Here is a 70,784-nt window from a genome sequence, read left to right as displayed (position 1 = left end):
GGCATGGGGGACCATATGGGACGCCGGGATTCGAACCAACCACCTTTGGTCCTGGATTGGCTGCTTGCAAGGCAAATGCCGCTGTGCTATCTCTCCGGGCCCGTGGGTGGCTGTTTTTAAGGTGCAAAAGGCTATTACTGAACAGAGAATGCCAAGTAGGAAACAAGGAAACCAAGCTCTTAAAACCAAAAGGCCCAATGATTGCAAAATTCTCCAGTGATAAAGCTGGAACAGAACTTAACAACAAGGAGCTGGAGTGGTGGCGTGGAGCAGTAAGGCGTCTGCCTTGCTGGCGTTAGCCTCGGAAGGACCTTGGTTCGATCCCTCCCCCACCCTGCGTCCCATATGGTCCCCCAAGTCAGGAGCAATTTCTGAGCACATAGCCCGGAGGAACCCCTGAGCGTCGCCGGGTGTGGTCCAAAAACAAACAAAAAAATGAATAGTATGAATATACATTTTCTAGAGCAGCATCCAACATACAAATATAGGAGGTATCCGGATTAAATCCCCAAATCTAGGTTTCTGGGAGTTTTTTTTTTGAGGTGTAGAATAAAGTTTCCTGCCAGAGAACTGTCTCAGAACAGGATGGAAAACATACTCTGCATGTACGAGTCCTACTTGGATTTCTGAGTCCTACTTGGATTTCTGTGGCCACACTGTCCCCTGATCACCACCCATGAGTGACTGAAATACAGAGGAGGGGATAGGGTAGGGGTCTCAAACTCAAGGCCCCCCGTACAACATTTTGTGGCCCTGCCCTAGAGGAATCTTTTTTTGTTTTGTTTTAGTTGTTTGGGTCACAACCCCAATGCTCAAGGCTTACTACTGACTTTGCACTCAAGGATCACCCGACTTTGCCTCCTGTGGCCCCCAGGTAAATTGAGTTTGATACCCCTGCGGTAGGGGGAGGTTGGAGCAACAGCACAGTGGGGAGGTCATTTGTCTTGCATTCTGCCAACCCGGGCTCGATCCCCAGCATTCCATAGGGTCCCCCGAGCACCACCAGGAGTACTTTCTGAGCGCAGAGCGAGCAGGAACCTAAGTGCTGCTGAATGTGGCCCCAAAATCCAATTACAGAGGCAAGAGTACGACAATCGGGTATGATGCCAAAACAATACCAAGGAGGAAAAGTCTTCTCAAGTCTCAGGGGTTAGAGCTAGAGCTCCATGAGGTGATCACATGCTTTGAATGCTGGTGGTTTGTGTTCTATCCCCAGTGCCACCAAGCCAGGTATGAACCAAAAAATAAAACAAAACAAAACAAAAATCAAAGCGATTCAAAAAGTTGGCCTAACAATTCCTATTTACTATATCCCGCTCTATTAGCTGGTTCATACATGACACATTCTAAAAAAAAAAAATGCAGGGGCCGGGCGGTGGCGCTGGAGGTAAGGTGCCTGCCTTGCCTGCGCTAGTCTAGGATGGACCGAGGTTCGATCCCCCGGCGTCCCATAGGGTCCCCCAAGAAGCCAGGAGCAACTTCTGAGCGCATAGCCAGGAGTAACCCCTGAGCGTCACAGGGTGTGGCCCAAAAACCAAAAAAAAAAAAAAAAAAGCCTCCTTTGCCTACTGTAATAGAAGTTGCAGGTGAGTAAAAGGGAGAAGGTGGGGCTGTAGCAACAGCACAGCAGGAAGTTTGCCCTGCTCAGAGTCAACCCCATTTCGATCCCTGGCATTCCATAGGTTCCCCAAATCTCCCTGGATTGATCCCTGAGCACCTATGAGGTACAAGCCAAAAATCAAACAAACAAAAAACATTTTAATAAAAACGAAAGCTTTTAGTCCATCAGGGAGGGCACTTGCCTTGTGTAGCAACCCATAGGGTCCCTTGAGCCTGCCTGAGTGCAGAGCCAGGAGTGAAGAAGCCCTGAGCACCAGTGGACGGGGCCCCAAAACAACAAAAGGTATCTTAAATAAATGTTTCTATGAAAAGACAACAGAGATCTACCAAGAAGCAACCAAGATAGAAAGAATTTTAAAGCCTGTCAGCTTCCAGACATTTAGTTTTCAGGCTAGAAACACATGGGGGGGGGGGGAGTGTGGAATACCACAAGGGACGGAGCAATCCAACCCCCTCTAACTCCTGAATGTTCATACTTTCTCGATGACAAACTTCCCCACCAGACATACAATTTGAGGATGTTTGCCTTGCACACAGCCAATCTGAGTTTGAACTCATAGAGTCCCCTGAGCCTGCCAGGAGTAATTCCTGAGCACACAGCCAAGGCCAACCCTAAGCGCAGCCAGGTATGGCAAAATAAAAACAAACCACGCAATACTACATGCTAAATTGTAGATGAGAGCATGAAAGGCCATATTTAACCCCTAAAATGTGACATAGAATACAAAAAAAAAAACCCTACTTTTTAAAGCTTTCTAAGAGTACCACTTCTAGAATTCTCAATTTGGTCTCCTTCCAGGAATGTGTTAGGAAGTTATGTCAACTCATCCATGCATACATTGATGATTTTAGAAGATAAAGGGTCAGAAAAATAGGAGGGGCAGGTAAAGCACTGTTCTTGCACCGAGCTGATCCAGTTTGATCCACAGTACCTGATATGGTCACCCCTGAGCCCTATCAGAAAAGATTCCTGAGCACAGAGCCAAGAGTTACCCCAGAGCATCATCAGGTATGGCTCAAAAAATAAATAAATAGGGGCCGGGCGGTGGCGCTGGAGGTAAGGTGCCTGCCTTACAAGCGCTAGCCAAGGAACGGACAGCGGTTCGATCCCCCGGCGTCCCATATGGTTCCCCCAAGCCAGGGGCGATTTCTGAGCACATAGCCAGGAGTAACCCCTGAGCGTCAAACGGGTGTGGCCCAAAAAAACCAAAAAAAAAAAAAATAATAAATAAATAAATAAATAAATACAGAAAAACAAAGAGATGTGAAAATGACTCCAAAAAATTAAATCTGACAAGAAATGAAGTGAAGTATTTACAAAGTTCACCCTGATGTACTCTCTAAATGTACTTTTTTTTTATGGACCACACCCAGTTGTGCACAGAGATCACTCCTGGCTCTGTGCTCAGGAATTATTCCTGGCAGTACTTAGGGAGACCATATGGGATAAAAATACCCTACCTGCTGTGCTATTGTTCCAGCCCCACGTTTTTAATACAACTATATCTCAATAAAACATTTTAAAAATGAAACAAGTTGGGGCTGGAGAAATAGCACAGTGGGAGGGCATTTGCCTTGCATGTAGTTGATCCAGGTCAGGCAGAGGTTCGAATCCCAGCATCCCATATGGTCCCCTGTGTCCGCCAAGAGCAGTTTCTGAGTGCAGAATCGGGAGTAACCCCTGAGCGCTGCCAGATGACCCCCTAAAAATCAAAAAACAAAACAAAACAAGTTGGGGGCTGGAGTGAGAACAAAGCAGGTAGGGCATTTGCCTTGCACATGGCCAATTCGGGTTTGATCCTCAGCATCCAATATAGTGTCCCAAGCCTGGCAGGAGTAATTTCAGAGCACAGAGCCAGGAGTCATCCTTGAGTGCCACTGAGTATGGCCTCCAAAATAATAATATAAATAAAATTAAATAATAATAAAAAATAAAAGGGCCGGAGAGATAGCACAGCGGTAGGGTGTTTGCTTTGCATGCAGCTGATTTGAACAGACGGTGGTTTGAATCCCAGCATCCCATATGGTCCCCTGTGCCTGCCAGGAGCATCTTCTGAGCGTAGAACCCTGAGGGGCGGGGGGGGGGGGGGGGAGAGTAACCCTGAGTGCCGCTGGGTATGACCCCCTCCAAACAATAATAGTAATTAAAAAAAACAAGACTGGTTAAGAAAAGCTAAATAGCAATATGCAAGGATAAAAAAAATACTAAGAACAAGGGACTGGAGAGATAGCATGGAGGTGGGGCACTTGCCTTGCATGCATGCAGAAGGACAGTGGTTCGAATCCCGGCATCCCATATGGTTGGTCCCCTGAGCCTGCCAGAAGCGATTTCTGAGCGCAGAGTGCAGAGTCAGGAAGTGACCCCCGAGAGCTGCCGGGTGTGACCCAAAACAAACAAACAAACAAACAAAAATATATTTACACATACACACACACAAAGAACAAGAAATTAAAAGCTTCAACCAGCCAAAGATGTAGCAGTGAACGAATAAGTGTTATGTATACAGAAGCCCTTGAATTTTAATCTGTCACCAAGAAAATAAACTCTCAAATTGGTCTCTCTCACAAATCAGAGGCCTTTATAACAGAATGTGCCCTGAGGGCTGAAGCGACAGCACAGCAGAAGGTGTTTGATTTGTACAAGGTTGACCTCAGTTCGATCCCCTGAGCCTGCCAGGAGTAATTTCTGAGTGCAGAGCCAGGAGTGTCACTGGGTGTGGCAAAAAACAAAATATGCCTTAATATGGCCTTAACTCATTTTAAAAAGTAAAAAGTCATGGAGGTAGGTAAGGCATTTGCCTTCCATGCAGAAGGACGGTGGTTCGAATCCCAGCATCCCATCCCATATGGTCCCCGGAGGCTGCCAGGAGCGATTTCTGAGTGTAGAGCCAGGAGGAACCCCTGAGCGCTGCCGGGAGTGACCCAAAAACAAAAAACAAAACAAAAAAAAAGTAAAAAGCGGGGCCGGGTAGGTGGCGCTGGAGGTAAGGTGTCTGCCTTGCAAGCGCTAGCCAAGGAAGGACCGCGGTTCGATCCCCCGGCGTCCCATATGGTCCCCCCCAAGCCAGGGGCGATTTCTGAGCACATAGCCAGGAGTAACCCCTGAGCGTCAAACAGGTGTGGCCCAAAAACCAAAAAAAAAAAAAAAAAAAAAAAAAAAAGTAAAAAGCAAAATTAAAGAAATTGCTCAGTTACTAAAAATACAAGATTTAAAGGTTCCAGATCTCGAGCTCTTCAGTGACAGACAATGGGGGGGGGGGCGGGGGGGACGACAACGACGGACACAGGAGGTGCTTGTGGTTGCTTCCAGCAGTGCCAGGACTCAGGGAACAAACCCAGGCCTCCCTCGTGCAAAGCTCAGTCCTCTGAATCATCTCTCCAGCACCACTAGTGGCGAATACTTCGTAGCATTACCAATAGACAGGATGGAACAAGCAGGCCACACTTCCAGGCCCTTGGCCCTCCCACTGGCCTTCTCCTGCCTGCACCCTGATAAACAGGCGTGCCTGGGTTTCCCAGGGGAGGTGAGCAGGACCACTGGAAGGAAGCTCTCTCGGGCTTGGGGCGGGCAATTCCCTGCCCAGAGAACCCTCGGAATCTCACAAACGTCAGCCAGCACCCATCTCCCTCAAGAATGGCCCAGGAGACCAGCCACCGGACCGACAACTCAGCCTCACTCTTCACAGCACCAAATTAGTCCCCAGAGGTCCCATGCCCACTGCAGCAGCTCTCCAGCTGGGAGGGACCCAACAGACTCACCTAAGAATGGATCGTGAGGAGCAGAGCATGACAGCACAGCAGGGAGGGCGTTTACCCTTGCATGCTGCCAACCTGGGTTTTCCACCCCAGCATCCCATAGGTCTCCTGAGCCCACCAGGATTGACTCCTGAGCACAGGGCCAGGAGTAACCCATGAGCAACACTGGTGTGACCCAGAACCAAGAAAAGTAAAGTAAAATAAATAAAATTAAAAAGAACGATGAGCCAGGGGCCGGGCGGTGGCGCTGGAGGTAAGGTGCCTGCCTTACCTGCGCTAGCCTAGGAGACGGACCGCGGTTCGATCCCCCGGCGTCCCATATGGTCCCCCAAGCCAGGAGCGACTTCTGAGCGCATAGCCAGGAGTAACCCCTGAGCGTTACCGGGTGTGGCCCAAAAACCAAAAAAAAAAAAAAAGAACGATGAGCCAAGGAAGAAGAGGTCTGGAAATGTTCTGTACTCCTTACTGATGACTACTTTCCTTATCAACAACTGGGGAAAGCTACACACAGTGGCTGAACTCAAACTCCCTACAGAGAGGGTATTTCTCTTGGAATAAAATTTTAGCAATTCTGGACTCAGAGAAATAGAAAAGCGGCAGGGCCCAGAGCAATAGCATGCATAGCAGGTAGTGTGTTGACCTTGCACACAGCCAACCCAGGTTCAATCCCTGGCATTCCATTTGGTTCCCCAAGTCTGCAGGGAGTGCAGTGCCTACCAGAAGTAACCCCTAAGTATCTCTGGAATGTGGCCCAAAAACAGAAAACAAAACAATAAATAGGAAGAGCAGGTAGGACACTTGCCTTGCACACAGCCAACCCAGGTTTAATCCCTGGGTTTGATCCCTGGCACCCCATATGGCCCAAGCACTGCCAGGAGTAATTACTGGGGGCATTGACGGGAGTGATCCCCAAAAAACCAAAACACGTCACTAATTCTTAGGGGCTGGAGAGAAAGCATCGGGATGAAGGCACTTGGCTTGCATGATACTTGCTTTGAGCATCACCTGAGTGACCCCTAAGCACAAGAGCCACAGGGAGACAGCGACTCAAAGGCAACGTAATCGGGAAATCACCCAAACAACCAGGCCGACTGACTGTGCAAAGCAAATACCCTCCTGTTGTGTTATAGCTCCAACCCCCAAATATTCTCAATAGTATTGTAAGCCCTGCCCCCTCAACAAAATTTAGGAGTTGGTAAACAGGTAAAGCGCTTGCCTTTCACACATAGCTGACCTGAGTTCAATTCTCAGCCTCCCATATCTCTTGAGTACTACTGGGAGTGATTTCTGAATGGAGAGCCAGGAGTGAGCCCTGAGCACTGCCAGGAGTGGCCCAAGCTTCTCCCCACCAAAAATGAACCCTAAATGAAGTGGGGGGAGTGAAAGAGGGGGCCAGTGAGTCTCCAGTCATCAGTGTAAGATCTGAAGCAAATAAAGACATTGAGAAACTCCTTATTTACTGTGTTAACTATACTTTTTCTAGTAACCATGACCTGTGCACTCTTTTTTTTTTGGGGGGGGGGGTTTGGGCCATACCCAGAGGTGCTCAGGGGCTACTCCTGGCAGGCTCGGGGGACCATATGGGATGCTGAGAATTGAACTCAGGTCTGTCCTGGCTTGGTCACATGCAAGGCAAACGCCCTACCACTGTACTATCTCTCTAGCTCTGACCTGTTGCTTTTAAATGAAGGTACTTTGCCTACAATAGTGTCTAGGGTTTATCACACTGTACCTGCTGATTGAAAATGAAATGAACACGCTTTGAAGTAAAAATCCCCATTTCCAGAATTTTCAAACATTCTAGAGACAAATGAATCTCTTAAGTGAATCAAATTTAAAAAAAAATTTTTTTTATATTGTCTTTCTGAAAAAGGGCCGACGTGAGAGTACAGGAGCGAGGGAATTTGCATCACAGGTAGCCTACACTGGTTCAATCCCCAGCACCCCAGATGGACCCCCGAGCCCTCAGGATTATGGCTGAGTGCAGTCAGGAATAAGCCCTGAGACTGCTAAATGTGGCTCCTCACAAAAAAATGGGGGGGGGGGGAGGGAATGTACCTTAGGACAAGGACAAACAAGTTTTGCCCTTTCTCATACAAGTATGAACCTTTTTTTTTTTTTAAATAATATAACTCTTTTCTATAGAAGATAAAAAATACAGGGTAAGTATCTACCACAGAGTTGAAAAAGTTTAAGAGTGTAAATCACAGGGCTGGAGTGATAGCACAATGGGGAGGACATTTGCCTTGCACATAGCCGACCCAGGTTCAATCCCTGGCATCCCATATAGTCCCAGAGCCTGCCAGGAGTGATCCTGAGCACAGACCCAGGAGTAACCTTTGTACAATCCCTGGGTGTGGCCCCCAAACAAAACAAGAATTTAAAAAAAGATATTCTGGGAGTGAATTTCTAAGAAGGTTTTAAGAACTTTTTCAACTTTAGCTAAAGAATAAAGCCTGGGCCCGGAGAGATAGCACAGCAGCGTTTGCCTTGCAAGCAGCCAATCCAGGACCAAAGGTGGTTGGTTCAAATCCCGGTGTCCCATATGGTCCCCCGTGCCTGCCAGGAGCTATTTCTGAGCAGACAGCCAGGAGTAACCCCTGAGCACCGCTGGGTGTGGCCCAAAAACCAAAAACCAAAAAAAAAAAAAAAAAAAAAAAAGAATAAAGCCTAATCATTCTGAACCCATTTTCCTTCCAAACTATGAAAATTGACAAAGAAAATAGCCCGTAACTCAAAAATTGTATGTTAGTTAAATGTCCCTAACCACATATCCCCACACACTGCCAGGCATGATCCCTGAAGCATAGAGCCAGGAGTAAGCCCTGAGCACCAACCTCTGGGTCAGGCCTCAAAACCAAATGAATAAATAAAAAAATGAACAAATTAGATGACATGCTAGTAACTAAGAGAATGTCTAATCTGCGTCCACCAAAAACAGCACAAATCCTTTTTAAAGCCTTTGGAATAAAAGACAAGCACAAAGATCAGGGAATGCCTATCCCTAAACCCTCGCAAATAAACTTGTATTAACAGTTTGTAATAATAATCCTAACAATTTACAACTTACCGGAAGCGCGCGTGCACACACTCGCAAACCAGCATTCTGTGCTCTCTTACATAGTCATATCACCCACCGCCTATGACTTCCCAATGTCAGGATCACTCAAATGAATTCACTGTAAGACTCATCAACAGCTGACATGGTGCACAATTCCCTCTTTGTGGAGGAAGCCTCATACCCATTCCCGGGGATGGGGGGGGGGGGATTGGAGAACATGGGTCTGGAAGTGACGCTGACATAGGGAAAACCCCCCACAGGCTGGGGAGATAAAAAAGGTTCAGAACTTCCACCACAAGCTCTCTGCCAGCAAGCCAAAGGGCACCGGAAGGCAGGCAGGCAGACAAGCTGTGGGCCCAAAACCAGAAGTCTCTCTGCCCCGAGACCTTTACTGGGGAACCACATGTGTTCCAGAGATGGAACTTGGGGCTCTGAGTGATAGCACAGCGGTAGGGTGTTTGCCTTGCATGCAGCCAACCTGGGAAGGACCGGGTTCAATTCCCAGCATCCCATATGGTCCCCCAAGCCTGCCAGGAGTGATTTCTGAGCACAGAGCCAGGAGTAAACCCCTGAGTGCTGCTGAGTGGGACCCAAAAACAAAAACAAAAAACAGAGATGGAACTTGGGTCAGCCACAGACGCCCAATCTCTCATCCAACTCTGCTAACCTGACCACAAAACCAGAGCAATTGCCCCCCCCACACACACACACACACATTTCACTCTATCCAAGTCACTTCCACAAATTGCAAGAAATAGACAAAAGGGGGCCCGGAGAGATAGCACAGCTGCGTTTGCCTTGCAAGCAGCCGATTCAGGATCAAAGGTGGTTGGTTCGAATCCTGGTGTCCCATATGGTCCCCTGCGCCTGCCAGGAGCTATTTCTGAGCAGACAGCCAGAAGTAACCCCAGAGCAATGCCAGGTGTGGCCCAAAAACCAAAAAAAAAAAAAAAAAAAAAAATAGACAAAAGGATGTGTCTCTCACTAGTCAAAGCCCCTGCTTTCTTCTTTTTTGGTTTTGGGGCCATGCGCTCAGAAATTACACCTGGCTTGGGGGATGGGGATCAAACCTCAGTCCATCCTATGTTAGCTCATGCAAGACAGACACACTACCGCTTGCACCAGGGCTCCAGCCCCAAAGCCCATGCTTTAAAACGGGCTTCTTAAACGTTTGTTTTCCAATTACAATTATATTTTGTTTGTTTGTTTGTTTGGGGGCCACACCTAGTAATGCTCAGGGGCATTACTCCTGTCAATGCGCTCAGAAATCGCTCCTGGCTCAGGGGACCATATGGGATGCCAGGGATCAAATCCAGGTCCATCCTGGGTCAGCCACATACAAGGCAAGGCAAATCTACTGTTGTGCTATTGCTCCAGCCCCTACAATTACTTTTTTTTTTTTTTGCCAACACCGCAAATTCATTGTATGTCTGATTTTAAGTTGATTTTTTTTTGTCCTTGATGGCTTTGGTCCTTTGGCTTTTACTGTTGTTAAAATGTTTGCGATTTAACTCTACCTTACATCGTTGTGCAGCTCCAATTGACTTAAGTGACCCAGCCACAATTTAAGACACTGGGCTTGAGTGAGGCCAGAGAAATAGCTCAATTGACCCTTGTATGCAGGAGGCTTGTTCAATCCCTAACACCACAGGTGTCATCTAGCATCTTCTAGCATCAGGGTTGATGTAGTCCCTAAAATAACTGGGCATACCCCCAAACAACAGCAAAATAAAGGGAAACAACAGATCTCAGAAAACTGTGGATAAAGTGTTTGCCTTGTAAGCAGCAGACTTAAGTTCGATCCCCAGCATCTCATATAGCCCACTGAGCACAGCCAGAAGCAATTCCTAATGTAGAGCCAGAGTCATTCTGAGCACTGCTGGGTGTGGGGAAAAAAAATTAAGCCCCAACAATTACACTTGAGTTCCTGGCCCCGAGAGGTAGCACAGTGGGGAGGGCACTTCCCTTGCATGCAGCCGACCCAAGTTCAATCCCCAGCATCTCCTGAGCATCCCTGAGCCCGCCAGGTGTGATTTCTGAGTGAAGAGCAGGAGTAAGCCAGGGGTATCACGGGGTGCAGCCCAACAACAACAAATGAAACAAAAAAACCTTAGTGATGGTCTGTCTTTTGTTTGGGGGCCACCCCCATGGTGATCAAAGGTTACCCTGGCTATGCACTCAAGAATCACTTGGGAGCAGGCTGGGGGTGATGGGAGGTCAAACCCTGGTCAGCTGTGAACAAGGCAAGCACCCTCCTTGCTATATTATCACAGCCACATGATGGTCTTCCTTCTTTTAAGTGTACCACCAAAATCAAGTCCCCGGACACAAGAGATATCGTTATAGTTCAAATGGCTACTTACAAAAATAGCTTTGCAAGCAGAAGCCTGGACACTAATCCCCTCAGTTTCCCAAGTATTTCAGGAGTGACCCCAAGGCTCCAAGCACCAACAGGTGTGGCTCAATAAAAATTAAAAAGTTGAGCCAGAGCGATAGCACAACAGGAGGGATGCTTGCCTGGCATGTAGCCAAACCGGGTTTGATTCCTGACATCCCATATTGTCCCCCGAGCACTGCCAGAGTAATATCTGTAATATCTGAGTGCAGAGCCAGAAGAAACCCCTGAGCACCACCAGGTATGGCCCCCAAACCAAAAAGGAAGTAAATAAATTAACTTAAATCAAGTCCCTAATTCTGATTTCACTTCAAACACATCCAGTAGCTGAATGTGAAGTCCTTGAAAGCACGTTGTCAGACCCACTGAAGGGGCAACAGCCCAAGGACAGTGGGACCATTTAGGGGAGGGGGAGAACAAGTCCTGAGTAAGGACACACAGTGGACAGCAGAAAGTTAATGTCACCCTGCCATGTCCCCTTTCTCTTAGGTCCCAGAAAACAAACCCCTCTTTTCCCTGCAAAGAGATGGGGGTGAGAGAGAGAGGGGGTGGGGGGGAGGGAGGAAGGGAGAGAGGGAGAGAGGGAAAGAATCACAAGTATTGAGGGAAGACAGAAGTCACAGCGGCCAATGTTCCTGAGGGAACAGGAAGCCCCCCCCCCAACAGAACTGGCTCATCCCATGTGCCTTCACCCCACTGCCCCCGGCCCTGACTTCACTGACTTCCTGAGAGAAAACATGATGCTTAGCACTAAGGAGCACCTCTTAGACTCGGGGTGGAGGGAGGCATTTGCCTTGCATGCAGAGGAAGGAAGGAAGAAAGGAAGAAAGGAAGGAAGGAAGGAGGGAGGGAGGGAGGGAGGAAGGAAGGAGGGAGGGAGGGAGGGAGGAAGGATGGACGGAAGGAAGGAAGGAAGGAAGGAAGGAAGGAAGGAAGGAAGGAAGGAAGGAAGGAAGGAAGGAAGGAAGGGAGGAGAGAGGGAAGGGAGGAGAAAGGGAGGAAGGAAGGAAGGAAGGAAGGAAGGAAGGAAGGAAGGAAGGAAGGAAGGAAGGAAGGAAGGAAGGAAGGAAGGAAGGAAGGAAGGAAGGGGCCCAGTACAAATAAGGTCGCCATGAGCAAGGCTCAGCCATTGCTCTAGCACAGACCAGCATGGGCACCTTAAGTAGAGATGAAATCACTTCTTATTCCATTTTTTTCGTCTGTTTTGGGGCCACATCCAGAGGCACTCAAGGCTTACTTGGGGCTCTGTGCCCAGGGATTACCACTGACTGGCAGGGCTCCTAGTACCATATGGGATACCAGGGATCAAACCCAGGGCAGCTGTGCACAAGGCTTTTTCTACTGTGTTATCTTAGCTGGTCCCTGTTACTACTCTTTAAAGAACTCAGATTAACCAAGGAGTAAAGCTTCAAATTAAAAAAGGATCATTGATTGGGGGGGCAAAGCAATATATATATATATATATATATATATATATATAGAGAGAGAGAGAGAGAGAGAGAGAGAGAGAGAGAGAGAGACTATCAGGCAGAGTGTTTGCCTTGCACACAGCTAACCTGGGTTCCAACTGGATATCCCATGTTTCCCCAAAACTTGCCAGAAGTCACCCCTAAGTACAGAGCCAAAGCCAGGAATAAGCCCTGAGTACAGCTGGATGTTGTGTCTACAAAACAAAGAAAATAAATAAAAATAAAAGAGAAGGACCATAACCACGCTAGTGGGCAACTTCGTGAGGCCTCTGGTGACCACACAGGGGAGAGAGGCTGGACTTAATCACTCTGTCCATAATGCCCAGCTCTCAAAAAGGCAGAATCCCCATCTCCATAAGGGTTTCTCAAAAGCTGTGCCATATGGGGCTTGGGAAAAGAATGAAGGGAAGGAGGGAGGGAGGAAAAGGAGAGGGGGGAGGGGGAGAGATTGAGAGGGGAGAGATGAGAGGGAGAGATGAGAGGGAGGGGGAGGGGGGAGTGGGGAGGGGGGAGAGGGAGAGGGAGAGAGGGAGGAGAGAGAGGGAGAGGGAGGGAGAGGAGGGAGGGAGGGGAGGGAGGGAGGGGAGGGAGAGGAGAGAGAGAGAGAGAGAGAGAGAGAGAGAAGAGAGAGAGAGAGAGAGAGAGAGAGAGAGAGAGAGAGAGAGAGAGAGAGAAGCCAGAGCAATAACAGAGCGGGAGGGCATTTACATTGCACACAGCTGACGGTTCAATCCCCGGTATCCTATATGGTCCCCTGAGCCTACCAGGAGTAATTTCTGAGTGCAGAGCCAGGAGTGCCACCCAGTGTGGTCCGACACATCCCCCCCCCCCCCAGTCCATTTGTCCATCTACAACAGGAGCATACCCACCATGTACTCTGAATCCATAGGCACAAGATGCGATGCCAAGTTCCAGCTAAGTGACGGGCTCTGGAGTATAACCCAGGGCTGAGCTGGGCACCGAACACTCTTCACGCTGCCTCTGAAAGGTGGCACCAACATCCCCTCTGCCAAGCAGCCCACATGGTCCACCGCCAGCCTGTGCAGGGGACAGCGTGTGGGGCAACCTGACAGTGGCATTGTGCCTGTCCCACACAAGAAGACCACGCTAGCAATGTCGGGGTCGAAGTGGGAGTTCCGTGTAGCAACAGGGACTCACACTAGAATGCTCATCTACGTGACAGAGAATGCACACGTATTAACCAGCACCCTAAAGAGCCAGGGCCAGCTATCTTTGGCTCCCTCTGTCTTTCGCTGGCTTGCCAAGAGAAACTAGAATGGCAATGCTAAGCTCAAAAAATACCACGAGCCAGAAAATAAAATCATCACCTTGCTTGTGAAGCGACTGTCACCACTAGTCACCTCGTAAATCCTTGTACCTAATGGGATGATCATTCAGGTTCACAGAAGTCTCTTAGATCTCACCTGGGCGGCATGAAAGGTCTCTAGGGGGGGGTGGGGGGGAGATCCACCTCAACTCCTTAAGTTCCTAAGAATGAAAGGAATCAGTCTAACTAGGAAAGAATGCTTGGCCAATATGAAAAGGAATTTCACTATCTTTCATGTGAAGTAAGCAAGTTATGGGGGTGGGGGCTAAACATTTTGTCCTAAGGAGATGGCCCTTGTGAATGTTGTCAGGAATCCCTACAATGTCAAGAGCAGAAAACCCACACACAAACACACACGGGAAAGAAGTGTACACATAGACACACACACCCTCTAAAAGGACACACACACACCCTAACAAACATACACACCCCTAAAAGGTTTCACTTTCCCTCCAGAGAAAGAAGTCCAAGCACAAAATGGGGGGCGGGGGGGGGGGTAGGAGATCCTACAACAGCTCATGTGCCTGCCTATGAAATTTGGCTAAAAATGGTTCCACCCCCAACCACTGCCAGGAATGACCCCTTAGCACAGATCCAGGAAAGAGCCTGGAGCAGGGCAGAATATGGGCCCCAAACTAAGCCCCAAACCTACAGGATGCCAGCAGCGTTCTTCCTGGAGCAGGAGGTCAGCAGTATCCTGGATAACACAGACACAGGCCCTTATGCCAAAAGCCCCACAAGCTAACTGTCAGTGACAGCGCGATCACACCGCAAAGCTACGACCGACCTCAGCCAACTATAAAGGATTTGCAAACTCTAAGAGTTCTTGTGCAAGGGGGCCGGGCGGTGGTGCTAGAGGTAAGGTGCCTGCCTTGCCTGCGCTAGCCTAGGACGGACCACGGTTCGATCCCCCGGTGTCCCATATGGTCCCCCAAGCCAGGAGCAACTTCTGAGCGCATAGCCAGGAGTAGCCCCTGAGCGTTACCGGGTGTGGCCCAAAAACCAAAAAAAAAAAAAAAAAGAGTTCTTGTGCAGCCTGTAGTCTTCAGTCCTGGGCCAGCCAGTTCCTGTCAAAGCACACCTTCTCAGGACAAGTGGCCTGAGGATGGGGGCCAGAGTGGGTATAAGGGTAGGACACAGGGCCAGAGAGATAGCATGGAAGTAGGGTATTTGCCTTGCATGCAGAAGGACGGTGGTTCGAATCCCAGCATCCCATCCCATCCCATATGGTCTCTGGAGCCTGCCAGGAGTGATTTCTGAGCGTAGAGCCAGGAGGAACGCTTGAGCACTGCCGGGTGTGACCCAAAGCAAAAAAAAAAAAAAAAAAAAAAAAAAAATGGGTAGGACACTTACTTGGCACGCAGGTGACCTGGGTTCAATTCCTTAGCACCCCATTTGGTCCCTTAAGCCTCTACCATTAAGAGAATCCAGAGCCAGGAGGAAGCCCTGAATATCTCCAGTTGTGGCCCAAAAAACAAAGAGATGCCCATTATTCTGCCACATCAAACACGGGCACCTCTGCAATGATTATAACTAGGAGGCTGGAGCAATAATATAGTAGGGTAGATTGCTTGCCTTGCATGCAATCTGACTTGGGTTTGATCCCTGGCATCCCATAATCCTGAGCACCACCATGAGTAATTCCTGAGTGCAGAGCCAGGAAGAACGCCTGAGTATCGCCAGATGTGGCACCCTCCCAAAATAAATAATTATAATTTGGCTTCGACACTTTAAAGAAAAATTCTTACAACCACCTAAAGGACTGATTAGAAGACTGAGGAAAATCAAAAGGATAAATAAAATACTGGCAAAAGGGGCTGAAGAGATAGGATGGAGGTAAGGCGTTTGCCTTTCATGCAGGAGGTCATCGGTTCGAATCCCGGCGTCCCATATGGTCCCCCATGCCTGCCAGGAGCAATTTCTGAGCCTGGAGCAAGCAAGGAATAACCCTGAGCACTGCTTGGTGTGACCAAAAAAACCCCCAAAAAAAAAAAAAAAATACTGGCAAAAAAAACATTGAAAATAGGAAATGGAAAAAAAAAAAAAGAAAAAAAAGAAAATAGGAAATGGAGCCTACCAAAGACAGCCCAAAAAAATGTCTATAAAAAGTCCTGGCTGGAGAGATAGCATGGAGGTAAGGCGTTTGCCTTTCATGCAGAAGGTCATCGGTTCGAATCCCGGTGTCCCATATGGTCCCCCGTGCCTGCCAGGAGCAATTTCTGAGCCTGGAGCCAGGTATAATCCCTGAGCACTGCCGGGTGTGACCCAAAAACCACAAAAAAAAAAAAAAAAAAATCAAAAAGGAGATTATTTTGGGGCCGGGTAGGTGGCGCTGGAGTTAAGGTGTCTGCCTTGCAAGCGCTAGCCAAGGAAGGACCGCGGTTCGATCCCCCGGCGTCCCATATGGTCCCCCCAAGCCAGGGGCGATTTCTGAGCACATAGCCAGGAGTAACCCCTGAGCGTCAAACGGGTGTGGCCCAAAAACCAAAAAAAAAAAAAAAAAAAAAAAAAAAGTCCTTCTAGGGGCCGGGCGGTGGCGCTAGAAGTAAGGTGCCTGCCTTGCCTGTGCTAGCCTTGGACAGGACCGTGGTTCGATCCCCCGGCGTCCCATATGGTCCCCCAAGCCAGGAGCGACTTCTGAGCGCATAGCCAGGAATAACCCCTGAGCGCCACTGGGTGTGGCCCAAAAACCAAAAAAAAAAAAAGCCCTTCTAAAACCCTTCTAAACATGAGGGAGAAGCCTCAAAGTTCAATACCTGCCCCATCAGGAGAGGTGACAAAAAACCAACACTCACAGGCACCAAGTGCCAATGGGAGTGTGAGTGGCGGAAGAGGTCCCTGGTGGCCATAGGCTGACCAGGGTAAACCACCTTGGTGGGAAGGTGCGAGGGGGCAGAACCGACATTCAAGGCCAGGGACTACAGAGGGAAAATCCTATCGGAGTCACCCAGTGCCCAATGCTCACCAACAGTGGGTGCTCAGGGGTGGCGAAGAGGGAGAGTTATCTTCCAACCCTTAGGCAATTCTCTCGGGTGCCTGGGCCCACTGTCCCCTCATGTAAAAGGACCAGGAGGCAGTGAAGTTCTTCCCACTCTGCTGGGACTCAGTACTGGGGAGTTTCCCACAGTTTATTTATAAAGGCCCAGAGCAGCCCCTCAGCTGAGAAATCATCTCCCAAAGGCCCTGACAATGACTTTCCCGCCATTTCTCTTTCTTAAAGAGAAATTTGAGGCACTGGGATTCCCAGAGCAGTTAGTGATGGGGATTCAATGCAGCCCAACAATACCAGACCCTCTACCGGGGTTGGCTTCCCCCACCTCAATCTACCACCCTTCCCAGTGGTTTATTTGGTTTCAGTTAATTTGGGGGGAGGCTATACCTGGCAGCACTCAGGGCTTATTCCTGGTTCTGCATTCAGGAATCACTCCTGGCAGGCTCGGGAAACCATATGGGGTGCTGGAGAGCAAACCCAGGTCAGCCCCATGCAAGGCAAACGCCATCCTCACTATGTGATGGTGCCAGCCTGTTATTTTGGGAAACAGTGCCCTGGTACCCTGAAAGCATCATGATTTCTCTGAAAAGAAAAAGGGTTTTTTTGACCTTGGCAGAAAGTCTCTCATATGTGCTGTGAATCACCTTCACTCACAGACCAGAAGTTGCCTGCCTCCACCTAATTGGTCTTTACTCCTCTTTACCTTGGGGACCAGAAGAACCTCGTTTTGTTATTAATGTGAAAGTCAAATGACAGGCCTAATGTCCCATCCAAGAATCTGAGCGGAATCTGAGACTTCTCACAAGGCTGCTGCCATTGCAGTCTAAGGGACTCAGGCCTGTGCTTTGTGATGAAATCTCCTCCCCAGTCCTGAAAAGATTCTACCTTCTGCCAGAAACGCAACCATTTCCCTTAAAATAGACCGAAAAGATGCCCAAGGTCTAAATAATAGATGCTTGATTGAACAGTCATTTCCATTCAGAGAGATGGCAAAAGAAAAAGGGGGGAAGCTGCCTTCTTTTCTACCACATTTCCAGTCTAAAATTAGCTCCCTCCTCCCGCCAGTGATTCAACTTTGATCCAAGGACTAAACTGCAGAGGTAAGAATGGGAATCCATACATTAAGAGAATGGTCGGAAATAAATACATCTCACTACTTACTCTATTGATCTCAGCACTTCCACTCATTGAGCCAGAGAGAGAGACAGAGACAGAGAAAGTGGTTCATGTAGCTGTCCCTGCCTCGATCCTCGGTCCCTGGCACCTCACATAGTCCCAGAATAACCAAGGGGAGTCACCTGAGCACAGAGCTAGAGAAAGCACTTGAGCACCACCAGGTGTAGCAAAAAGAAAAGAAAAGAAAAGAAAGAAAAAGAAAAGAAGAGGGGCCGGAGAGATAGCATGGAGGTAAGGTGTTTGCCTTTCATGCAGAAGGGCGGTGGTTCAAATCCCGGCATCCTATAAGGTCCCCAGTGCCTGTCAGGGGCGACTTCTGAGCATAGAGCCAGGAGTAACCCCTGAGTGCTGCCGGGTGTGACCCAAAAATTTAAAAAAAAAAGAAGAAAAGAAAACTTAGAAGTGGGGCCAGAGAAACAGTACAGTGAGGAGAGTGTTTACCTTGCATGCAGCTGACCAGGGTTCAATGCCCAGAACCCCATAAGGTCCCCAAAGACTGCCAGAAATGATTCCTAAGCATAATGCCGGAGTAACCCCAGATTGCCACTGGGTGTGGCCCAAAACCAGAAAGAAAAAAAAAGCCTTAGAAATGCAAAAGGGCCCGGATAGCACAGCCGCGTTTGCCTTGCAAGCAGCCGATCCAGGACCAAAGGTGGTTGGTTCGAATCCTGGTGTCCCATATGGTCCCCTGTGCCTGCCAGGACCTATTTCTGAGCAGACAGCCAGGAGTAACCCCTGAGCACCGCTGGGTGTGGCCCAAAAAAAAAAAAAAAAAAAAAAAAAAAGAAATGCAAAAGGGAAGTGTTCTTTACATGACTGAAACCCAGCTACAATCATATTTGTAATCAAGGTGTTTATAAAATTTAAAAAAAGTGCAAAAGAACATAAATTTCTTATCCACTCATAAATAGGTAAGTGAGGTGCTGGAGCCATTTCTGACCACGAGCCAGGAGTAAACCCTGAGCACTGCCCAGTGTGGCCCAAAAACCAAAAACCAAAACAAAATAGGCAAGGGGCTAGAGTGGTGGCACTAGAAGTAAGGCATCTGCCTTGCAAGCGCTAGCCTAGGATGGATTTCGGTTTGGTCACCTGGTGTCCCATAAGTTCCCCCAGCCAGGAGCTATTTCTGAGCGCATAGCCAGGAGGAACCCCTGAGCGTCAACGGGTGTAGCCCAAAAATTAAAAATAAATAAATAAATAAATAGGCAAGTGACATCTTTTGTTGTTAGTTTTTTTTGTTTGTTTGTTTGTTTTTGTTTTTGGGCCACACCAGGCGGTGCTCAGGGGTTACTCCTGGCTATCTGCTCAGAAATAGCTCCTGGCAGGCAAGGGGGACCATATGGGACGAGAAATTCGAACCAACCACCTTTGGTCCTGGATCGGTTGCTTGCAAGGCAAACACCGCTGTGCTATTTCCCTGGCCCCTTTTTGTTGTTGTTCTTGTTTATTTTTAGTTTTTGGGTTACTCCTGGCTCTACACTCAGAAATCACCCCTGGCAGGATGGAGGGGGGTAGCCATATGAGATTCGAACAACCCTCCTTCTGCATGGAAGGCAAACACCCTACCTCCAAGCTATCTCGAAGGCCCCAATTTTTTGTTTCTTTAATCCTGACAGGAAGCCAGCCCGATAGTGTTACTATCTCCATAATCCAAAGGAAACAGAGGTTCTAAGAGGTGAGGTCATTGCAGGGCTAAAGATTTCTAAGTAGAGCCCCAGGCAGCGTGGCATGGAGAATTCATTTCCCAAACCACAGGGTTCCCCAGCACCACTAGAGCACCAAGCACAGTGCCAGAAGCATCTAAACTACAGGAAATAAGGAAATAGCCAAAAATAAAAAATAAAAAAAGTTTTCGATTTACCCAAGGAAAATTGCCTTGTTGACTCTATGCTACTAAAGTGTCCCTGAGCACTACCAGGTATGGACCCTCCCTCCGGCCAGCAGTGGCGAAACCCAGCTTCACCCCTAGTCCACATCTCTCTCAGGACTAATCTGGAGAACAGGAATGAGGTGAGGTGAGGGTATTTACAACCTCCAGAGCCTGGGAGAACAAAGAAGGAAGTTGAAATTTATTTCTCTTCCTAACAACCCACTTTGCCACCTTCAAACCCTGAAAGTGAAGAAAGTGGGGAGAGGGGAAACAAGGTAGCTCCAACTTCCAACTGGTTTCTAATTCTCAGGAAGAGACTGAGTGAAAGATATGAGTTAATGGGCTGTTTGTGGTGTTCATTGGTTTTTTTGTTTTGTTTTGTTTTTTGCTTTTTGGGCCATACCTGGTGACGCTCAGGGGTTACTCCTGGCTAGCCACTTAAAAGTCACTCCTGGCTTGGGGGACCATATGGGATGTCAGGGAATTGAACTAGGGTTCGTCCTAGGCTAGCACCGGCAAGGCAAACGCCCTACTGCTTGTGCCACTGCTCCGGCCCCTACTTGTGTTTTTTTAATTTTAATTTTTGGAGGGGGTACCGGTCCTCAGGGCCTGTTCCTGGCAAGGCTCGGGTAAAGGGGGACTTCACATGATGGAGATTAGGGATTGAACCCCAATTGGCAGTGTGCCCTTCCCATTGTTCTATTGCTCTGGTTCCTTGAACAGAAGTTTTAAAAGAGTGGGGCCGGGGCCGGCGAGGTGGCGCTAGAGGTAAGGTCTGCCTTGCAAGCGCTAGCCAAAGAAGGACCGCTAGCCAAAGAAGGACCGTGGTTCGATCCCCCAAGCGTCCCATATGGTCCCCCCAAGCCAGGGGCAATTTCTGAGCACTTAGCCAGGAGTAACCCTTAAGCATCAAACGGGTGTGGCCCGAAAAAAAAACCAAAAAAAAAGTGTGAGGCCAAAGAGATACATGGAGGTAGGGCATTTGCCTTGCATGCAAAAGGACGGTGGTTCGAATCCTGACATCCCATATGGTCCCCTGAGCCTGCCATGAGCAATTTCTGAGCATAGAGCCAGGAGTAACCCCTGAACACTGCCGGGCAAAAACCAAAAACCAAAAAAAAGTTTTAAAAGTGAATATAAGAGGGCCGAAGTGATTACACAGTGGGTAGGGCATCTGACTTGACACAGTCGACCGAGGGTCGAGTCCTCACCCACCACCAGTAGTGCCATGCTAGAAGTAAGCCCTGAGCACCACTGGGGTGTGGTCAAAAGTAGAAAAAAGAAAATAAAAAGATAATTTTTTAAGTGAATATAAGAGAGTTGAAGCTATAGTACAGCATGGTAGAGTGTTTGCTTTGTGTCAATCCCCAGCACACCATAGGATTCCCCCCCACCCAGTACTACCAGATGAGTACACAGCCAGAAGCAAGCCCTGAGCACAGCAGGGTGTGGCCCCAAACCAAAAAGAAATAAATGTAAGTGATTATAAGAATACAAAACACATGGGCCCGGAGAGATAGCACAGCTGCATTTGCCTTGCAAGCAGCCGATCCAGGACCAAAGGTGGTTGGTTCGAATCCCGGTGTCCCATATGGTCCTCCGTGCCTACCAGGAGATATTTCTGAGCAGACAGCCAGGAGTAGCCCATGAGCACCGCTGGGTGTGGCCCAAAAACCAAAAAAAAAAAAAAAAAAAAAAACAAACAAAAAAACACATGGGCTGAGTTTGAACGACAGCACAGTGGAGAGGAGAGGGCATTTGCCTTGCATGCAGCCCACCCAGGTTCAATCCCAAGTGGTCCCGAGTCTGCCAAGAGCAATTTCTGAGTGTAGAGCCAGGAGTAACCTCTGAGCATCACCGGGTATGGCCCAACAACCCCCCACCCCAAGAAGTACAAAATATAAGTGAAAGATTACTGAGCATCCCACCACGGGCTTGGGGCAAGGGTCCAATACTAAGGAGACGGAGCACAAAGTGGGGTGTGCCTGACCCTCGCCTGCAGACTCAGGACCAGCTGGGCCGCTGCATATGGGATGGTGAACTTCTACTAAACGAAGCATGTTCCCAAGCCATCTGCCCCGCCAGGGAGTCCATGTACCGTCCTGGCTGTTCATTAGGAAGGAAGAAGCTCGAGAATGTTCTGCCCTGGGGAAACTGTCGACACATGGCCTGACATCTGAGTCATTTACCAAGAGCTGAACTCGGGGTGGGGGGGGGGGGGGGAACGGAGAGGACAAGAACAGCCCCTGGGCTCCACTAATCACAACACAGGTGGCCAGAAGGCAGCAAGACCAGGGAAGTTTGCTGACCCCTGGGCCTTGTCCAGTTTCTCCAACTGCAGCCCAGGCACTCTCCAGGCCAGCAAGAGCAAGAAGGTCCCTTCCGGGTGATGCACACCTGCTCCTCCCCAATATTCTGCCTTTCACGGCATCCCCTCAGTTCAGAGGCACCAGCACTGTTGTGAAGGCCCGCCTTAGGGAGGAGGGTTCCCAGAGATTCCCAAAGGACAAGCCACAGGGAAACAAATGCATCATGCCCAGAATGGAGGCTGGGCTGGGTGCAGGTAGCCATGTTTTCCACGTTTTGGGGAGCACATGCAAACCCAGGAAGGGGAATAATAAGAGACAAGATCAGCAGAACAAAAACATTGAGGCTCAGCACCACCTGCACAGGAGGAAATCGGAACCCGAGTCAGAGCGCACTCATTGGCTCCTCCTGCCCCCCTCCAGCCAGGAGTCCGAGCAGAAGTGAGGAGTAGACCCAGAGCACTGTTAGGCGAACCCCCGCCCCGTGCACCCAAAGAAGTCGGTCAGAAACTGAGAGTTAGGGGAAGCCACACTTGACAGAGGCCCTTCCGGGTCAGTCCCCAGCACCGCGTGTTCTGCCAAGTGGCTGCCAAGCACTGCCAGGCTATGCTGGAGACAGTGGAGGGGAAGGTGCTCACCCTGCACACAAGTCCACCCTGGTTCGATCCACCACAGCTCGTGGTCCCCTGGGCACTACCAGTAGTGACCCCCTGGCAAAAGCCAACAGTAGCACCCCACACACTGATAGGTGTGACCCACCACCACATGCACACGCACCCCCCACAATGTAGCATGTCATCCACATTAGGATGACTAAATTAAAAATTTCAGAAAATAACAAATGCTGATCAGCATGTGGAGAAATAACCTTTATTCAGCGCTGGGAGGGAAGAAAAGCGGTACAGCATCTGCTTGGCTGGGGCAGCTCATTAAAAGGCAACCAATGCGGGGCCGGGCAGTGGCGCTAGAGGTAAGGTGCCTGCCTTGCCTGCGCTATCCTTGGACGGACCACGGTTCGATCCCCCGGCGTCCCATATGGTCCCCCAAGCCAGGAGCGACTTCTGAGCGCATAGCCAGGAGTAACCCCTGAGCGTCACCGGGAGTGGCCCAAAAACCAAAAAAAAAAAAAAAAAAAAAAAAAAGGCAACCAATGCCTAATACAAGAGTGAGAGCAAGAGAGAGAGAGCGCTCAATGGGTTGGCACACAGCTGTGTGTGTATCAGAAACAGAAAAGAACTTCAGCACCACCAGGCCTGGCCCAAGTACCAGAACCAAGCCAGATAAAACAAGGAGTTAACATATATACAGGAGACATAAAATCAATCTTACATTCATACAGAAACCTGGAAATAGGCTGGATAGATAGAATGGGTAAGGCATAAGAACCTAGGTTTGATCCCCAGTACTCCTTATAGCCCCCACGCCTGAAGGAATAACCCAAGTATAGAACCAGGAGGAAGCCCAGAGCACCACCAATTGTAACCCAAGATAAAAAGAGAAACCTGAGGCTAGAACCATAGTGTAGCAAATACGACACTTGCATTGCAAGTTGCAGTAACTGGCACCACACATGATCCCCAAGTCCCACCAGGAATGATCCCTATGTGTAGAGCCAGGAGTAAGTCCTGAGAACCACACAGAATGTGCTCTTCCAAAAAAGAAAGTATAAAAATGTTCTTAACAGCATTATTCCTAATAAACCAAAAGGGAAGAAACCCAAAACTCCATCAGCTAATGAATGAATAATCAAAATATTGGGGCCGGGTGGTGGCACTGGAGGTAAGGTGCCTGCCTTGCCTGCGCTAGCCTAGGACGGACCGCGGTTCGATTCCCCGGCGTCCCATATGGTCCCCCAAGAAGCCAGGAGCAACTTCTGAGCACATAGCCAAGGAGTAACCCTTGAGCGTCAAATGGGTGTGGCCCAAAAACAAAACAAAAAATAAATAAATAAATAAAAATAAAAACAAAATATAGCATATCATAGTTTGCTGTAACGGAAGAGTATTCAGACATTCCAAAAAGAAAGACCAGAGAAAAAGAAGACACTTGCTTTGCACATGGCCAACCTTGGTCTGATACCCAGAACTACATATGGTCCCCTGAAGCACAGGAGCGATCCTTGAGCACAGAACTGGGAGTAGGGCCCGGAGAGATAGCACGGCAGTTTCAAATCCCGGTGTCCCATATGGTCCCCCGTGCCTGCCAGGAGCTATTTCTGAGCAGACAGCCAGGAGTAACCCCTGAGCATCGCCGGGTATGGCCCAAAAACAAAACAACAACAACAACAAAAAGAACTGGGAGTAAGTTCTAAGAATTGCTGGGTGTGGCCCTCCCAAAAAACAGATAAATGAAGTAATATAAGCCTTACAAACATAAACAGAGCATCATGTTTTATGAATCCATTTATATGAAATGTAAATATACAAATCACTAGAGATAAAAGTAGATTGCCTCCCCAGGGGAGAAAGGAATAGGGGGTCTTGTGAAAAAGGGGTACAAGGTTTCTTTTGGCCTAACATAAATGTTCTATCCACAATTGCAATGAGAGCAGCAAAACTGTGAGCGAACCTCTTGAACTGTGCGTTCTCAGTGGGCGAATGGCCCAGTGTATCTATCAACTCTGAATACAGCACTAAGAAACAGAAGGTTCCATCACACACCCCTAAACTCCAAAATTAACACCTCAAAAATAAATAGGTCAGAGTTATAGCACAGCTGGAGGGTGTCTGCTTTGCAGCCAACCCAGGCTTGATCTCCAGCATCCCAGAGGGTCCCCTGAGCCCACCAGGAGTGATTCTTAAGTGTAGAGCCAGGAGTAAAAACCCTGAGCACCGACTGGTGGGCCCAAACTACCTACCATTCCACAAACAAAACAATAAGTCTTACTTGCTCATTTAAAATTGGGGGCCGGGGGGGGGGGAGGGCGCGGGGAGATAGCAGAGGTAGGGCGTTTGCCTTGCATGCAGAAGGACGGTGGTCCTCCAAGCCTGCCAGGAGCAATTACTGAGCGTAGAGCCAGAGTAGCCCCTGAGCGCAGCCAGGTGTAACCCCCCCCCCAAAAAAAATGGGGATGGTGGTGGAGGCAGGGCCAGGGCTAGATCTGAGGGGTTCAGACAGCCAGGCAGGCGCTCTACCTCTAAGTCCCTGTTCCCTCCCACTAAAGGCTCTGAACTAGGGCAATGAAAACCCAGAGAGATTCTATTACTTAACGTGCTGGGTACTAGGTCAGACTGAAATATTCATGAGCATTTCTGTGTTTTAATAGAGAAAAGACATCATGGGTTTCAAAAGACATCATCAGGGGCCAGAGCGATAGCACAACAGTAGGGCGTTTGCCTTGCACATGGCCCACCCGGGACGGACCCGGGTTTGATTCCCAGCATTCCATAGGGTCCCCTGAGCCTGCCAGGAGCTATTTCTGAGTGCAGAGCCAGGAGGAACCCCGAGCACTGCTAGGTGTAGTCCAAAACCCAATGGGGCACTTGCCGTGCAAGTGGCCAACACAAGTTTGTCCCCAGCATCCCACAGGGTCCCACAGCACACCAGGAGTCATTCCTGAATGCAGAGCCAGGAATAACCCGAGTGCCGCTGTCTCAAAAAAAATTTTTAATTTGAAAAGAGACATCAGTCACAACTGTTGGAGAAGTTTTCAGAACTCAGGACCAGAATACCTGAGGATGATGTCAAGCAATGAAACAGACACACAGGTCTGGGCCCTAAATAGCAACAAGGATCCCCAAGTATTACTGAATTACCATGACCTTTCTGAAAGTCAGTACAAAACCATCAAGTAAAAATCTCAAACACTGCTCTGTAACAAATCACAGAATCAAATTGTTCACCAAAAGAACTGAATCTTCACATTCCCAAGTCTACTGCGTGTTCTCTTCCAAGGCACAAGAATGAATCCCCTAGGGTTGCTGTGGAGCCCCAAAGTGAGATATAAAAGCATAAAAATAAAATCCTGGGAATCAGAGTGATAGTACAGTAGTTAGGAAGTTTGCTGCCTTCATGTTGCAGACTCAGGTTTGAACTCCAGCATTCTATCTGGTCCTCACACATCACCAGGAGGAACCCCTGAGCCCTGCCAGATGTCGCTGCCTCCCCCCAAAATAAGTCACAGGGCCACAGAGATGACTCAAAGGACCAGTGAACATGCTTTGTCTGCAAGAGCAGCCCCAAGTGCCAGCACTTGGGCTAAGAATGTACAGCGTATAAGGCACTTGTCTTCACACTTTTCAATCCCCTAACATCACCAGGAGTTACCCTAACCCTAACCCTGAGGGCAGAGCCAGGAGCAAGTACTGAGTACCACACCAGTGTGGTCCATAAACCAACGACCCCAACCCAAAAAACATGCCAACACCAAAGATGAAAAATAAAAATACTTTTTAAAACTCCAGCAGTGCTTTAAAGATGTGACTTGTCAGGGATCCCTAAATCTATTTCTTTATTGTATATAAACATAAATGCTACTTAGAAAATGTATGGGCGGGGCCCGAGAAATAGCACAGAGGCATTTGCCTTGCAAGCAGCGGATCCAGGACCAAAGGTGGTTGGTTCGAATCCCGGTGTCCCATATGGTCCCCCGTGCATGCCAGGAGCTATTTCTGAGCAGACAGCCAGGAGTAACCCCTGAGCAACACCGGGTGTGGCCCAAAAACCAAAAATAAATAAATAAATAAATAAATAAATAAATAAATAAATAAATAAATAAATAAAAAGAAAATGTATGGGCAAAGTAACAACCAACCACAAATAAATTCAATATTGTGGGCAACATCATCTCAAGGATATGTGCCTATTAAAATCGATAGTACAGAAAGCCTCTCCGGCCCAGAGTTGAGCCTCAGCATCCTACAAAGTCCCCGGAACATCACCAAGGGTAATTTCTGAGTACAGAGCCAGAAGAAACCCTGAGCATCAGCGAGGATGGCCCGAAGAGAAAATGAGTAAATACAATAAAATAAAGCAAACGGAATTAATCAGGCTTGGGGTGGAGAGACAGTACAGCAGGTGGGTGTTTGTCTTGCAGGCAGCAAACACCAGTTCACTCTCTAGGCCTGTACATGATGGTGGGGTCTCATCTGCAGTTTCGACCACAAAACCAGACAGTCACGGGAATAGGTGCACTTTGGCCAGAGGTTGGATCTTATTGAGACAGCGAAGCTTCTCCTCTCAGCTGCTTTCCCTGCACTTTTATTAGCCAGAGTTTGACATAAGTCATTCGAGGGGTCAGGGTGGACACAATGAAGGGCGCTTGTACTAATTAGCTCGGAAAAGGTGAGTGGAAAAAGGCAAGCGACTTGACAGGTGCACGACAACACGTGGTCCCCAGAGCACAGCCCCACTGGGAAAGAGCCCTGGAACACCGCTGGGTGTGGCCCCCCAAAGGAAGCAAAAGGAAAATCAGAAAATGTCATCAGGTTTTACCGGGAAAAGATGTGAGCTTGAAATGGCCCGACAGGTAGACGCGGCTCGCAGGTACTGGGGCCTCAGTCTGTTCCAATACTGCCGGGAGCCGCCCACCAGTTCGTCCCACCCACCCACCCACCCACCCACCCCCAACAATCAAACACCAAAAATAAGATCTGTCAGGCTTGGGTGAGCCCTACCACACAGACAGACTCCAAGGAACACAGGCCAGACACAGGACACATTGGGGCGAGGCCCGAGGAGCGTGCCTGACCTTTCCGCCCATCGCAGCTTCGTCTTCTGCGCGCGCGCCACACACACAGACACACACACGCACAGACACACACACACACGCACAGACACACACACACGCACGGCTGTCACCTCCCACGGAACCCTGGCTGGGAGGCTTCCTCCGACTCGACCCGCCGTTCCCGGTCGCAGCCTTCCCATCGCCCCGCACTCGGGGCGGGCCCAGAGTCCCCGCTTCCCCCCAAGCCCCTTCCCCGGGGCGGCTTTCCGCCGACGTCCGAGAGGAGAGGCACGGGCTCGGTCCAGGGAGGCCGGTCTCCCCTTTCGGCAAGGCAAAGAGAGACCTGCGTGCGGGGGTCTCTCCGCCTCTCCTCCGCCGGACACAGGACACAAAGCCCAGGCTGCTCCTTCCTTCATCGCGATCGCGCTTCGCTTCCGTCTCCCCGCCCGGCAGAGGCGAGGCGAGGCGAGGCGGAGCGAGGGGAGGCGAGGCGAGGCGCGGCGCGGGGCCGAGAGGACAGGCGAGCCCCGCCGGGTGAGGACAATGAGCCGCATTATCCCATGGAGGGACCGAGTGTGACGGGGACGGCTGGGCGCGAGACCCGGGCGGGAGACGAGGACGGCGCGGGCGGGCGGGCGGGCGGGCGGACGGGGCCTCGTCTCGTCTTTTCGGCTCAAGATTCCCAAAGCCGCGCCCGCGCCCGCCGCGCCCCGCCCCGCCCTGCCTTCCTCTCCCGCGGCCGTCCGGCCGGCCGGGAAGAGCCCAAGCGCTCGCTCGCTCGCTCGCTCGCTCCCCAGGGACCCACCCGGCGCGGCTCTCCTCCGCCAGCGAGCGAGCGAGCGTCTCCGGGGTTCGCAGGGCGCTCCGCCGCGGTGGGCGCCTCGCTTCGCCTCAGCCCGCGGCGCGCGGGGCGGACCCGGGCAGGGCGGGCGGCCACGAGGCCGGAGCGCGCCGCGCCGCGCCGCGCCGCTCCCTCGGCCGGCCCGACCCCCGGGGCGCGCCCACAGGCTCTCCCGCCCCCGCGGCCGGGAAGGCAGCCGACCCACCTGCCCGGCCTCGGCTCGGCCCCGCGCCCCGCGGCCCCGGGGAGCGGCTCCGGCCCGGGCCCCGCCTCGCGCCTCCGGGCTGCAGTTGCGGGCTGCGGGCTGCCTCCACTCCAGGCCCCGACCGCGCAGGAAGGAGCCTTCGCCCTCCTCCTCCTCCTCCTCCTCCGCCCGCTCCCGGCGCCCGCGCCCCGGCCCCGGCCCCGGCGCCCGGCCAGTTCCGGCCTCGGGCGGGCTTCCCGGCCCTCGCCCGCCCGGCCCCGCCGACCGCGCCGGCTGCTGTCACCGAGGGGCCCGCCCCGCCCCGCGCGCGGCTCACCGGGCCCAGCTGCTGCGCGCGCGCCGACGTCCCCGGGAGCTGCGGACCAGACCGAGCGCGGCGCTCCGAGCCTCCGACCGCTGCTGCCGCCGCCGCCCGCCCGCTCTGCCTCGGCCCCCGGCCCCCGGCCCCGGCCTCTGCCTCTGCCTCTGCCTCGCCTCTGGCTCCCGGCGCCGCCGCCGCCGCCGCCGCCGCCGCGGCCCCGCCCCCGCGCCGCGCCGTAGCCAATCAGCGCGCCGGGTACGCCCACTTCCGGGTGACGCCCCGGCCCGGCCCGGCCCGGCCCGCCGCGCGCGCGCCCCCGCCGGTCGCGCCGGGGTCTGCAGCCGACCGGGTCGGGTCGTGGCGGCGGCGGCCCGGACGGCGGGAGGAGGAGGAAGAGGAGGAGGAAGAGCAAGGCGCCGCCCCGCCCGCCGAAGGCCACGCCCCCCGGGCCCGAGCGAAGCCCTCGCCTCCTCCGAACCCGGCGCGGGGTTGGTTCTTCGAGCCCGGGCCTTTCGCCGCCCGCCCCGCCCCGCCCCGCCCCGCCACGCATCAGAGACCCGGAGCCGCCTTCAGAGCCCCACGTCGGCGCGTACAAGACTCTCGGCCCCGCCCTCGCCCCGCCCAGCCCAGCACGTCTAAAGCCCGCGGCCCTCGCTCGGGTCTCCGCCCTCACGTCTTCGGCGCCACCCAAACCCCGCCCCGCTCCTCGAAGGCCCGCCCCCGCCCGGCGAAGGGAGGAGATTCCCCAGGGCCCGCCCCCGGTTCTCACAGCCACGCCCCACGGCGCCTACAAGGCCCGCCCACCGTCCATGAGAGGCGTCCCAGAGCCCGCCCCCGACTCTCAAAGCCACGCCCCCATGGCTTCTACAGGGCCCGCCCACTGCCCGGTTAAAGGCGGAAACGTTCCAAACCCCGCTCCCCCATCCGGAGCCCCGCTCATGGCCCACTAGCCACGCCCTCTTCTGCCTTGACCTCCCCTTGCGGCTGTCCTGCTCCCAACTCTGGGGTGACACCCCGTACGGCGCCCCCTTTCTGTTTCCTGACCCAAGTCCCTCCTCTTGCCTTGGCCTCAAACAAGGCAGCCCCCTCCCACTCCTACCACTACCAGCTCTGCTGGGGTCTCAGAGTCCCGGGGCACTTGTCATGCGGGGGCTTTTCTGGCCTGGATTTCCCCCATCTGTAGCAGCAAGGGTTCTTGTTCAATAACCCCTCTCCCTTATGCAAGATGGAGCATTGAGGAAACTGGGCCTAATTCCAGCCTGTCTGCGGGGCTGGAGAAAAATGCCGTCGATTCACCCACCTCACGGATCTTTGCAGGTGCGGCTCGGGTTGGGAGAGGGCTGTGCATTGGAAGTATCGACCTTAGATGCTTAGATGTCCTCCTGAATCCAGGCAGTTATCGCGGCAAATTATACTGCTCAGAGTCGCTTTATCAGTAAAACATGGATGATGGTGATTCCTGGAAGGGTCCCACCCACCCGCACTTTACTTAGGCCCTGGGCAGGTTATCTGCCTGAGTTACCTGCCATGATGAGTTTCCAGGGCCCTCAAGTTGCCCTTGCAGACAGAAGGGTCCAACAGGCCTTGCCACCCTATTTCAATGAGTTGAAAAATATACAGTGGATAGGGTACTTGCTTCGAACAGTGCCAGCCCGGGTTCAATGGCCTCCCAAGCGCTGCCAGGAATGACCCCTGAGCACTGCTGCGTGTGGCCCCAAAACAAATACACAAACACACAACAACAACAACATAAAAACAAGCAAGCCACTTTGGCCTTTGGAATTTTCTTATTCTAGTTTAGATCCCTGGAAACACACAAGAAACCTTGACCACTCCCTGACTTTATATGGAAAATTCATTCTATGTGGAAGAAAAAAAATGATCTCAGAGCAAATGTTCCCTGTCACCTGCTCTTTGTCCTGTGAATCACACCCCTTCTTCGTCATGTGAGTGTCCATCTGTCTGTCCACTCCCCAGGAGATCTTTTTGGTGGATATCTATCTTTATGTCATTTAAACTTCCTTCCTCAGCAACTTCCTACCTCTCTGAGCTTCCCCCTACAAAAAAAAAAAAAAAGTTGTTTTTCTCATCCTAATCAGTCCGATCTTCATTGGATTCTTCAGCCAGAAGCCAGGAAGGTTGGGGCAAGTTTTCTCTCCCCTACCCACAATTCCTGCCTGAGTGAAACAAAGGCACTGAGTTTTGAGTGGTTTTAGGAAAACGAAGGTTGAGGAGGGAGCGAGAGCTGAGAAAACAAGAACATCCGCTTGCAAACCATGCCCAGAGCCCCACTCTCATATGCCACCCCCTACTGCCAAATAGTATTGGGGTGCCTCCCCCAAAATATGTGAATAATGTATGTTGAAATGGACTTGGAAATTAAGTTGCCTGTACTCTTCAGAAACCAAGTTTCCAAATGTTTATTCATCATAGTGTAAAACCTGACACTCTGCCCTCCACAGTCATACCTTAAAACCATGTTGGGGACCTAAAGAGACAGTGTAGTAAGTAGGGTGCTTGCTTGGCATGCAGCTGACCTATGTTCGATCCTGAGCATCCCAGATGATCCCAAGAGCACTGCCAGGAGTAATTCCTAAGTAACCCCTAAGCATCACTCGGTGTGACCCCCAAAACAAAACCAAACAAACAAAACGTTTAAGTGGTACACTTAAACGTGACCAAAGGCAACTACCAGTTCGGTGCTTGGGAATCTTTTCCAATAGTGCTCAAGGGGCCATGAGGTACTGAGACTCAAACCCAGGCCTCCCATAGGCAAAGCATGTTATTAGCCTGTTGACTTCTCTCCAGGCAACAAAAAGCAAGTTTTATTTGGGGAAGGTGGGCACACCCGGGTTATTCTGGTTCTTCACTCAGAAATTGCTCCTGGCAGGCTTAGTGGGGGACCATATTGGATGCCAGGAATCAAACCCAGGTCCATCCTGGGTTAGCAAAAAGCATGCAAGGCTAGCACCTTTCTCCTTCTACTATCTTTCTGCCTCCCCACCCCCAACAGACTTCTTTTTCTATTTGGGTTTGGGACAGGGTGACTAACACTGCTCAGGGACTACTCTTAAGTCCAGCGCTCATAGGCCCTCCAGACAGTGGGGGAAACCAGCTCAAACTTGGCCATTTGTTTGGGGGGGGGGGGCTACACCCAGTGGCGATCAGGGGTTCCTCCTAGCTCTGCGTGCAGAAATTATTCCCGCCAGGCTCGGGGGACCATATGGGATCCTGGGATCAAACCAGGGTCGGCTGCGTGCAAGGCGAACGCCTTACTGCTATCACTCCGGCTCCTATGAACTGTTCTTTGTCTCACCCATCAGAGAAACTCCAAGTGCGGCCTAGGTTCCCAGCACCTGACCAAACCTCCCGCCCTCGCTGCATGCCTAGCCAGTTAGTCATCTCCTAAAAATGTGTGTCAGAGTGACACAGAGAGAAAAAGCATGGACTTTGGATTCAGGCAGACTTGGCCTTCCATTTCCCTTCCTCTTCTTCCTTCCCAGCTCTGTGATCTTCCACAAGATATTTCCCCTTTCTGAGCTCTTCTCCTCCCTTTCTCTCTCTCCTTCTCTCTCTCTCCCTCCCTCCCTCTTCCTCTCTCCCCCTCCCCCTCTCCCTCCCACTCTCCTTCTCTCACCCCCCCCTTTCTTTTTTTTGGTTTTTGGTTTTTGGGTCACCCCCGGCAGCGCTCAGGGGTTACTCCTGGCTCTATGTTCAGAAGTCGCTACTGGCAGGCTCAGAGGACCATATGGGATGCCGGGGTTTGAACCACCAACCTTCTGCATGCAAGGCAAATGCCTTACCTCCATACTATCTCTCTGGCCCCCCTCTCACCCTTTCTCTCCTTCTGTCTCTCCCTCCTTCTCTCTTTCTCTTCCTCTCCTTCTGACTCTCTCCCTCTTTCCCTTCCTCTCTTCCTCTCTCTCCCTCCCTCTTTCCCTCTCCCTCTCCCCCTCTCCTTCCCTTTCTCTCCCTCCTTTTCTCTCCCTCCTTTTCTCACCCTCCCTCCCTCTCTCTTTCTCCCTCTCCCTCCCTCTCTCTCTTTCTTCCTCTCCCTTCCTCTCCCTCTCCCTCTCCCCCTCTCTCCTTCCCTTTCTCTCCCTCCTTTTCTCTCCCTCCCTCCCCCTCTCTCCTCTCTCCCTTTCTCCCTCCTTTTCTCTCCCTCCCCCCTCCCTCCCTCACCCCCAAGGAGGATTCAATCAAATGATGTGACACTTTGGGCAGATAGGAAGTTTGCTTTGCACACAGCCTACCCAGGTTTGATTCCTGGTATCCCATAGAGTCCCCTGAGCACCACCAGGAATGACTCCTGAGCACAGAGCCTGGAGTAACCCCTGAGCACATCCAGGTGTCACCGGAAAGCCAAAAAATCTTTTTTTATTGTTTTGTTTTGGGGCCATATCCAGTGACACTCAGGGGTTACTCCTGGATCTGCACTCACTCAGAAATCACTTCTGGAAGACTCTGGAGACCGTATGGGATGCTGGGGATCAAAGCTAGGTCACCTGCATGCAAGGTAAACACCCTACCTACTGTGCATCACTCTTGCCCCTCTCAAATTTTTATTTATTTTTTTCTCTCAAACTTTTATTTAAAAATTAAAATTAAAAAAGATTCGAGGAAAACAACAACGACAACAACAAAAGATTCGAGGGCCAGAAGAATAGCACACGGGTAAGGTGTTTGCCTTGCACACAGCCTATCCAGGACCAACCTGGGTTGGATTCCTGGCATCCCATATGGTCCCCCAAGCCTTCCAGGAGCGATTTGGAGTGCAGAGCCAGTAGTAACCCCTGAGCACCACTGAGTGTGGCCCAAAACCCCAAAAATAAGATAAAATAAAAAAAAAAGATACAGGAGTTTGAGTTAGAGAATATACCCCCAAAGCTTGTTACCTCCCATGCAGTGGCTTTAAGTCCGATCCCCAGCACCTCAAGGTCCCCAGAACATCACCACGGTGGCCCTGTTGCTCCAACTATTGAACCATCAGGTTTGCTCTGCTGGGTGGAGTCTTGCTGGGACCAGCTTTCACTTCCCCTTGAGCCCTGGCTGGGAGGAGGCTGTTTCCCCAAGCACTCTGTATATTGTTGCTGCTGTTGTTGTTTCATTTAAACTCTTTTGCTGTTGTTTACTTAGGGGTGTGTGTCTGTGTGTGTGTGTGTGTGTGTGTGTGTGTGTGATAAAATTGAGCTCCACAAGCATTCGGAGCAACTCCCAGTGCTCGAGGGTCATTCCCAGCAGTGCTCAGGGTGCCTAGTGCCAGGATCAATCCAGGCACTCAAAAGTTGTGCCGGGTCCTCTGAGTCAGTTCCTGGAACACGCCCTACATTGCTCCAGGCCACCCAGGCTGTGCCAGACAGTGCTGAGGAAGCCAAGTGGTATCAGAAGGAACTGTACTTATGCTTGAGCTGGACCCTTTATTTAAGTCTCTTTGTGTTTATTTGGGGAGAGGGGTGGTCATTCTCTTTCCTTCCCTTTCCTTTCGTTGTTGCAGTGACTAGAGCTCCCACACTTGTTTGCTTCTTTTAATTTTGGAGACCACACCCAGATATGGCTTTAATTTTATCTTACTTTTTGGTTTTTGGGCCACACCCGAGTAACCCAGGGGTTACTCATGGCTCTGTGCTCAGGGATCACTCCTGGAGGTGCTCATGGGACCCTTGGGGGTATCAGGGTCAACTGCATGCAAGGCCAGTGCTCTCTCCACTGTTCTATCTCTTGCTTCAACCTCAACCATCATTCCTTTTTTTCTGGGGTGGGAGTCACACCTGGCGGTACTCAGGGGTTACCCCTGACTCTACACTCAGAAATCACTCCTGGCAGACCTGGGGGACCATGGGATGCCGGGATTCAAACCACTCTATGTGTCCTGTATCGGCTGCATGCAAGGCAAACAACCTACCGCTGTGCTATCTCTCTGGCCCATCAACCATTATTCTTTTTTTCTTTCCAACCATTATTCTTTTTTTTTTTTTTCCAACCATTATTCTTAAACCAACACAGCCCTAGACATGCAGGCTGGGCTCCTGATTCAACTCAGGGGCTAAGAATCTTCTCTCGCTTTCTTCAAGGCTGGTGATTCTGGAAGTGATCTTCCTGACCATAGATGAACCAGAGGGAAGTGAATGAGGAGAAAATTGAGTGATTCCAAATCCTCCCGCATGGGCAGAAGCTACAGCTAAGTGGATAGGATGTTTGCCATGCATATGCCCAACCCGGGTCTCAGGCATCCCATAGGACCCCCCTGAGCCTTCCAGGAGTGCAGAGCCAGGAGCACTGCTGGATTTGGATCAAAAGGAAAAAAAAAATCAAACCAAAAAAACAATAACCCAAATCCACCAACAGGCAGGAACCAGTAAAAAGAAGGAATAGTAAGCCCTGCCTTACTTAGTGCCATGGGAACGAACCCTTTTTCTTTTCTAGTTTCTCTTCTTAGCAAGTGGGCACATAGGTCTTGGGTTGCCAGGGCAACCTGAAAGTCAAGAGCATCAGCCCCCTGGAAGCATTAACAAATGATAATGATATTAAAGGGAAGCCCTCAGAGTAATCTCAGTGAGCAAGACCCCTAATTGAGGGATGTAAGATGACACCCGGCTATTAACCCAAAACAAAGGCTTTCCCCCATTTTTCTCTTTCCCTTAAACCTCTGCCTTTGATATGTAAAAGTACTCCTGGATCTTACTCCACCCTGCTCCCTTGGTTGATTTTTGTACTGGGTTAATAAAGAAAGAGCAGTTCTGGCAGTTCTGCTCAGAGATGCCCTGAGGCAAGAAACAAACTGACTCCATGATTCCTTCCTGACTGGGCTGGTTTGTTAATCCTTCGTGGCTACCCTACCTGCTTCTTCAGACAGTCTAACTGGGGGTGGAAGTGTGGTGCATGAGGCAACTTCACAATGAGTGGGTTTATTTACGGGGGGGGGGGGGGGCAGACCTCGGAGGACATCTCAGGAGATATTCCTGGCTCTGTGTTCAGGGGCCATAGTGATAACACAGAGATAGGGTGTTTGCCTTGCACACTGATGACCCAGGTTAGATCCTTGACATCCCATAGGGTCCCCTGAGCCTGCCAGGAGTAATTTCTGAGTGCAGACCTAGAAGTAACCCTGAATGCCACTGGGTGTGACCCGAAAACAAAAAGAAAAAAAGAAATTTGCTCTTGACAAGCTTGGGGATAATATGTGATGCTAGGGGATCCAGATTGGGTCTGATCTATTAAAGGCCAATACCCTCCCCGCTGTGCAAGCACTCCAGCCCCTGTTGAAGCATGTTCTATGGTTCCAGATAGCAGCCTATTTCGTGTATGATTTGTAGGTAGTTGAAAAGGAAGAGGATTCACTTGTCAGTCAACAATGTCCTATAAATCTCAATCAGATCTTTTGGTCAGTGAGTTTCTGCCAAGTGTTTCCATTTTTGAGAAAAGTGTGGAAATCTTAAATCATAGTGACAGATGGGGTCCATAAACACAGTGGTTAGAAGCCTGCTTTGCACACTACTCAATCAGGTTTGCTACCTGGCACCCTGTATGGTCTCTTGAGTATTGCCAGTATGAGAATTCGGACCCGTCCATCATGCACCGCAAATGCTTTTAGATTGAGGGATTTTGCGTCACATCCTTTATACAAAACCACAGACTGAGATGAGATTGGCCTGGCTTTATTTGTCATGTTTTTGGTTTTGTTTTATCTAGAGCAGAGAACCAGGAATATGCCCTGAGAACCAAGAGGTATGACCAAAGGTGTCTAACCCAAAACTAATTTAAAATAGTAAAACTATTTACTAAAAACTATTTAAAAATTCCACAGTGATGCATTTGTGTTGATTTCTTCTTCTTCTTCTTTTTTTTTTTGGTTTTTGGGTCAAACTGGCAGCGCTCAGGGGTTACTCCTGGCTCCACACTCAGAAATCGCTCCTGGCAGGTTCAGGGGACCATATGGGATGCCGGGATTCAAATCAATGACCTTCTGTATGAAAGGCAAACGCCTTACCTCCATGCTATCTCTCTGGCCCCTGTGTTGATTTCTTCTTTTCTCAAACAGTTCTATTTCTTTATGAGGGGCCACATGTGGCTGTGTTCATGACCTACTCTCAGTTTGGTGCTCAAAGTTAGTTTTATTTCACTTTGTTTTGATATTGGGGGGCAGGGGAACACCTGGCAATGCTCAAGGGTTACTCCTAACTCTGTGCTCATCAATCACTCCCAGTGGTGCTCAGGGGCATATGAGATGTCAAGGGTCAAATTCAGTTGACCACATACAAGGCAAATTCTCTACCCACTATGCCAGGGGTGGCGAATAGGATTTTTACCCTCACTCAAAATGGCAAAATGCAATATGTGTTTAATATATTATTATATATTATATATATTTTATATATTATATGCTTTTGTGTCAGTGTTTGTTTTGGCAGGTCACTGTATTATATATATAGTATATATATTATATAATATATTATATATATAGTATATATTATATAATATATTATATGCTTTTGTGTGAGTGTCTGTTTTGGCAGGTCACTGTATGGTGTGGCTCTCTGACTCTCACAGTTTAAAATTTTGGCACTTTGTGTAGAATTTATTCGCCACCCTGCACTATATTATCCCTCTGGCCTACATTTGAATTTTTTTGTTTTGTTTTGTTTTTTGGGGCATACCTGGCGGTGCTCAGGGGTTACGCCTGGCTATCTGCTCAGAAATAGCTCCTGGCAGGCACGGGGGACCATATGGGATGCCGGGATTCGAACCAACCACCTTAGGTCCTGAATCGGCTGCTTGAAAGGCAAACGCCGCTGTGCTATCTCTCCGGCCCCTACATTTTGAATTTCTATGTCAGCTCCTGCTTTGGTGGACTGCCCATTTTTCCTTCCTTCCTTCCTTCCTTCCTTCCTTCCTTCCTTCCTTCCTTCCTTCCTTCCTTCCTTCCTTCCTTCCTTCCTTCCTTCCTTCCTTCCTTCCTCCCTCCCTCCCTCCCTCCCTCCCTTCCTCCCTTCCTTCCTCCCTTCCTTCTTTTGGGGGGGACCACACCCAGCAGCACTGAAGAATTACTCCTGGCTCTGCACTCAAAAATCACTCCCAGTAGGCTTGGGGGACCCTATGGGTCGCTGGGGATCTAACCCGGGTCGATAGCATGCAAGGCAAACACCCTACCCACCATACTATCACCCTGACCCCTAGATCCTAGTTTTAGAGAAAGATCCCACCAGCCTGGAGTCACCTATGACAACTCCCGCAGGACCCCGTCTAGCTACAAGACTTTCCAGGCGGTGCTTCACTGAAGACTTAGCAGAACGTAAGCTCGAATCTTGGCACCCAAAGGGCTCATTCATCCCCATAAATGTCATTATTGAAGAAATAGACCTTGTTCCTGCTTCTGCCTCTGTTCAGAGCGCAGCTGCCGTGGCCAAGCGGGGCCTCCGTCTTCCGCCTGCAGGGAACCCTGTTAATCACTAACAACAAAGGCCCAGGCAAGAGGCACCCAGTGCCAGCAACTCAGTGCCAGCAGACCCCAGGGTGGGCAGGGCTGATGGGCAAAGTCTGCAGGCATCTTGATGGCTGCCGCTGGAGAGTGCTCCTGCCACCCAGTGGACAGAGGACAGGGATGCCGATGGTGCTAAGAAGCCCCACCCCTCACCTCCAGCTTGAAACTGAATGAAGCTCCTTTTCTCCATAGGCAGGAGGCTAAAAAAACTGGCTCTGAGAGTCTAAGGGGGCATTTATTGGCTCTGCAGAGCCATGTCATGCTCATTCACAGACAAGGAAACTGAGGCTCGACCACATGGTCACAGTTTGCTACATCGGGCTTCCTTTCAGAGTGGATTGGAGGGATAGTGCAGCAGGGAGGGTGTTTGGCTTGCAGGAGGCTGACCCAGGTTTGCTCCCCAGCTTCCCACAAGGTCCCCTGAGCCCTGCCAGGAGTAAGCCCTGAACACCCCCAGGTGAGGCCACCGGTGGGTAACCCCTCCCCCAACTTTTTATTGATCCCACCTGAATGATCGGAACTGCCCGCACCTGGAATGGGCAGGTAGAGGAGGCTGAGTGGAGGGAGAAAGAGGCTGAGAAGGAGAGTTCGAGTCAGCAAAGGACTCAGCATCAGATTCAGCGCAGCAAAGCAGCAGCAGCAGTAGCAGCAGCAAGGGGAGTCAGTCAGCATGGAAGCCTGGAGAAGCAGCTGAAAGGGAGCCAGAAGCAGAGAGAGCCAGAGAGGGAGCAGAGAGTGGCTGCTTGGAAAAGGCTAACATAGAAGCCATGTGAGGAAATGGTTATGTTAGGTGAGGACAGTGAAGCAAAGCGGGCTGGCTCCTGGAACTTCATCTGACTGCTTTGGGAATTTCTCTACAGCACCCTGCGGCCTTCGGACCCAGCCGAGAAAGGCCTCACCATCCCCACCACAGTAGGACTGTTTAATTTATATGAAAACAACAGCTCCCAAAGCCAAAAAACAAAACAAAGTATAGAAACAATGGGGCCAGGCGGTGGCGCTGGAGGTAAGGTGCCTGCCTTGCCTGCGCTAGCCTAGGACGGACCGCGGTTCGATCCCCCGGTGTCCCATATGGTCCCCCAAGAAGCCAGGAGCAACTTCTGAGCTCATAGCCAGGAGTAACCCCTGAGCGGCACAGGGTGTGGCCCAAAAACCAAAAAAAAAAAAAAAAAAGCAAAAACACAAAGATGGGTCTCTTATGTGATACAAACCCATCGTGGGAGTTTCTTGCCTCTAATAAATAACTCAGCAGTTGTTCAAGGCACAGTTTCATATCTTTCTGTCTCTCTCCTTGTCTCTGTCTCTCTTTAGTATTGGGCCACACCTAATGGTGCTTGCTCAGGGCTTACTCCTGAAGAAGGGGGCTTGCAAGGCAAGAGTCTTACCAGCCATCCTAAACATGGTAATTCTGCAATTTGTTTCTTGCCCTCTGGTGGCTTTATTAAAACTGTTCTGTTTTGTCATATGGCCTCAAACTAAAGTGTAATATGATTGGGGGTGAGGGGGTAGAGGAGTCACGCCTGGTGGTGCTTGGAGCTTATTCCTGGTTCTGTGCTCAAGAGGCCACTCCTGGGCAGGGTTCATGGGACCATTAGTGATGCCAGGGTGTGAACCTGGGTCAGCTGCATGCAAGGCAAATAGGCTTCTCTGGCCCCTCAGATGTGACATAAAATATTGGTGGTAGGGGCCAGAGCGGTGATACAGGCAGTAGGGCATATGCCTTGCACGCACTAACCTAGGACAGACCACGGTTCAACCCCCCCCCCCCCCCCCCCGCCTTCCCATATGGTCCCCCTGTTGGGTCCCATTTACTCCTTTATGGGCTGTTTGTGAATCCACAAAGAGCTCCCAGAATAAGAGATTGATTCCCATCCCTTTGTCCCCCTTTGGGGGGAGATCTTGCTAATATTAATCCGCAGCAAATAATCCACACAGACAGGAGGGTTCAGGGGTAAAAGGTTAGGTGAAGAGAGCCCTTTGTCAGCCTGCTGCTAGCTCCAAAACACACCTAGAGCCAGCCAGCCACCCCTGGCAAAAGACCCCAAACGCCTGGCACCCAAGCTATTTATTCGGCTCTCAACAGCGCTCCCACCTGGAAGGTCAATGTGGGACAACAGGCAAAGGATAATCTTAAGGAAATATTTTCATATACAACAGTCCCCCAAGCCAGGAGCGATTTCTGAGTGCAGAGACAGGAGTAACTCCTGAGCGTCACCGGGTGTGACCCAAAAACCTACATATATTATATAGGCATATATTATATAGGCAATAAAGACCATTTCTGTTGGACAATGTGATGGGATATCAAGGTGTAAGTAGTTGAAGGTGACACACCAGTGCCGATGGGTTAATTGGGTACCTACTGCGTTTTGGGAACAGGGACCCTGGCATCCCATCTTCAACCATTTTGTTGCCCACCAACATGCCCCACACAGAATCCAGGAAGATAACTCTGCTATGCTCAAGGCTTCTTGGAGTGAACTGAGTCTAATCCCGTAGCCCCACAGAGTGCCTAAGCCCTGGGACAAAGGGAGTATTTTTGGGGGTGGTACACACCATGCGGCGGCAGTGCTCAGAGATTACTCCTCCTGGCTCTGCACTCAGAAATTGCTCCTGGTAGGCTCTGGGACCACATGGGATGCCAGGGATCAAACCTGGGAGTGGATCAGCCACTGGCAAGGCAACCACTCTTCTTTGCTGTGCTATCACTCCAGCCCCTATCAGGGAGCATTTTTTAAATTTAATTCAATTTGCTGCAGTTGAATTTCATTTCACCCGGGTTGTGTTTGTGGCGTGGGTTGCCATAACAAACTACCGGTCAGAGGCTGAGACCAAATCAGGAATCAGTTGCTCACAGCTGGGACAACATCCAGACACCAGGCAGCCTGGTTTTGGGGAGAGAAGAGAGCAGAGGGGTTGGGGGAAGGAGCTGGGAGTGAGTGTATGGGCGCCTCTTCCTTTCCTTTTCCTTTCCAGGCTTCAAGGCAGCACCCAGCACCCCCTGGGTCCACCTGAGATGGGCAGGCCAAAGCTCTGGCCTACCGGGCGCCACCCAGCGGGGATGAGTGGAAGGGACCCCACGCCCAACAGGAACTCTGCACTGGTCCTGTCTCTCTCTGGTCCTGTTTTTCTGCTCCCTGTCAGGACACTTCCTTCTAGGATAAGAGCCCCAGTTCTAACAGTCTATAACTGTTTCCCCCGCTCCAGTGCTGTGTGTGACTGCGTTGGGGACCTGGTGGCTGCAGAGGGAAGACATATGGAGCTGGCCCACCCTTCGTGGCCTCTTTGATCCCTCAGGACCCAGGAGTCTGGCTTTGGGACAGATACAGGCAGCAGCCTTTCCTGGACTACGAGACCTCGTGGGGTCAGAGGTGCTCTCCGACTGTGCTCCCCAGTCTCAGCTCTCTCCAGGCCAAATGTTCACGCCCTGTGTGGCCCCTTGGATTGTCTTTGTTTTCTTGTTGGGAGGCTGGAACTCAGAACTTCTTTTGCTAACTGTTGCTAAGCCCAAACCCTGCCAGAGCAAGTGTGCAGTTTGACCTTGGTTTGACTCGGGCACCCAAGAGGGTCCCTCAAGCCCCCCCCCCCCCCCAGGAATGATCCTGGAGTACAGAGTAGAAAGCCCTGAGCACGGCCAGGTGTGACCAAAAAAAAAAAAAAAAAAAAAGAAAAAAAGAAAAGTAAGTCTGATGTCTGTGGCTCTTTGGCCAGCAGAGCTGACATTCAGTGTGAGAAACCACAGACAGACTGGCAGGCACTGGCAGGGACCTCCAGAGCTGAACCCAGAGAGGCTTGGGGGGCCATGAGTTGCTGGGGTTAAAACAAAGCTCGGCAAAGCCTGCCTTGTATCCCTAGTCCTAAGGATCTTCTGTTTGTCTGCTCTTGGGGCCACACCTAGTGGTACTCAGGGTATTCGGGTACCCAGTGGTGCTTAGGGCTCTGCACTCAGGGATTCAGGGATCACTTCTGGCCAGGTTCAAGTAGTGCTAGAGATGAACCCTGCTGCATGCAAGGTAAAAGTGCCTCCCCCTTTTTTTTTTTTTTTTTTTTGGTTTTTGGGCCACACCCGGCAGTGCTCAGGGGTTACTCCTGGCTGTCTGCTCAGAAATAGCTCCTGGCAGGCACGGGGGACCATATGGGACACCGGGATTCGAACCAACCACCTTTGGTCCTGGATCGGCTGCTTGCAAGGCAAACGCCGCTGTGCTATCTCTCCGGGCCCGCCTCCCCCTTTTTAAGTGTGTTTTTTCCCCCCTGATATCCTGTCTTCTTGCTTCTTTTTATTGTTTGTTTGTTTTTGTTTTGGGGCCACACCCGATAACGCTCAGGGGTTACTCCTGGCTATGCGCTCAGAAGTTGCTCCTGGCTTGGGGGACCATATGGGATGCCGGGGGATCGAACCTCGGTTCGTCCAATGCTAGCGCAGGCAAGGCAGGCACCTTACCTCTAGTGCCACCGCCCGGCCCCGTCTTCTTGCTTCTTGAACATATTTTTGGGAGTGATTGGGCCACACCTGGTGGAACTCAGGGGTTACTCCTGACCCTGTGCTCAGAAATTATTCCTGGAGGTGCTCGGGAATCATATGGAATGCGAAGGATTGAGCCTGGGTTAGGGTTAGGGTTAGGGCCCTGGGAGACCTTTTGATAAGGGCCATTTTTGCAGGCAGATTGGGGGGTTTGAAGCAGCTGCTCACATAGCTCACATAGTTGTCTGGTTTTTGTTTTGCTTGGGTGCATGTCCCCTCCATCCAGCCTCCAGTAGCCTGCCCAGGGCCTCACCCATCCACCGCCTGCTGCCCGCAGCCTGCCCCACTGTGTTGTAGCAGATGTTTGGGTGTGCCATGGCAACGCCAGAACAGGATGTGCCTCTGGATGGCGTTGTGATGAACTCACTCTCACAAGCCTGCACTCTTCCCCTCCCTAAAGGCCTTTGTGCTGGGCTTGAAGAACTCCCTCAGGGCCATTTGCAGGTGTGAGTATTGGTATCAAGAGACAGGCTTTGGCAGGGTCTGATGATAAGGGCAGGGAAGGGGCACACACTTGTGCATGACCTGGCTGCAGCCCTGCTCTGGTGAGCTCATTTGCTCCTCTCACCCTCCCCTTCCCCAGAAGGAATCATTTACTGAAGAGTTATTTGGAAAAGGCACCTGAGCTGAGTTTTTTTTGGGGTGGTGGGGAGTCTTACTCAGAGGTTACTCCTAGCTCTGCACTCAGGATCACTCCTGGTTGTGCTCAGGGGACCCTATGGAATGTTGGAATAGAACCTGGGTCTGCTGCATGCAAGGCAGATGCCCTCCCAGCTCCAGCCCTGTGCTGTGTTTATTATAGGACAAATGATATATTCATCTGGACTGCAGAGGGTTGATAGTTGGGGCAAGACTCTTATCCTGCCGGGCCAAACCTGTTATGATCCATGGCACCACACAGGGTTCCCGAAACACCACAAGGAGGGATCCCTGAGCACCACCAGGATCCCAAAGGGAAAAGGTGGGGAGTGGAGTGGGCATTGCTTAAGGATCCTCATACTGTGCTCATCTTCCTCACACATTCATGTGGTGCTCCCTGTCACAGACACAGACCTGTTCGATGGGACCTGGCATGGGCCAGGAAGCAGCAGGTCAAGGGCAAGATTTTTGCTCTCTGGCTCCTGCTTACATATTGTTAGAAACATCAGCAGGGAGGGCATTTCCCTTGCATGCGACCAACCCTCGCATCCCATATGGTCCTTTGAACCTGCCAGGAGCAATTTCTGAGTGCAGAGCCAGGAGAAACCCCTGAGAGCTGCTGGGTGTGCCCCAAAACAAAAAACAAAAAAACAAAAAAAGAAGAAGAAAAGAAACATCCCCCTTGTTTTTGTTTTTGGGACACACTAATGGCAGTGTTCAGGAATCATTCCTGGAGCTACCGGAGGGGACCCGATGGTATTGAGGAACTGGTCACCCATAATATTGCCTCCTGCCCCCAAATGGCCCTTCTGACCCCTCATGGGGGCACTGAAGAGGTTTGTGGCAAAGCCAACCCAGTCCCATTCAGCCTCTTGAGGGAACGGGAGCAGGCCCAGGGGGAAACCTGCAAAACCAGCCCCCCAGGAAGTGTGTCAGTCCTCTGCCCCAAGCCACCCCAGGGTTGTTTGTGGACAAGCCAGGCTAAGAGGTGTCCCTCCAGGCCTGAGGAAAGGCTCTCTGAGTTTGCGGAACACTCGCTCTCCAGTGGGGTGCTGTGGGCATGATCCCTAGGAAGTGCGTGTGGAATGTAACTGGACCCAGCAGAGCACAAGCTTGCACAATTGCATTCAGTTAGGTTTGGAGGGTTTCTAAACTGGTCCTGAGTTCCCAGAGAGTGCCCCGACATAGAGCGAGGACAGGGTCTGTCTGGAGTTCAGAGAGAGATCGTGAGGGGGCCCCCATATTTTTGGGTCTTTATCCTGGAAATTACTCTGGTTCACTTCCATTGGCCTTCGCTCTTCTAGGAGATGTTGAATGTTTTTGAGAGTTCATCTAGATGGCTGATATTTTCTGCTTGGGTATGAAGACACAACGAATTCCCCAGTCCAAATCTACTCAGGTGGAAACAGTGGATTTTGGATACCCTCTCCCCACATCCTCTCTTCCAGAAAAAAAACAGGAGTAGACCACTGTCTAGCATTTCTGTTATTGCTTTTTTTTTCTAGGGGGGGGGCACACCTGGTGGTATTCAGAGGTTATTACTGATTCTGTGCTCAGGAATCTGTGTGCAGGCTTGGGGGACTATATGGGATGTCGGAGATTAAACCCGGGTTGGCTGCATGCAAGACAAATGGTCTCCCTGCTGTGCTATCACCCTGGTCACTGTCCTTGCTTATTTCTTGGACCAACTCAGTGTTCTCCAACCTTCTTCCAAGGTCCCTTTCGTACCTTATTTCCTTCCTGTGGTCCCCTCCCCTTGGAACTCAATTGGCCAGATTTGAGCTGTTGTTGTCCCTGATGTAATTTTCCCACTGTACCTTCTGGAATGTTCAGATCTAACCCAACCACATTTCAGTGTGGCACTGAATATAGTGGTTGTCAACCCCCAGTTGAGTATTAACTAGGGATCCCAGGAGTCCAGCACTCCAGAGAGCCTGCAGGCTGGCCACAGGGGCTGCAACTATGACTCACAGCCTAGGGCCAAAGCCAAAGATGTAGTTTCTTTTTCCACAAGGCTATCAAGTGCTTATACAGAAAAGGTTTATTTTCATCACAAGAAGCACACAGAAGACTATATAAAGTAAGCACCAACAGAAGTTTTAAAAAAGTGCATTGGGGATGGAGCGGTGGCGCAGCGGTAGGGCGTTTGCCTTGCATGCGGCTGACCTAGAACGGACCATGGTTTGATCCCCTGGCATCCCATATGGCTCCCCAAGCCAGGAGCGATTTCTGAGCCCAGAGCCAGGAGTAACCCTGAGCATCACTACGTGTGCCCCCCCCCAAAAAAAACAAACAAAAACAAAACCAACAAAAATAAAAGTGCATTGTGTGAGCCATAATTGTGTGGACCGGAGAGATAGCATGGAGGTGAGGCATCTGCTTTGCATGCAGAAAGACGGTGGTTTGAATCCTGGCATCCCATAGGTCCCCCGAGCCTGCCAGGAGTGATTTCTGAGCTTAGAGCCAGGAGGAACCCCTGAGCGCTGCCGGGTGTGACCCCCCCCCCAAAAAAAAAACAAAAAAAACAAAAAAAGTGCATTGTGTATCTTCTATGGCAAACTCTCTGTATAAAAGATACTGCCTTTTAAATGTATATAAAAAGGGAAGGGCCCAGAGAAATAGCACAGTGGCGTTTGCCTTGCAAGCAACCAATCCATGACTTAAGGTGGTTGGTTCGAATCCCGGTGTCCCATATGGTCCCCCGTGCCTGCCAGGAGCTATTTCTGATCAGACAGCCAGGAGTAACCCCTGAGCACCGCCGGGTGTGGCCCAAAAACCAAAAAAAAGGAGGGGGGGAAATAATATAATAAATAAATAATAATAAATATCGTCATAATAAAATTAATAGATTGCATCTGATGAGAACCCAGTGACAGTTTCTGTTCCACTTGGGGCAGGAAGGCAGGACCTACATTTTGTGTCCAAGTGCTTGGAACTCAGATGGGATGGGGGAAGGGACAGAAATCCCTGCTCAGCAAGAGAAGAGAATTCTGTGATTGGAGTGGGAAGCCCCAGTATCCAGTGCCACTTGACGCTGGCTGGCAAAACTCTGGTTCTTGATACTGTTATGTATGTAAACATTTCCATAAGATTATTATGTTACTGATTCTACCTACCCTAATCAATGATTGTGTCCTACCCTAGGGTGTGACCTGGCATTCTGCTCCTACCCTAGGGTGGTACCTGATTCTGGTATATAAAATAAAAGCAAAGGTCTGTGGAAGGCAGGGGCTTTGTTCTGGGGCTGATTCTGGGGCTTTTTTTTTTTTTGGTTTTTGGGCCACACCAGTTTGACGCTCAGGGTTTACTCCTGGCCATGTGCTCAGAAATCGCCCCTGGCTTGGGGGGACCATATGGGACGCCGGGGGATCGAACCGCCGTCCGTTCCTTGGTAGAGCTTACAAGGCAGACACCTTATCTCTAGCGCCACCTTCCCGGCCCCGATTCTGGGGCTTTTGGCTTCAGCCATATCCACTGAATAAAGCTGAGATCTTCTGAAGCCTGACTGCTTGTTAGCTTTCTACCCGCCACATTCACCTCAGAACCGCCGGCTGTACAGGGTGGCAGAGGCGTGGTCCAAGCTGAAGGAGAAAGACCTCATCCTCCATCCCTCCATCAGCCAGCCCCATCAAGGGCTGTTATGCAACAGATACAGTGGATCACAGCACCAGCTGATGCCTGCCTCACTGCAGGGACCTCAACGCCACTCTCCCAGCCCTGGTCCCTAACACGGGGGACGTGGGGGAACTGTCGTAGTGTGGGGAACACATGCCCATGTCCACACAGCAAGTGTAAGCATCTGCCACATGTTCTGGCTGCTAACTTCTAAATACACAGTATTTGTAAACTGGGCTGAGGAGGGAAGAGGGTTCAAGGCCTGCCCACAGCATCTATCACTGTCACACAACACCAGACATCCCAGCGGGCCAGCTGTACTCAGGGGACACTGGGCACTTGTTCACTTGGAAACCTGGGTAATGCGTTATGCACCCCGGGAGTCTGATTTGTGACAGGGCCAGACCAAGGGGCTGAGTGCAGTGTCCATCCATGCAACAACCCAGGGTGGGGACGGTTCCAGGTCATATTGTGTGGGCGGATCAGGTCTGCAAGACCCCAAAGCTGGGATGCAACTTACCACCCAAAATCTTAGGCCAGGCAATTGCCTTGTCCTAATTAAATGAATCAGAGTAGCTGTCTACAAGGGGTAAGTGACTTGGGAGTGGAGGAAGGGAGTGTAGGGAGGGTCACTTGCCCTTGGGGTGAAAAGAACTGGGTGGTCCTCCAAAAAAGGCTCAGTCTTTGGATACACTGGTTTCACCCTGTGGCCTCTGGGCTTTCCACGTGCATAGCAAAGGTGAGGCACCAGCCTCAGAAGGACCTGGAAGCTCCTTAGCTGGAGAAGGCAGGTGGAGGAGCGAGGTCATGCGGCAGCTGTGTGAGACCTGGGCAGTTAGCACATGCTTGGGAGGAGAAACAAGGACAGACCAGGGGACAGTGGGCAGCCCCCTCCTCCCATCCACCCTCCATCTCCCAGATTGCTCCATCCCTAGCTTGGTGGGGTGGGGTCTAGGGACTCTTGGGGCCTCCTTTAAACATGCCAGGATCCTAAGGATCCCCTTCTCCAATGCTCCTTCTGGGATTCACAGCAGCCGCACCGGAAAGCAAACTGCCCATCTGCCCTCCATCTGCCAAACTCATCCTGAGACAAACCATTGCCAAATAGGGGAGTTACTAGAAGGTTCATAGTTAGAACTATGAGCATTACTTCTAAGGTCTAGGAATTTATCCTGATCTGGGGATGAAACAGAAGTATTATAAAATTTTAGATCAGTGTCTACAGGCTGAAATACTGCAGCGTTGGTAGTAAATCCACACTCCAACCTTTTCAGCAAGTCTCTGATGGGGCCTCTCTTGTCTTGATGTTCTCTGCAGTCAACAGTCCTGCTGGGATTAGGAACCTCCTGAAAGTTCTCATTGAAATCAAAGTGACCCAAGGTCACTCTTCTAATCTCCCAGGTAGCCCAAATAGTTTGCCTCTTCTCAAGGCCTTTTCCCTTATTTTCTGAGTCAGTTAAAAAGACAAGGAAGCTGGTGGGAAAACACCCTGTGGCTATAGGCCTAGGAGTGGAAAAACATATAGGAATGTCACTAGGCTGATTGGTATAATTGACTTTGGCTGACCGTATTTTTGTTTGTTTGTTTTTTGTTTTTTGGGTCACACCCGGCAGCACTCAGGGGTTACTCCTGGCTCCACGCTCAGAAATCACTCCTGGCAGGTTCGGAGGACCATATGAGTGCTGGGATTCGAACCAATGACCCTCTGCATGAAAAGCAAACACCCCACCTCCATGCTATCTCTCCGGCCCCTGGCTGACAGTTTTTGAGGCATCTTGGTCTCCCCCAATCCTTCCAAGAACTGTGCATTGTTGGCAAATATCTTAAGATGTTTGCTACCTGTGACAGAGGGTGGAGAAGCGGGGCTTTGTGCCATATGCCCAATAAGCCCAGACCGAACCTGCAGTTGTAGCAAAGGTACAGGCAACCTGCAAGGTTAATACAGACAAGATAGCCAAAAACAGTGTCTCTGAGGTACAGGGTTTCCCAGTAGCAGGCACAATCTGCTGGGCTTCAGATGACAGCTAAAATTTGTCCCCAAGTGGGAAAATCAGATGTCCTCAGGGCAGAGATCCAGCCTCTGGAGTTTGCATCACAGATGGCTCTCTCCTTTCCTTTGTATTGCGTTGTACTGGATGGGGCTTCTCTTGCTGGCGGGATAAGTCTAGGATCCAGGTGGGAGGTTCTGAATCCTGTGGAAAGACACATGTATACTCCCTTCTCAGTACAATGAACACACAAAGACCTTACCATTTTGAGGTTAACAAATCTTTCACATTCCTAGAGGTCTTTTCTCATGGTTGATTACAATGTTTGTGCGTGGTGATAGCTCTTTCACTGTTTTAAGAAATTCAATACAGGGGCCGGAGAGATAGCATGGAGGTAAGGCGTTTACCTTTCATGCAGAAGGTCATTGGTTCGAATCCCGGCGTCCCATATGGTCCCCCATGCCTGTCAGGAGCGATTTTTGAGTACGGAACCAGGAAAAATCCCTGAGCACTTCCGGGTGTGACCCAAAAACGAAACAAAAAAAATCAATACAAATAATGCATGATTAATTAATTGATGATGAGAATAATATGGAAATTCAGAATTTTCTAATTGCTGTATTTGATTTTTTGAGCTTTGTTGAGCTCTTTCCACTATAGCTTGTGCCTGGGATTATAAGGAATCATAGCATGACTTTCAATGGTCATAGTTTTACAAAATTTTAAGTTTGCTTTGAAGGTATAAGCAAGGACATTGCCTTAATTCTTTTTTGGCTTGCCCAATGTTGAAAAAACAAGCTACCAAAAGTTGAGTCTTATCTTTAACTGTGAAGTAAATAAAGGACTTTCAAACAGCTCCCATTGTCATTTGTATCTTTTTTTTTTTTTTTTTTTGGGTCACACCTGGCAGCGCTCAGGGGTTACTCCTGGCTTTACGCTCAGAAATCGCTCTTGGTAGGCAAGGGGGACCATATGGGATGCCGGGATTTGAACCAGCTCTGTTCTGGATCAGCTAGTGGAAGGCAAACGCCCTACCGCTGTGCTATCTCTCTGATCCCTCCAAATGTTGTGTATGTAAATATTTTAGGAGATTATTATGTTACTGATCCTACCCTAATCAGTGATTGTGCCCTACCCTAGGGTGTGATCTGGCATTCTGCCCCCACCCTAGGGTGGCACCTGATTCTGCTTCCACCATTGGGTGATATCTGATCCCACCATTGGGTGGTACCTGATTCTGGGGAATAAAAACAAGGGTCTGTGGAAGGCGAGAGGCTTTTGGCTGGAACTTATGCTGAGTCTTTGGACTTCAGTCTTGTCCACTGAATAAAGCTAATATTTCCACAAGCCTGACTGTCTGCGAGCTGTTTACCCGCCGTTTCACCTCAGAGCCATCAGCTGGACAGGGTGGCAGACACGTGCTCCGAGCTGGAGGGGAAAGACCTCATCCTCCATCCCTCCATCAGTCAACCTCTTCAGGGGCTGACTTGCAACACCTCCAAACACTCTTTTTTTTTTATTTTTTATGTTTTGGTCACACCCGGCAGGGCTCAGATGTTACTCCTGGCTCTACGCTCAGAAATATCTCTTGGCAGGCTTGAGGGGCCCTATGGGATGCCAGGAATTGAACCCAGGTTCTTCTGGGGTCTTGGTTTGGCCATCTGCAAGACAAATGCCCTACCACTGTGCTATCTCTCTGGCCCCAGCACATTAGATTTTAACCCTCCAGTATTCACACTCATCTGAGGTGGTGCATACACCTTAGGGCAGTATTACCTTACCCCTATTTTTTTTTTTTGTTTTGGTTTTTGGGCCACACCCGGCGGTGCTCAGGGGTTACTCCTGGCTGTCTGCTCAGAAATAGCTCCTGGCAGGCACGGGGGACCATATGGGACACCAGGATTCGAACCAACCACCTTTGGTCCTGGATCGGCTGCTTGCAAGGCAAACGCAGCTGTGCTATCTCTCCGGGCCCTAACATATATATATATATATTTTTTTTTTTTTGTGGCTTTTTTGGGTCACACCCGGCAGTGCTCAGGGGTTACTCCTGGCTCCATGCTCAGAAATTGCTCCTGGCAGGCACAGGGAACCATATGGGATGCCGGGATTCGAACCGATGACCTTCTGCATGAAAGGCAAACGCCTTACCTCCATGCTATCTCTCTGGCCCCTTACCCCTATTCTTTGTGTAAGCTTACCTACAAGAAAGACCCTCCCATTTCTGGGAGGGGTCTTGGGGAGGTTTTAAAAGGTTTGACCTGAGGGGCTAGAGGGGAATTTGCATCGATGGAGGTTGGAGGAGAGATGGCTGAAAGAAGCTAGACACAGGGCAAGCTGACAAGACCATGCTTAAAAAGGCTTAAGATTATGGGCCAAACATGTTGGCTAGGGCAAATAAAGCTGATATTTCCTGAAGCCTGTCTACTCACTGCAATCACCTAAACTTGCAGACCTGCTGGCTGATGGAGAAGGTGGAGTCACGTGGTCCTGAGCTGGAGGAGAAAGGCCTCCATCACCATCCACCTCCATCCAAGCCCATCCAAAGGGCTCTGATGCAACAGGGCAGTATTCAAACTCCTTCACTGTTTGTTTAGATCGTTCTCTAGTGATTCCAAACATTCTTTTTTGTTTGTTTGTTTTTGGGTCACACCCAGCGGTGCTCAGGGGTTACTCTTGGCTCTATGCCCAGAAATCACTCCTGGCAGGCTTGGGGGACCATATGGGATGTCGAGATTTGAACCACCGCCCATCCTAGATCAGCTAGTGCAAGGTAAACGCCCTACCCTACCACTGGGCTATCTCTCCGCCCCCTCCAAACACACTCTTTTAAAGCAGATGGTGTAATTGATGACTTTGCTGTGCTGTTTCAATAATATTCATAACTAATTCATAAGTATAGGCATTAGCCAACCTATTGCCCTCAGCAAGTGGTCCTGGAAGTTTAGAGTGACTTCTAATAGTTCTATGAAAAACTTTTCCTGCCTTTTTATGTATTAATTCTTGTAACTGTAACAACAAGTCAGACACAATTGACCCAGCATTTATCACTCACTGCTGTTTCTATTTCTGGAAAAAGCTTGTACACGATGCAGTTTTAGTGGGGCATAATTTAAAAGTCTTGATTACTGCTATGATTTCTGCCCTTTGAGCTGAAATACTGGGCATAATTTCAATTACAGGAGGTTGACTGTTATCACTGAGTATCCAGGAAAGAACCGTCAGTAAAGATTAGTGAGGCGCCATCTAGCGGTGAATAACTCTTAAGTGGGGAAAATAAACTTACTTTTCTTTCTTTTCTTTCTTTCTTTCTTTTCTTTCTTTTCTTTCTTTCTTTCTTTCTTTCTTTCTTTCTTTCTTTCTTTCTTTCTTTCTTTCTTTCTTTCTTTCTTTCTTTCTTTCTTTCTTTCTTTCTTCTTTCTTTCTTTCTTTCTTTCTTCTTCCTTCCTTCCTTCCTTCCTTCCTTCCTTCCTTCCTTCCTTCCTTCCTTCCTTCCTTCCTTCCTTCCTTCCTTCCTCCCTTCCTCCCTCCCTCCTTCCTCCTTTCTTCCTTCCTTCCTTCCTTCCTTCCTTCCTTCCTTCCTTCCTTCCTTCCTCCTTCTTTCCTTCCCTCCCTCCTTCCTCCTTCCTTCCTTCCTTCTTCCTTCCTTCCTTCCTTCCTTCCTTCCTTCCTTCCTTCCTTCCTTCCTTCCTTCCTTCCTTCCTTCCTTTTAAACTCACTTTCTTTAAAATGTTCAAGAAGGAATGTGATGGTAAATTAAACACCACTTCCCTGATGAAGCCCATCTTTCTACTGGTCCTCTGTGTGCATTAATCACTTAAACTGTTGCTTAGTATAAGAATTATGATATTGGTGACTTCATAACCTGTAAGAGCTATACTTTTTTTTTGTTTTGTTTTTGGGTCACACCCGGCGGTGCTCAGGGGTTACTCCTGGCTGTCTGCTCAGAAATAGCTCCTGGCAGGCACGGGGGACCATATGGGACACCGGGATTCGAACCAACCACCTTTGGTTCTGGATTGACTGCTTCCAAGGCAAGCACCGCTGTGCTATCTCTCCGGGCCCAAGAGCTGTACTTCTTTTTTTTTTTTTTTTTTTTTTTTTTTTTTGGTTTTTGGGCCACACCCGTTTGACGCTCAGGGGTTACTCCTGGCTATGCGCTCAGAAATCGCCCCTGGCTTGGGGGACCATATGGGACACCGGGGATCGAACCGCGGTCCTACGCTAGCGCTTGCAAGGCAGACACCTTACCTCTAGCGCCACCTTCCCGGCTGTACTTCTTAATCTTCCTTTGCTGATTATCAAGACTACCATATATGGATAAAAACAATTTATTTTCTACAAGGAATGTGGAAGATGGATCCATACTATTGGTCCTTCCTGCCAGATGCATTCCATGGGAGGGTAGGCAGTTTTAAAAATTAATAGTTGCCTTTGTTGGGAATAATTTATTTGCACTAATTTGACTATATTTGAATGCCTGATCAATCAGCTTTAATGTCTCCTTTTCCTCAGGAGTTAAAGTCCTAGGGGCTGGAGAGATAGCATGGAGGTAAGGTGTCTGCCTTCCAGGCAGAAGGACAGTGGTTCAAATCCCGGCATCCCATATGGTCCCCCATACCTGCCAGGGGTGGTTTCTGAGAGTAGAGCCAAGAGTAACCCCTGAGCGCTGCCGGTTGTGACCCAAAAACCAAAAAAAAAAAAAAAAGTGGTCCTATTAGAGTTTGGGGAAGGATCCCCTTTTAAAATATTAAATAAAAACTTAAGGGGCTGGAGAGATAACATGAAGGTAGTGTGTTTGCCTTGCATGCAGAAGGATGGTGGTTCAAATCCCGGCCTTCCAGGAGTGATTTCTGAGCATAGAGTCAGGAGTAACCCCTGAACATTGCCGGGTTTGACCCCCCCAAAAAACCCCCAAGAAACAAAAACTTAAATCAGGGGCCAGAGCAATAGCACAGCAATAGGGTGTTTGCCTTGCATGTGGCTGACCCAGGACAGATGGTGGTTCGATTCCTGACATCCCATTTGGTCCCCCAAGCCTGTCAGGAGCGACTTTTGAGTGCAGAGCCAGGAGTAACTCCTGAGTGTCATTGGGTGTGGTCCAAAAACCAAAACCATACCAAACCAAACCAAATCACCAGTAGTTAAATTTAGGTAGGCCAGATCTAATTAATATTTCCAATAATTTTTAAAAATTATTAAAAATCTTAAAAATTATTAAAGTGTATGGGGCCGGGCGGTGGCGCTGGAGGTAAGGTGCCTGCCTTGCCTGCGCTAGCCTAGGACGGACCACGGTTCGATCCCCCGGTGTCCCATGTGGTTCCCCAAGAAGCCAGGAGCAACTTCTGAGCGCATAGCCAGGAGTAACCCCTGAGCGTCACAGGGTGTGGCCCAAAAACCAAAAAAAAAAAATTATTAAAGTGTATCCAATTCATTTCTTTTTTTAAATTTTTTATTTTGAATTATGAGAACAAAGATGCAAAGAAAGAGGACAAGGTAAAGTTACAGTGGAAGGACAATCACCCATAATATAATTCTCAGAAGAAGTCCCCTTGCTGATATCTTAACTTTGAACTTTCAGCCAAAGAACATTAAGGTAAATAAAACAGAATCCATGTACAATTACTTTGTCCCTCAAGTCCCCAGATTGCAACACAGTATAATATTTCTTTTTTTTTTTTTTGGGCCACACCCGGCGGTGCTCAGGGGTTACTCTGGCTGTCTGCTCAGAAATAGCTCCTGGCAGGCACGGGGGACCATATGGGACACCGGGATTTGAACCAACCACCTTTGGTCCTGGATCAGCTGCTTGCAAGGCAAACGCCGCTGTGCTATCTCTCCGGGCCAGTATAATATTTCTTAACAGCACACAAGGCAACCTAAAGCCATAAAACTTACGTAACTCCTTAAACATTAGAGGCATAGTATTTTTTACATTTCCATGTACATGCATATTATCTTAAGTTTACCTCAAATTTTTTTTTTTTTTGGTTTTTGGGCCACACCCGGTGACGCTCAGGGGTTACTCCTGGCTATGCGCTCAGAGGTCACTCCTGGCTTGGGGGACCATATGGGACGCCGGGGGATCGAACTGCCGTCCGTCCTAGGCTAGCGCAGGCAAGGCAGGCACCTTACCTCCAGCGCCACCGCCCGGCCCCTAGTTCACCTCAAATTTTAAGTGGTATTTTTTAAGGATTAGAGTCAAAGGAGCACAGTAAAAACGGTGTTAGAGTGGCAATTGTTGTTTGCATAGGTCCATCAAAATATGAGAGGCATGGAAAGGAATAATCTTGGCCTAAATACAAAGAGATCCTACCCCTGAAGTTTCCTGGCATAAGACCAACTTTAGACTCCAGGCAAGTTATCATCCAATACAAGACATTGTCCGTAGTGCCAACACACTTTTAAAACAGTCCCTGTTGTTGGTATCATGTTTCTGTATTAAAGATCCTGGAATCTGGGTCCAGAGAGATAGCACAGCGGCGTTTGCCTTGCAAGCAGCCAACCCAGGAACAAAGGTGGTTGGTTTGAACCCCGGTGTCCCATATGGTCCCCCGTGCCTGCCAGGAGCTATTTCTGAGCAGACAGCCAGGAGGAACCCCTGAGCACTGCTGGGTGTGCCCCCCCCCAAAAAAAAACACAAACACACACACACAAAAAGATCCTGGAATCTGCATATACTACATTGAAGTCAGGATGTGGAGCATCCTCTCCTTTTGAAAGGTCCGGACGTCCTAATCTAGCTGCCCGACGCAGAGAAATGAAGAGGCTGATGAGTCCCAGCAAATGCTTTGAAAAGTGCTTTAATACTGACCATTCGAATGGCCAGGGTCAAAGTGTCCCCAGAATAGACCGGGCACAAAGAGACCTCGTGGTTCCCTAGTTTCCCCCTTATATAGGATGGGAAGTGGGAGGGGAAGGAGAGTCCTTGAGGGCTGGACTACGGTAACACGAATCATTGGTGACGTAGGGATAGAGGTGGGGCCGAGGCAGTGACGACTTCCTTTAGGGTGGGGCCAAGATAGTGACGACTTCCCTTAAGGGTGGGGCCAAAGTAGTGACGACTTCCCTTAAGGGTGGGGCCAAAGTAGTGATGACTTCCCTAAGGGCGGGACACCCGCCAAGGCTGGTGGGGGGGCTGATTTCCCTTTTCACTTTCATCTCACCATTAAAGACAATGCAGGAAACCCTGTCCTGTAAGCAGGTTAGGGTCAGGGTCAGGGTTAGGGTTAGGGTCAGGGTCAGGGTCAGGATCAGGGTCAGGGTTACGGTCAGGGTCAGGGTCAGGGTTAGGGTTAGGGTCAGGGTCAGGGTTAGAGGGTTAGGGTTAGGGTTAGGTTTAGGGTGTTAGGGGCTTAGGGGGTTATGGGGTTAGGGGATTAGTGGGTTAGGGGGTTAGAGGTTTAGGGGGTTAGGGTGTTAGGGTGTTAGGGTTAGGGTTAGGGTTTAGGGCTAGGGGTAGGGGTTAGGGGTTAGGGTTAGAATTAGGGTTAGGGGTTAGGGTTAGGGTTAGGGTTAGGGGTTAGGGTTTGGGTTAGGGTTAGGGCTAGGGTTAGGGTTAGGGCTAGGGTTAGGGCTGGGGTTAGGGCTGGGGTTAGGGCTAGGTCTAGGGTTAGGGTTAGGGTTAGGGCTAGGTTTAGGGCTAGGGCTAGGGCTAGGGTTAGGGCTAGGGCTAGGGCTAGGGTCAGGGTTAGGGTCAGGGTCAGGGTCAGGGTTAGGTTAGGGTTAGGGTTAAGGATAGGGTTTAGGGGTTAGGGTTTAGGGGTCAGGGTCAGGGTCAGCGTCAGGGTTAGGTTAGGGTTGGGGTTGGGGTTGGGGTTAGGGTTAGGGTTAGGGGTTAGGGTTAGGATTAAGGTTAGGGCTAGGGCTAGGGCTAGGGTTAGGGTAGGGTTGGAGTTGGGGATGGGGTTGGGGTTGGGTCTAGGGTTAGGGTTAGGGTGTTAGGGTTGGGGTTGGGGTTGGGGTTGGGGTTAGGGTTAGTGGTTAGGTTTAGGGTTAGGGCTATGTCTAGGGCTATGGTTAGGGTAGGGTTGGGTTTAGGGTTGAGGTTGGGGTTAGGGTTAGGGGTTAGGGGTTAAGGGTTTGGGTTAGGGTTATGTTTAGGGGTTAGGGTTAGGGTTAGTGTTAGGGTGTTAGGGGGTTAGGGGGTTAGGGTGTTAGGGGGTTAGGGTGTTAGGGTGTTAGGGGGTTATGGTGTTAGGGTGTTAGGGTGTTAGGGGGTTAGTGGGTTAGGGTGTTAGGGGGTTAGGGTGTTAGGGTGTTAGGGGGTTAGGGGTTTAGGGGGTTAGTGGGTTAGGGGCTTAGCGGGTTAGGGTTAGGGTATTAGGCTTTAGGGTTAGGGTTTAGTGTTAGTGGTTAGGGGTTAGGGGTTAGGGTTAGGGTTAGGGTGTTAGGGTTGGGGTTGGGGTTGGTGTTGGGGTTGGGTTTAGGGTTAGGGTATTAGGGTGTTAGGGGCTTAGGGTGTTAGGGGGTTAGGGTTAGGGGGTTAGGGTTTAGGGTTAGTGTTAGGGTTTAGGGTTAGGGGTAGGGGTTACGGGTTAGGGGTTAGGGTTAGGGTTAGGGTTAGGGTCAGGGTCAGGGTCAGGGTTAGGGTATGGTTAGGGTTAGCGTTAGGGTTTAGGTTAGGGTTAGGGTTAGGGTTAGAGTTCTCTTTTCTTTGTGAAGGGCAGGGCGCCCTGGAATGGGTTCGCCCCGAGAGAGGGGCCCGCGCCTTGGAAAGCGTCGCGGTTCTGGCGGCCTCTGGTGAGCTCTCGCTGGCCCTTGAAAATCCGGGGAAGAGGGTGTAAATCTTGGCCGGGCCGTATCCATATCCGAAGCCGGTCTCCAAGGTGAACAGCCTCTGGCATGTTGGAACAATGTAGGTAAGGTAAGTTAGCAAGCCGGATCCGTAACTTTGGGATAAGGATTGGCTCTAAGGGCTGGGTCGGTCGGATTGGGGCGCAAAGCGGGGCTGGACGCGCGCCGCCGCCCCACTCACGCCCGGGGCACCCCTTGCTTGCAAATTATCTGCTTGTTTGTTTGATGAAAGAAAGTGGAATTCTAGAATAAGGAGGGTCCTGCCTGTGTTGTAATAGTACTAGCAGCAGCAGCATTAGGTAAATACATATACACACATAACACATGTAAGTAAATCATCAAGTCAGTCAGTCAGTCAGTCAGTCAGTTGGTCAGTCACTCAGTCACTCAGTAAGTAAACAACCCAATCTAAATTCTAAATTTTTCCAGAGAACTCCTGGACTTTCCTTCTATCAGAGATCTTCTCCCAATCCTACATTTAGGGAAAGGGTCGTTGGCTGACTTTTGGCTTGTAGGCTTATATCTGTCATTATTTTTTAGCATCAATACATCCAAGACCACACAGCCCCTGACCCCCAGCCAACCTTTATTCCTTTCTTCTTAGTTTTAGAGAAAAATCCGGAACCCTTACTTAAAAGATAAGAAAAAAAATGGCTCTGGGTTGGGGGGGGGGGAGTCATTCCTCATGAAGCCAGGTTCACTGTTCTTTCTTCTCTCTCTCTCTCTCACTCTCTCTCCCTCCCTTCCTCCCTCCCTCCCTCTCTCCCTCCCTCTCACCCTCCCTCCCTTCATCCTTCTTTCTCTAGAAATAAAAGAAGAAAAGAAGGAGCCAGAGAAATAGCATAGAGGTAGAGTGTTTGCCTTGCATGCAGAAGGATGGAGCAATTTCTGAGCAGAGAGAACCAGGAGTAACCCCTGAGCGCTGCCGGGTGTGACCCAAAAACCACAAAAAAAAAAAAAAAAAAAAGAAAGAAAAAGAAAAAGAAAAAAATGAAAGAACGCAAATAAAAAGAGAAAAAGCAGGTTTTTGCGTGTGTGAGAGAGAGAGACAGAGACAGAGACAGAGAGAGATCCCACATGCCAAATTAGGATTGAAAGTTTTGAGTAAGTCTGTCTCTAAAGAACAGATACATTGATTGGGGAGGGGGTGGGAAAAATATACATTAAATGACCACTCTTTAAAACAAAGAAGAAAGAAAAGAAAAGAAAAGAAAAGAAGAGAAGAGAAGAGAAAGAAAAGAAAAGAAAAGAGAAGAAAAGAAACGAAAGAAAAGAAAAGAAAAGAATTAACGTTTGCCTTTGCTAGGTAGAGGTAGAATAATCACTGGGCCCTATGGAAACTGTAGCCCATAGTGAATGAACAGTGAATTTTTCAGTGAAGAAATAGTGAATGAATAGTGTGGGGGGGATTTTAACACCTCTTCCCTTCCTTCAGTATTGGCTGTTTCCCCGTCTTTCTGGTATGTGCCATTCTCACTGGTATGAGAAAAGACCATGTCTTTGCTTCCATTTTTTCCCTAATGAGTGAGATGATACTTTTTTTGTATATAATCGGATTTTGATATATTTTCTTCAGGTAGGTAGGTAGGTAGGTCTGTTCATCACTCTCCTTCTTTGTTTGGATACGGAGTTAGGAAGAAGTTTGGGGGCCAGAGAGAAACCATGGAGATAGGGTGTTTGCCTTGCCTGCATGCAGAAGGACGGTGATTAGAAACCCGGCATCCCATATATTCCCCGCGCGCCTGCCAGGAGCGAGTTCTGAGCGTAGAGCCAGGAGTAAGTAACCCCTGAGCGCAGCCAGGTGTGACCCAAAAACTAACCCCCCCCCAAAAAAAAGCAAGAGGGCCCGGAGAGATAGCACAGCGGCGTTTGCCTTGCAAGCAGCCTATCCAGGACCAAAGGTGGTTGGTTCGAATCCCGGTGTCCTATATGGTCCCCCGTGCCTACCAGCAGCTATTTCTGAGCAGACAGCCAGGAGTAACCCCTGAGCACCGCCGGGTGTGGCCCAAAAACCAAAAAATAAAAAATAAAAAGTAAAATAAAAAAATAAAAAGGAAAAAAAGAGAGAAAAAAAGAGAGAAAAAAACAGAGAAAGAGAGAGAGAGAGTAAAAGTAACCCCTGAGCACTGAAAAAAAAGTAACCCCTGAGCACCCAAAAAATAATATAAAAATAAAAAGGAGAGAGAGAAAACAGGGCGTGTGTTTTGTTGGTGTTGGTGTGTGTGTGTGTGTGTGTGTGTGTGTGTGTGTGTGAGAGAGAGAGAGAGAGAGAGAGAGAGAGAGAGAGAGAGAGAGAGAGAGAGAGAGAGAGAGAGAGAGAGAGAGAGAGAGAATTGCGTTCGTTCGTTCCGGGACCCCGACCCTAAACCCTTATTCCGATGACTAGTCCTGACCCTAACTCTTCTAACCCTAACAACCTCACCTTCAGGAACTGATTTTAATATTGAATATCGTATTTTCTGTCTATTCTTTTCCCATGTGTTTTGACTGGGGCAACATTTTTAACATCTGTAATGTTTTATTTTGTGTAAAATACAAATACAAACAAACTTTCCCCGCATCCTTATTGGAAACACTATGTATATTTCGTTGATAGCTTTTTTTCTTTGAATGCTTTTTATTAGTCACCTTTTCTTGAAAGATTGACTTTTAAATGGGTCCCCATGTGTGATAACATACGAATTCCAGCAGTTGTCTTGCCCATACTCTATTCAAAAATTGGGCTTTCCTGTTTCCTCTGGCGTGTGAGATTTGACCTCCGACCAAAGCCTCATCTACTTTGGAAATGTAGGGCTTCTCGGGTCTGTGCATCCTCTAGTGTGATGGAATTTGACCTCGCCCACTCTCTGCAAACATATGGTTTCTCCCATTTGCATCCTGTGGTGTGTGATAAGACTTGATTTCAGAGTTAAGCCTTGCTCACAATCCCTGCAAATATGGGGCTTCTTGCCTGTGTGTCATCTGGTGCTAACACTACACAATCTGGCTTCCTCCGTGTTATCTCTGGTGTCTGCTGAGATGTGTGAACTGAATGAAGCCACACAACTCACTCCTTGCATAGGGCTTCTCTCCTATGTGTCTTCTGGTGTGCCATAAGATCTGACCTCCCACTGAAGCCACGCCCACACTCCTTGCAAACATGGGGCTTCTCCCCTGTGTGTGTTCTCTGGTGTCTGAGAGCTGTGAACTCACCCTGAAGCCACACCCAGACTCCTTGCAAACATGGGGTTTCTCCCCTGTGTGTGTTCTCTGGTGTGTGATAAGACTTGACCTCACACTGAAGCCACGCCCATACTCCTCGCAAACATGGGGCTTCTCTCCTGTGTGTGTTCTCTGGTGTCTGATGAGACTTGACCTCACAATGAAGCCACGCCCACACTCCTTGCAAACAAAGGGCTTCTCCCCTGTGTGTGTTCTCTGGTGTCTGATGAGACTTGACCTCACACTGAAGCCACGCCCACACTCTCTATAAACATGGGGCTTCTCCCCTGTGTGTGTTCTCTGGTGTCTGATGAGCTGTGAACTCACCCTGAAGCCACACCCACACTCCTCGCAAACATGGGGCTTCTCCCCTGTGTGTGTTCTCTGGTATGCCCTGAGATATGACCTTTCACTGAAGCCACACCCACACTCCTTGCAAACATGGGGCTTCTCCCCTGTGTGTGTTCTCTGGTGTATGTTGAGATCTGAGCTCGTGCTGAAGCCACGCCCACACTCCTCGCAAACATGGGGCTTCTCCCCTGTATGTGTTCTCTGGTGTGCCCTGAGATATGACCTTTCACTGAAGCCACACCCACACTCCTTGCAAACATGGGGCTTCTCCCCTGTGTGTGTTCTCTGGTGTCTGATGAGACTTGACCTCACCCTGAAGCCACGCCCACACTCCTTGCAAACATGGGGCTTCTCCCCTGTGTGTGTTCTCTGGTGTCTGATGAGATTTGAGCTCCTACTGAAGCCACGCCCACACTCTTTGCAAACAAAGGGCTTCTCCCCTGTGTGTGTTCTCTTGTGTGTGATGAGACTTGACCTCACACTGAAGCCACGCCCACACTCCTTGCAAACATGGGGCTTCTCCCCTGTATGTGTTCTCTGGTGTGCGATGAGACTTAACCTCACACTGAAGCTATGCCCACACTCCCTGCAAATATGGGGCTTTTGCCCTGTGTGCGTCCTCTGGTGTCTGATAAGAACTGACCTCTGACCAAAGCCTCGTCCACACTCTCTATAAACATGGGGCTTCTCTCCTGTGTGAGTCATTTGATGTGTGATGATATTTGATCCATCACTGAAGCCTTTCTCAGGCCTTACATACTTGTCTCTTAAAATTATTGGCAAGTCTATCTCTGAAACTACCTTCGGATTTTCTTTCAGGCCTGTGTTAATGTCTTCCTCCATTGTCATCTGTTTACCAGAGCTACCTACTTGGCTGCTCAATAGTTGAGGAAACACTATTGAATTTCTTCTACGCTTCATCCTACTAGCCAAATGTATGGAGCTTTCTTCATGCTTTTGACTTTTTTTTTTTTTTTTTGGTTTTTGGGCCACACCCGGTAATGTCAGGGGTTACTCCTGGCTATGCGCTCAGAAGTCGCTCCTGGCTTGGGGGACCATATGGGACGCCGGGGGATCGAACCGCGGTCCGTCTCCTAGGCTAGCGCAGGTAAGGCAGGCACCTTACCTCCAGCGCCACCGCCCGGCCCATGCTTTTGACTTTCAAATGTGTCATTCTTTGAATGCTGGCACCATTGGTTCTGATCACGTGGACGGGAAATCTCTGATTGAGGGGGCTTTCTTGCAGATGTTTCCAAGAGGATCCAAGAGGGATGACTTTGTTTCATGTGATGACTGAGGAAGTTCTGATTGGAGAAGGTAAGAGAGCAGAAGGGACAAGGATGGATTTCTGGCTTGAGTTCTGCTGAAAGAAAGGTTTTGGTCAGAGTAGATATAGACAAGGCTATCTGAACCACAGCTCTATCTTGTGCTAAAGTCTGTTCTACTAGCTTTCCTTATTTTGTTGACAAAGCAAGACAAACTGTTCATGCTCCTAAATAGTCTGGTGGGTTTTTCTTTTTGGTCGGATTTTGTGGCCACACCCAGAGGTGTCTGGAGCTTCCACTTGCACTGCACCTCCTCTGCAAAACAGTGAGAACAACAAGCATGGCATGTATGGAGAGAGAAAAGAAGCCTGACTGCTGGTGAGAATGCTGTCTAGTCAAGCCTTTCTGAAAAACATGGATATGGCTAAAGAAAGTGGAAACTGAGCCCCCATATAATCCTTAGTACCACTCCTAGATATAGATCCTAGGAACACAAAAACACAATGCAAAAATGTCGTTCACACTATGTTCACCGCAGCACTATTCACATTAGCCAGAATCGGGAAACAACCCAGGAGCCTACAACAGATAAGTGGCTAAAGAAACTGTGGTACAGCTACACAATGGAATAGTATGCAGCTATTAGAAAAAAAAGAAGTCATAAAATTGACTTATACGGGGATGGACATGGAAATTATTATCATATTATGAATCAGAGGACAAGGGATAGCCAAAAAGTCAAACTCGTCTGTGGAATATAAGAAAAATAAGACGGTATGATAATAATATCCAGAGACAACAGACAATGACAGAGAACTGCGAAGACAAGCCCCTGATAAGAATCTTGCCACAGTGAGTGGTGAGCACAGAGCAGTAACTGCACAACTATCATGTAAGAGAAACAGAGTGCCAGTCTTAGACTGAGTGGGGTATTGCAGGGGAGGGACATGGAGGACACTGATGCTAGGAAAGTTGCACTGTTGAAGGGCAGTGTACAATTTATGACTAAGACTCAACTATGAACATTTCTGTAAACATGGTGCTGAAATAAAAATTTATTAAAACAAATTAGTTGAATGAAACCTGGTTGAAGCGGCAACATAGGTGGAGCGAATACATGTTGTTTTCAGATTTTAAATAAGCTGATATGAAAAGGCAAGACAGGTTGGGAGCACCATAGTGAGGAGCTTGGCAAAATCTACATTAGCTTTGTGCTGGGCTTGCTCATAAATGGTTTAAAATATACACAAAATATATTTCTGAGTGGGCTAGAAGAAAGCATAGCAGAGGGCTGCCTTGAGGCTGACCTGAGTTCAACTTCCATCATGCCATAATGTGCCCCACGCCCATGAGGAGTAATTTCTGAAGCATGGGGCCAAGATTAACCCTAATTATTATCACTGAGTGACCTTCAAAATAAAAGAAAATCACTTCCTTGGGGATATCAAAAACCCCATAATGATTAAGAGAGCAAAGAAGAAAAAGACAGGAGGACCTGAGAACAGCACCCTGACATGGGGCTGTGCAAACACACTGAGAGCACAACAGGGAGTGAAGGAATCTCAGGATCTGTTCTAAAGACCCACAGACACAGAACCAAAAGAGCAAAGGCAAGATAGCAAAGTTACAGATAATTCTGGGACTCAACAACAAGGGAATCGAAAAGGAGCAAGAGAGGTCATGCACCAATGCTCTGGGAGTCCCAAGGCCCAAGCCCAGGGCCCCCATCTCACACAGGCCCATGACAATCCATATCCAAACCAAACCGTGAGCCCAGTAGGCTCTTTCCACACTCACCGGCAAACAGGCTTTGTGGCAGCCTCTCCAGGACTCCTCCTTCTAACCAGGTGATTAGCGCAGGCTTTACCCCAAAATACCCTGCTGCAGAAGGACAATCTTGTGTTAGAAACAATGAAGGGCACAGCAGTCCATACATGAGTCTGGTTCCCTAATGAAAATGGTCACATCATAGAACAAATGAAGAACAGAATCGCTGCTACCATATGCACGTTGGTTATTGCAGAGATGAGAACAGGATAAAATAAGAGTTTCATTGAGGGAACTGGATAATACAGAGGGGATGGGGGAGCAATAGGTCAGTACTGGTTTTACACATGGCCAATCTTCATTTGACCTTGGCACCCTCTGTACTTCCCTGAGACCCTCCGGGAGTGAGCAATGAGTGAAAAGCTGGGAGTAAAACCAAGAACTGCTAAAGCCCAAAGTTATCTTAAAAAGAGGAGGCTGGAGGCTTGCTTCTGGTCCTCATCCCTTTTCCCTCCTGTGCCATTTCAGGATTTCTGGTCTGTGTCAGAGTGGAGACAGGGACCCTTTGGGCCCTCCCACCAACCCTCCTTTTCCTAAACTACAAGGATGTTGGTGCATTTGTGTAAGAATGTTTCAATGTACATCATATATTTCCTGGCTTATTGGACCTAGCACTTCTTTTTCCTAGAAAATACACATCTAAAAGCCCAGTTGAACAAACCAATGGATCAGTTTGCAATTTTTTATTGTACTCAGATAATCTCACTTGTTTTAGGAAAATATCCTCTAAAGCAGATATACCACTAGCCACTTTTTATGCAATCCATCCAATAGATCACTTTTTTTTTTTTTTTTTGGTTTTTGGGCCACACCCGGTAATGCTCAGGGGTTACTCCTGGCTATGTGCTCAGAAGTTGCTCCTGGCTTGGGGGACCACATGGGACACAGGGGATCGAACCGTGGTCCGTCCAAGGCTAGCGCAGGCAAGGCAGGCACCTTACCTTTAGTGCCACCGCCCGGCCCCGTAGATCACTTTCTTTTTTTTTTTTTGTTTTTTTTTTGTTTTTTGTTTTTTTGGGCCACACCCAGTAACGCTCAGGGGTTACTCCTGGCTATGTGCTCAGAAGTTGCTCCTGGCTTGGGGGACCATATGGGACACCGGGGGATCGAACTGCGGTCCGTCCAAGGTTAGCGCAGGCAAGGCAGGCACCTTACCTTTAGCGCCACCGCCCGGCCCCGTAGATCACTTTCTTAAACACCCTGCAACTACAGCATTCCAACCCACCAAATGCAAAGAACAATGGGAAAACTAAGGAACCTGTAGTTGGGATTTGGAGAGAAATCCTGGCAAATTTCCACATTCACCAAAACACCTGAGCCTTATAGTTGAGCACCTAAAATCAACACTTAAGTTTTCAGCAGCAGAAACCAAGGAGTTACTAGATGGTGAACATAAGCTACCTATAGACAAACAATTCAACCAATTCAAAGAACTCTTTCAGAAGGTGACGGAATCCATACAAATGGAACTGAAGGAACTAGAAAACATGTTAGCAAGTCACAATATCAGATATACACAGCTGGAGAATTGTACAAAGTCGAATAGAAAATGCAAGCCAGCGTTAATAAAGAAGTCAAAAAAGAAAGGACAGGCCTGGAGAGATAGCATGGATAGGGTGTTTGCCTTGCACGCAGAAGGATGGTGGTTCGAATCCTGGCATCCCATATGGTCCCCCGAGTCTGCCAGGAGTGATTTCTGAGCATAGAGCAGGAGTAACCCCTGAGTGCTGCCGGGTGTGACCCAAAAACAACGAAACAAAAACAAACAAAGAAAAACAAAGGACAGACAAATCATTGGAAGAAAATGTAAGGTACCTATTGAACAAAGACAAAAGAAATGATCTCCGAATGATAAGAAATACCAGTGGGAGGAAAAAGTGAAAGAAGAAAAACCAGTGAGAGATAACAACAGAGAAATTTCAACTCTCTGGAAAGAGGCTGCTATACAAATCAGAGGCAAAAACAGTGCCAACAAAATAGACCCCAACAGAAAAGCAGCAAACCATATAGTAATCCAAATGGCAAAGAGAGAGAGAGAGAGAGAGAGAGATGGACTCTTTAAAGCAGTACAGTTTTAACAACTTTAAGTATAAAGAAAAGAACCTAAGAATCAAACCAGGGAGGAGTTGGAGCAGTGGAGCAAGTGGTAGGGCGTTTGCGTTTCACGCGGCTAACCTAGGATGGAGCACGGTTTCGCCCCCCAGCGTCCCATATGGTCCCCACAAGCCAGGGGTAAATTCTGAGATCATAGTCAGGAGTAACCCCTGAGCGTCATTTACCTTACATGTAGATCGACTGGGGAGGGACCTGGTTCGATTCCTAGCATCACATGTGGTTCCCCAGCCTGCCAAGGAAGATCTCTGAGTGCAGAGCCAGGAGTAGTCCCTGAGCACTGAAGGGTGTGGTCCAACGAATAAATTAGTAAATAAATAATTAAATAAAGTTAAAGAATCACCAGATCTCTCATTTAAAACAACCCAAGCAAAAGGAGTGGAATGACATATTCAAAGTATTAAATGAAAGAAGCTTTCAACCTAGAGTTCACTACCGAGCAAACTCTCATTTATGTGAGAGGGAGGGTTAACAAACATTCTCGAACAAAATTGAGCTTGCAAAATTCATGCTAACAACTGACTCTAAATGAACTACTCAAAGAACAATTACATTAACCAAATACCCAATCGTAACAACAACTCTACACAATATAATGGCACAGGAGTCCTATCTGTCAATAGCTTCCATAAATGTCAACAGACTAAACTCTCCCAGCAAAAGGCACAGAGTAGCAGCTCATATCAGGAAATAAAGCCCAGCCACTTGCTGCCTGCAGGATTCACACTTCAAAGTTCAGGATAGACAAAAATTTAGAATAAAAGGATAGAAAATAATTCTATAAGCTACTAAAAAACAAACAAAAGCTGGGACAGCCATACTTACATCAGACCAAACTGCATTTAACCTTACTAAAGTACTTAGAGACAAAGATGGACACTACTTATTGATCAGGGGAAGAATAGACCAAGAAGTACTAACCCTGATCAACATTATGCACCAAATGTAGAGCCAGAGAAATATATAAGGCTTTTACTCACAAACCTAGAAAAACATATGGACGAAAATATGATAGTGGGAGATTTCAACACCATATCTCTGGTAGACAGATCCACTAGTCGGAACACTAGCAAAGACATAAGAGCCCTAAATGAGAAACTAGAAGAAGTAGGACTGATGGATCTATACAGGACCATTTCTCCTCAAAAAGCTGAATTCACATTCTTCACACACATTCTTCTACACATCTAAGCACACATGGAACCTTCTCTGTAAGAGACTGCTCTAGCCTGCACTAAATAAAGGCCATCAACTTTAACTTCTGTCTCTGGAAAATTCCACTGAGCTACATACGTGACATCTGGCAGGTCTAGCCCCTGAGCTAACAGGAAATCTTGCAACCAAATTAGCCCCTTGTGCTAACAACAAGGCCAGGGACAGGATGCAGATGATATATCCTTGTATAGTTTAAGAATATATAGTTTCAAAAAAATAATATATAGTTTCAACCTTTGAGCTATGTTTTTCCCAACCCCTCCTCCCCTCTTCCTGAGTTGTGCTTGACAAAGAAGTCTTTGCTAATAGTTAACAGATGCCTTGAGTTTGCTCCCCCCTTTTTTGGCTTTTTTGCTGAATGCCTGTTGCAGATATGTGATTGGTAGGAAAGCTTGTTTGAACTAACCAATGCCTAATTGCCCCGTAGAATTGAATGTAAAGTGTCTGTACCCATTTTTGCTTACGTTCCCGTATCTGACATGTAATTGGATAAAAGTATGTTTGAAGTAACCAATGGTCTTGGGACACATCCTCCTTGAACAAAACTATATAACTGCTTGTTTGAGCCTAATAAAGAGCCCTTGATCAGCCACCAAACTTGGGTCGTTTGTTCTAACTTCTCTAAGATTCCTTCACAAGCACTTCAGATAGGCTTGGCCCAGCAGACCCACGAATAAGAGGCGGCTCTCAAAACCCTTTTTCCCCGCTGGTCGGGGGTTAGGAGGAGAACCGCACTTCTCTAGCAGAGATATTTCAGGACACAAGTTTAACATACATAAACTCACAAATAAAAAAATTATACCGAGCACCATATCAGACCATGATGCCACAAAGATCAAGATTGATTGTAAAAGGGCCCGGAGAGATACCACAGCGGTGTTTGCCTTGCAAGCAGCCGATCCAGGATCTAAGGTTGTTGGTTCAAATCCCGGTGTCCCATATGGTCCCCCGTGCCTGCCAGGAGCTATTTCTGAGCAGACAGCCAAGAGTAACCCCTGAGCACCACTGGGTGTGGCCCAAACACCAAAAAAAAAAAAAAAAGATCAATTGTAAAAAGATGTGGAGAAAACCTAACTCCTGGGAACTAAACAGCTGCTCAAAAAAAAAACTTGGATCAAAGAGGAAATCAAGGAATAAAGAGATTCCTTGAGATGAATGATGATGAAGAAAAAAACTGACTAAATCTATGGGACAGAGCTAAAGCATTAATTAGGGAAAACTCATAGTAATAGACGCCTACATGAGGAAAGAAAAAGACAAAATCAACAACCTAAAGAGACACCTTAAATATCTGGACAACCAACAGCAAAGGAACCCAAACACAAGCAGAAGAAATAATATAACCAGAGCAGAAATCAACAATATAGGATCAATATAAACAACACAAAAGTTGATGAGACCAGGAGCTGCTTTTTTAATTTATTTTATTTATTTATTTATTTATTTATTTATTTATTTATTTATTTATTTATTTATTTATTTATTTATTTATGTGTGGGGGACACCGGGATTCGAACTGATGACCTTCTGCATGAAAGGCAAATGCTTTACTTCTATGCTATCTCTCCGGCACCTGGAAGAACCGTTTTTTTTTTTGTTTTTTTTTTTGGTTTTTGGGTCACACCCCCGGCATTGCTCAGGGGTTACTCCTGGCTGTCTGCTCAGAAATAGCTCCTGGCAGGCACGGGGGACCATATGGGACACCAGGATTCGAACCAACCACCTTTGGTCCTGGATCGGCTGCTTGCAAGGCAAACGCCGCTGTGCTATCTCTCCGGGCCCAGAACTGTTTTTTTTTTTTAAATAAATAAACAAGACAGACAAACCGCTGGCAAGACTCACAAGGAAAAAAAGGGAAATATTCAAATAAATTGGAACAGAAATGAAAGGGGAGAGATTACAACAGCACCCCAAGAAATACAAGGCATCATAAGAGTTTATTATGGGGCCCGGAGAGATAGCACAGCGGTGTTTGCCTTGCCAGCAGCCGATCCAGGACCAAAGGTGGTTGGTTCGAATCCCGGTGTCCCATATGGTCCCCCGTGCTTGCCAGGAGCTATTTCTGAGCAGACAGCCAGGAGTAACCCCTGAGCACCGCCAGGTGTGGCCCCCACCCAAAAAAAAAAAGAGTTTATTATGAACAACTGTAGTCACTTAAGCTAGAGAACCTAGAAGAAATGGACAGATTTCTGGAAAAATATCTTCCAATACCGAGTGAGGAAGTAAAAAGCCTAAACAGGCCTATCACAAATAAGGAAATTGAAACAGTAATTAAGAAATTCTCATCAGGATTAGGTGGGTTTACAGGTGAATTTTATCAAACATTTCAAGATGAGTTACCACTGACTATCCTAAATATCGAAAAGATGGGAATCTTCCCAAATTCCTTCTATGAGGCTAATATCACACTCATTCTCAAAGCTGACAGGTATTACCAAGAAAGAAAACTACCTACCAATCTCACTATGAACATAGATGCAAAAATCCTTAACAAAATCTTAGCAGACCAAATCCAACAACACATCAAAAAGATTATAATCATGACCAAGTGGGTTTTATATTTCAGAAATGCAAGGATGAATCAATATACAGAAATAAATCAATATCATACACATCAGTAAAAGGATAAAAATCACATGATCACCGGAGAGATAGCACAGCGGTGTTTGCCTTGCCAGCAGCCGATCCAGGACCAAAGGTGGTTGGTTCGAATCCCGGTGTCCCATGTGGTCCCCCGTGCCTGCCAGGAGCTATTTCTGAGCAGACAGCCAGGAGTAACCCCTGA

The 70,784-nt window shown here is 49.0% G+C and overlaps 1 protein-coding gene and 1 long non-coding RNA gene across 5 annotated transcripts; one reads left to right on the top strand and one right to left on the bottom strand.

The window, feature by feature from the left end:
- Window positions 1–27,427: 27,427 nt before the first annotated feature.
- LOC126001013 (basic proline-rich protein-like) lies at window positions 27,428–41,480 on the top strand. Its single transcript, XM_049768186.1, has 9 exons — window positions 27,428–27,456; window positions 27,832–28,100; window positions 28,207–29,792; window positions 29,858–30,003; window positions 30,213–30,304; window positions 38,220–38,276; window positions 38,374–38,497; window positions 39,326–39,377; window positions 41,442–41,480. The coding sequence occupies exons 1-9, from the start codon at window positions 27,428–27,430 to the stop codon at window positions 41,478–41,480; spliced, it is 2,394 nt and encodes a 797-aa protein (XP_049624143.1).
- Window positions 41,481–61,217: 19,737 nt separating this feature from the next.
- LOC126001158 (uncharacterized) lies at window positions 61,218–62,152 on the bottom strand. Of its 4 annotated transcripts, none has more exons than XR_007492865.1 (3): window positions 62,056–62,152; window positions 61,636–61,971; window positions 61,218–61,467 (listed from the first exon to the last, which is right to left on the bottom strand). It is a non-coding gene; the product is annotated as an uncharacterized LOC126001158 (long non-coding RNA). The 4 variants fall into 4 exon arrangements; XR_007492868.1 differs by having other exon boundaries at window positions 61,218–61,383; XR_007492867.1 differs by having other exon boundaries at window positions 61,218–61,383; window positions 61,804–61,971.
- Between the last annotated feature and the right edge of the window lie 8,632 nt (window positions 62,153–70,784).

This window comes from Suncus etruscus, chromosome 2 (genome assembly GCF_024139225.1).
Source record: "Suncus etruscus isolate mSunEtr1 chromosome 2, mSunEtr1.pri.cur, whole genome shotgun sequence".
Lineage (NCBI taxonomy): Eukaryota > Metazoa > Chordata > Mammalia > Eulipotyphla > Soricidae > Suncus > Suncus etruscus.
This window is presented reverse-complemented; position numbering and strand designations above follow the sequence as displayed.

Excerpts from the sequence above, each read along its gene's own strand:
- LOC126001013 (XM_049768186.1), top strand. The coding sequence starts at position 27,428 with ATGGCCCGACAGGTAGACGCGGCTCGCAG. Across the intron at positions 30,305-38,219 it reads CACCTCACGGATCTTTGCAG|GACCCCGTCTAGCTACAAGA; the intron begins GTGCGGCTCGGG and ends CAACTCCCGCAG. Across the intron at positions 38,498-39,325 it reads CAGTGCCAGCAGACCCCAGG|CACCCTGCGGCCTTCGGACC; the intron begins GTGGGCAGGGCT and ends ATTTCTCTACAG.